At 38.9% G+C, this 57,184-nt stretch overlaps 2 protein-coding genes across 2 annotated transcripts; one reads left to right on the top strand and one right to left on the bottom strand.

Moving 5' to 3' along the window:
• Nucleotides 1-300: 300 nt before the first annotated feature.
• Nucleotides 301-37,704, bottom strand: ehd4 (EH-domain containing 4). The gene is made up of 8 exons (XM_085390725.1): nucleotides 37,256-37,704; nucleotides 31,152-31,328; nucleotides 28,163-28,260; nucleotides 12,097-12,263; nucleotides 11,870-12,003; nucleotides 11,213-11,324; nucleotides 6,850-7,014; nucleotides 301-3,545 (listed from the first exon to the last, which is right to left on the bottom strand). The coding sequence occupies exons 1-8, from the start codon at nucleotides 37,483-37,485 to the stop codon at nucleotides 2,988-2,990; spliced, it is 1,641 nt and encodes a 546-aa protein (XP_085246851.1). The 5' UTR covers nucleotides 37,486-37,704; the 3' UTR covers nucleotides 301-2,987.
• Nucleotides 37,705-39,577: 1,873 nt separating this feature from the next.
• Nucleotides 39,578-53,713, top strand: g2e3 (G2/M-phase specific E3 ubiquitin protein ligase). Its single transcript, XM_085391607.1, has 17 exons — nucleotides 39,578-39,733; nucleotides 41,251-41,325; nucleotides 41,659-41,756; nucleotides 42,184-42,285; nucleotides 42,961-43,085; nucleotides 45,084-45,252; nucleotides 46,067-46,173; nucleotides 46,296-46,412; nucleotides 47,477-47,601; nucleotides 47,785-47,878; nucleotides 47,951-48,121; nucleotides 48,210-48,364; nucleotides 48,461-48,645; nucleotides 48,742-48,914; nucleotides 50,041-50,080; nucleotides 50,326-50,497; nucleotides 50,689-53,713. Exons 2-17 carry the CDS (start codon nucleotides 41,268-41,270, stop codon nucleotides 50,985-50,987), a joined length of 2,190 nt encoding a protein of 729 aa, XP_085247733.1. The 5' UTR covers nucleotides 39,578-39,733; nucleotides 41,251-41,267; the 3' UTR covers nucleotides 50,988-53,713.
• The last annotated feature ends 3,471 nt before the right edge of the window (nucleotides 53,714-57,184 follow it).

Here is a 57,184-nt window from a genome sequence, read left to right as displayed (position 1 = left end):
ATACAGGTATAACAGAATAGCTTTAGTGTAGTTGTTGTTTTAAACTTGAGTATGAACTTATACAAAATGCAGCAAGATATTTAAAAAAAAAAACAGTTTTGTTGATTAAAAAACATTATATCGGATTCATATCGGTATCGGCAGATATCCAAATTTATGATATCGGTATCAGTATCGGACATAAAAAAAGTGGTATCGTGCCATCTCTATTATATAGACAAACAAACTCCAAACAGAAAAAATAACTGTCTGAGAAATGTGGTTATAATAAAGTCCCAAAAAACAAAACACTGGAACCTTGAGTACATGTACTGAATAAACTTTATTAATTTTATTCATTTCCAGCTCTGCTAACAGGATGAGAGGTGGAAATGCATTAGAACAACACTGGAACAACATTATTACAAAATACATCCGGCTGAAAAAGGAAAAAAAAAACTTTTACATTCAGGTAAATGGAAGTTTGACCTTTTCACTACATGTACAGCTGGACGGATAAAATCATACAGAAAACATAACATGATTCATACATGTTTCACTTTTATAGACAGGGACAGAGAGTGACTGCAGATGTGCCCTTTTGCTTGGAAGATTGAAAGCCTTTGTGTGGCTGCTGAGCAAAAACAGTACATGACACTTATTAATCTAGCAATTCCACCAGTCTTTGCCCCAATAACAGACAGAAAAGACAAAAGCTGTGCTATGCAGGAATTATTATTACCCTCATTAAGTAGGTGGAACCTGTTGCTGTTTGTTCATCTGCACAAAAGAAGGTTTGCAGAAAAAAAAAAACAAGTTGAACTTCATGAAACTTGGTGGAGAGATGGAATTAAGGTTTGACTTTTTAGAAAAATATCTACATTTTTTAAATTATTTATTCCTATTATTACTGAAATAACATGGTTCAGTTTTGGGAAAGAAATCGGATGTCTACATTTTAAAAAAACTACAGAAAATCTCCACAGTAGTTTAAGTCACATCTAAGGAAACCGTCATCTTCCTCAAACTTTAACTAAAGAACTTTTTTGCCTATTGTGACAACTCCTTCCACCCCACCTCCTCCTCCTTTTAAGGGCACTGAACCTTACACTTAACTTACATTATATGATAACCCTGAATTAGATAAGCAGATGAAAATGGATGTTAAAAACAGTATTAGTAACATATGAATATAATTTATTGTAGACGGGCTTGGAAATTAAATGCACTGACAGTTGCATGTTAAAAGCACTGATGTGCAGCAGACCTCCTGTAAAAACCTCAAGGATAACCACAGTCCTGTCATAGGAACAGAGGCCTTTAAACACAACTTAAAAACAGCAACATGGTGACAATGTCAAATTAAAAGAATGTATTCTGACAAACTAAAAGCCTTTGAAATGAAAAGGCACTGATATGGAGCGTCTTCCCTTTACATCTGCTGTGGTTTTAAAGGTATAATTCATTTATATATATCAGAAAGTACAATTTCAGACATTTATTTAACCATAAAAACCGCATGAGTTACCTTCTCCCACTTATCTTATCTGTTAAAAATCCTCTATAATTTTATCTAATTGTTTTTCAAACCAATAGTTGGAAGTCACTGCTAATTTTGTTGCTGGGTTTTTAGGTTTGGGTTATGTTGTTGAGTGTTTTATGTCTCAGGTGGGATGCAAAAATGTGTTGCGATATCTTATTTTGTTCTGATGTAATCTCATTTGAAATTTGACATTTAAAAAAAGAAAAGAAGAAAGAAATAACAAGACAACGAACCTATTTCCTGCAAACTCTGTTTCCTGTTTAAAATTTTTCTTTGAATGGTGATGTTAAGACCAGATGCTGAAGTTTTCAGTCTTGCTATTATAAGATCAGAGGTCATGGCTCTCCTCCTGTCCTTTTCATTTTACAATGTCAGGAAACAGAATCAATTGAGCACATACTGACAACTGCATTTCAGGACACTGTCTATCCCTGTGAGCAAATTAGCACTGAGCTGCAGACTATGACCTCTGACCTCACTGTGAGGCCTACATGGAGTGGGAATAAAGTTATGTTACAGCTTCTGATTGCAATACATACTATGTCAGCTTTTACTCCCCAGCTTTAGTTTGTTGTGATGCTGCTGGAGCCATTGCGATTGTGTAAAATGTTAGATTTTATTAATTTTTATTTCATTAACTTATTTTATTTATTTATTTATTTTTTGCATAATGTCATCATCAAGACACATCTTTGGTATTTTTTATCTAAAAGCGTTTAAAGACGAAGTTTCCATAGTGCTACAAATGTTTTTAACAGAATAGAGATTTGCTACAGCCTGGACTGCCAGGTGTTTCAGTCAGTTTAGCAGTGTTTTTCTGTGAAGGAGAATAACTGTCATTGTTGTGTAACTGTGAAGACCTTTTAGGATAAAGCCGGAACAGCTTAAAGGATGGGGAAAAATCCAGAAAGATATTATGAACACCAGCAAGTATGCATTTAAACTTGCATCTAAAGTTTTGTGCAAGTGATGTCCTTTGAAATATGTTGCAGTAAAATGAATAAACTGCACCCTAGCACTAACTGTTACCTTCGGATAGTCGGTTTTCAAGGTTAAACATGAATATATGAATATGAACTTGCCGTCCTTCAGAAATTAAAGTGAATGGTGAAACCAGAATTAGGCAAATGTGGCTATATTATACAAGAACTTTGTCACTTTTCTTCTTTAATGCAATTAAATCAGCTGAAATGCTCATTATGTAAAATATTATCAAAATAAAAGTGCTTTGTTTGACTGCTGCCTGAAAATGTCAAGCATTATTGGGCTCTAATGCATCGTCTTAGTGAATGTATCCAACAAAACCTTACCCTTTGACCTTGTGTAGCATTAGGTGGCCCATTTGTTCTCCTGTTTGTTCAACGAGCAGCAGCAGACACGTTCACCTGTGATGGTTCTTTACATTTTTACACCTCTTCTCTGCTCAGTCTCTCTTCAGCAGCTTGCTTGGCGTCCTGTGAGCACTCTAGTCCTCAATATGATTGTACAAGGCATCTGCAGTAGGGTTTTTGCGGTGGGATGGGGGCACCAGGTGGTTGGGGAGCTCAGTGGGCAGCTCGTAGCCCTCCAGTTTGATCTTGATGAGATGCTGAGCGAGGGCAAACTCCTCGTCGTCCAGCATGCCATCCTGGTCGCAGTCGGCCAGCTTCCAGATCTTCCCTAGCACAGTGTTGGGCAGCCGAGAGTTCATCATCTCTTTCTTGGCATTGACGCCAGTTATCTTGCCGTTGATAGGCATCAGAGTGTAGAAGATCTCATCGTAACGGTGCTTGTCCCGGCTGACAATCCAATCTTCAGCGTCAGCCCCAGCACTGATCCCCTCACCGTAGCCCTGACCAAAGGGCCCATCCTGGGAGCCCTCAAAGGCACCACCTGACACCATGGCAGGAGGCTGCTTGGCCTCCTCCTCCCGGATCATCGCCATAAGAACAGCAATCTTTGAGGCTAACATTTTATCCACCTTCTCAATCAGCTTCACCTTCAGAGATGGGAACTTACTGAAGTCATAGTGCTGCAGCATGTCCTGGAGGAGAAGAAGAGACACAGGTTAACGTCTGCTAACTACTTTTACAGCTCACACTCAGAGAAACAACTACAACGATGACAGATAATGAAGCCTTTAAAATTGTGGTATATTTTTGGATGAGGTACTTGAACACATTATCATAACATGGTGGCTTGCTCTTTCTGCTCCAGCTTGCAGCTTTCAAAAGGAATGCAAGCTGGACTCTTTTCTGCAAGGCTTTACTATGCACATTTTCTTTTTTTGCCACAAACCTCAACACAAGATTACAGCAAACTGATATTTGCATGTGGGATTAATGTTAGTCACTAAACTTTTGACCCCCTCCCCCGCCAGTCTGCCATTTATTCCAGATTTTATCGATTGCTTAAACACAAATTTCTGAAATTATATCTCATATTGCCAAAACAGTAAACACAAATCATCTCACTCAATTTCCCAAACATAGTATTGTACAATATTGAACAATCTACACTCAAAACCATTCACTCTTGCTGAAAAATCAAACTTTGCCCACAGACAGCACACACAAGGCCTCAAAAACACACACACAACAACATAGTCGTACACATTGGTGCAATAAATGTAAAACAATATTCCCAAAACTGGTAAGTTATGTTGCTTGTGGTTCTTCCCCTCAAAAACCTTTTCACATGATGAACACAAAAAAATGCAACCAATGTATATACAGTGGCACATTTTTTATTCATGTACCATACAGTACAACACACACCAAAAACATTAGTCCACCTCAGCATCCTGTCTGTGGTCTGGGTCAGGCCAGGGTCAGGTTCCCTGTAGTGCAGCTGGAACATATGTTGTCTCAGACCATCAAGAAAAGCAAGGAGCTATAGTGTTATAGGGTCCTAGAATGGCATGCTGGTGGAGTATCCCTCGTTGGCTGATGGCTGCGCACAGAGTGACATTCCCTCCATGCTGACCAGGGACATTTACAATAGCCCGATAGCCAATTATGTTCCTCCACCTCCTCCTTGCTGGTGTCCTAGACCTCCTTCTCCTCCTCCTTGACCTCTTCCTATGCATGTCTTTGGATCCATTGTTTCAAACCTGAGTGAGCTGACTTTGGCCCTTTTGACTATCCATCAAAGTTTCTGATTGGTGTGTGATGCATTTTGACTCCTAGTGTTTCCACTTTGTTAACTGTGTGCTGATTGAGCTAAAGCTGTGCTTATGTGAGTTAACATTATTGACTGCTTTCTTGGGGCGTCTATCGCGTTCGGTGTGAACACACCGGAAGTGACCACATGGTGTCAGCACTGACAAATGTAGGGATTTGTGTGTAGAGTTTTGCAGTAACAGTCCACCACATCTGACTCATATGGTAAAGCAGGGGCATAGTGTTTATAGTTCAGGGAAATGGGTGTGCTTTTTAGAAAGTGGCATTATGGTTTTGAAATTTGGGTTCAAACTGAGGTTTAGATGTTGTTTACCTTTCTTGTTTTGTGTGCTTATTCCTTGACTTAGTGAGTTTGCTGTCATCAATGTAGTTTATTTTAAATCACCACCCAAAACACTGGGATTCCTTTTGTTTTGAGCATTACACCTGTTGTTGACTATACATAAAAATGGTCAGAGATTCTCACAGTGAAGTAAAGCAGACGAACCTTAAACCTGAATTTGTTTTACTGGCCAGCAGGGGTCACCTGATCTCCTAGTTACAGGGTCGTGCTTCACTTATGGTTGGTAAGTAACTACCATATGAGTAATGGATTGATTCTTATTTAATGCTTTTCTATACTACTCTTGAGCACTCACAGCAACTTTGGCCAGGATCAAACCACCAACCTTCTGATTAGTAGAGGGCCTGCTCTACCCCCCTGAGCCACAGCCATTCAGTCCTTTTACATTTTAATGAGATCCAAGCCTCACTAATGATATATATTTTATTCAGAAGCAAAATAACCACAGCCCAATAAAAAGGCCTAAATGGGCCTTACTAACACGCTGACAGCACGATTGCACATTGGTTGGATTTTCAGAGAGGTAAGTGTGTTTTAGCAATTTTCTGTACAAAAATCTATGAATTTTACACATTTTTGAATGACATGTAAAAGTTTCACTTAACATAATAGGACATTTTTCTGGAATTCTAATTACTAGTACCATATTATGCCTTCATTTTAATTACTGGTGTCGCTGCTTAAAGAAAACTATTTGTAAAATAACTACAGGCTCTTTTTCAGGACATCTCACCAGGGAAGTGAAAAATCTCAAACATTTTCTCTGACAGTAATCCAATAAAAACAAAGTTTCGCTGAGGGAAACACACACACACACTTGCTGTGCAGCATCTCTCTATCGGCCCAGCAGAGCAGCTGCAGTTCAGTTCATTCTGTCCCCCTGACGTCAGGAAAACAGTTCTTCTTCTTCAGATCACACGTTGTTCCGCATGATGACATGATGCAATGCTATAATCATTTGTTTATCATTTAAATTCAGGTTTTCTTTTACTAAACAACGATTTTCCTGTATTTGCATAAACAGGGACAGGGATTATATTAAACCCAGTGCTCCAGGTCTATCAGCCAGTGTCCAAGAGTGCATTTGCAAACTCTGCCACTCTAAAGGAGACATACACTTCAGAATGACAATTCCACCGAGTGGGCAAGAAGTATAGCACTACTATTCCTATGTGATGCTTCCTATTTGTCAAATTAAAACACAATTTTCTAGAGTCAGGGAAGAATAATTATTTGATCCACTACTGAATTTTTAAATTTGTTCACTTACAAAGAAGTATAAGGAGTCATGTTTTGCTTCAGAATCAAATACTTATTTCACTCAGTGACATGCAAACCAATTCATGACTTTTAAGTAATGCGCTTTTCTTTTCTGTATATTTGCCATTCTGTCTCTCTCCTTTAAAATAAAACTGCTATAAAAAATTAGAAGACTGCTCATTTCTTTGGAAGTGAGCAAACTGTCAAATTCAACAGGGAATTAAATCATTTCCCGTACGGTACGAGCGGCTTCTGTTTCAAGAAACTGTTACTGTGATATGACTGTGATACAAAAAACTATTCTAAAATTGACAGTTACATTGTCTCTTTTTGTTGTGTTAAAAGTGATTAACAGACTTTATCTGGGTTGAGTAAAAATATTCTCAGGATATCCAGGTCCAAAATGTGTGTGTGTGTGTGTGTGTGTGTGTGTGTGTGTGTGTGTGTGTGTGTGTGTGTGTGTGTGTGTGTGTGTTTGTTTTAATAACCAGCAGGAGATGACTCCTGTCTAATTGCACAGAGGTCTTTGGGAACTGCTGGCTACTGTGTTGGCTTTTACGTACCTGCATCTTAGTGACATTGGGGAAGTCTCCAGGGCTGATGTGGTGCTCTCTCTGTAGGACGGTGTAGATCTCCGGGAGTCTCTGGATCAGTTCGTCCTTCTTCTTTTCCCGTCCAAACAGAGATGGCATCTCTTTCTTCAGGTAGCTGATAATGTAGGCATGCACCTGCAAGCAGGAAAGCAATGGAGATCATAAGCATTTTAAAATGCCGTGGAGGGGACACAGATCTAAATTCTGTGCCTTAAAACCTAAAGTTTCTTTTAATGGCAGCTTTGGCAGCTTTTTTCCTTTGAGACATTTGAGATTGCATTGAAAGAAGAGGAATGAAACTAAAAGTGTTGCATCAGAAAGCTGATTGAAACTGATCACAAAAGTTCATTCAGCTCATTAAATCTTAAAAAAAAGCCAAAATTCAGGACAAGTGAGGAAGCAAACAGAGAAGAAGTCTGAGTACATGGCAACGCTTAACTGAGACAAAACCGAAGTTATTTATGACTGATCCCCTTTAACTCTTCTGTGTTACCAGTGTAACACACAGCACGGCACAGAAGACACTACCCTGATAGATCCTCAAAAGGAAAAGGTCACAGCCCTCCCGCTGCCAGAGCTCCGTTCAATAACAGCACTGTTTACACAGAGTTTCCTTAATCACACCACCAACACAGGAAGTCTGCTATCTGGGCTACAGGTTACCATGGAGGTCAAGGAAGCTCATACTCTCATGTGTTTAGGTTAATAAAATGAGATTTGAAAATTCAAACAATCAGAAATTGTGAGATGACATCTCACAAATTTAACTTTAATCATTTGTATTTAAGTAAAGAAAAACAAATAATCTTTACATGGAACAACCACAACGTCGACATTTTGTCAACATAAAAACAAAGAATATTTCACAAAATATTCTTTGTTTAAATCTTTAAATATGATTTTATTATGGAATGAAATGGATAATGCAGAAATCTCAGGCTGTTTCCTCTTGCTGGAATAAAAATATAGCTTGAAGTCTGGGTGTTGAGACTTTGGATGAGAGAGAAACAGGAAACTATGAGATGCTGGGTCAGAGGGGAACTTATGGTGACTGATGGATTAGAAGAGGAGAAGAAACAGGAGGAGAAAGGAGGAATGTAGGAGTGCAGGAGGATCATCGGTTACACAGGCAAAGGCATAATGATGGTGGAAGGAAGGGAGGAGTAACACAGTGAGGGAATGAGGTCATGGGATTTCTGAGGGCAAAGTGCCAGAGTACATGAGTGCCATTTATTAAAAGTTACAGAGGAAGGAAAAACAAAACTAAAAAGACTCCTTGGCATGTTTCTGGGTGCTGAACATAACTACATGTGTGAGAAAACAGCTTAGATTCATTTCATTTTCAAATGTACAAAAAAAAACTCAAACACAAAACTGTCATTTGTAACTGTAACAAAAACATCTACAAATCCCATTATTTCCTTTGCATCAGTGGCTTAACGTTATCACACCACAAACATCACATCGCAGTGTTTCCACTAGAAAGCACTTGTCATATGTTAGTAGAGAGCAGCCAAATCCTTTGTTTAGCTGATAATTGAAATATGCACCATAACAAAGTTGCTAAACCTCACAGGATTGTGTCATTTCAAGAACTTTTGCAGCTAAACACACATCTGTGCTTGGTGTGGATCGCTCACTCAGGACAGATTCCAGCTCATTGTATAACAACACAACAGACCTGATACAGCTGCTGGATGTGCCTCACTATTAAGTTTTCACAGCAGCCTTCGCAATTTCCCACATAAATACCTTATGAAAAAAGAAGCAACCACGGAGGAAGAGGCTGTGACTTCACACTGAATCTCCTGAGATGATAGACGATCAAATCAACTTGAGCGTCATTGTACAACATTACGAAACATTACAGAGATTAATAATATTAATATGATTGATGTTATTAACCTGCTTCTCTTTGCTTGCTCAAAAATATAGTGGTACCTGAAGTACTTGATCTTTGTTATACTTCAAATTAGAGATGGACCGATCCGATATTACGTATCGGTATCGGTCCGATACTGACCTAAATTACTGGATCGGATATCGGAGAAAAATAAAAAATGTAATCCGATCCATTAAATATCACGAAAGCACCTCGCAAAACTTGCAACACGCCGTAACTCACCTCAGAACGTTAGCAGTCGAGCAGTATGCATCACGTGATAGAGCAGCTGTGGCATGCCGGACCTGTCGGTGGTCTGGATAGCATGTGGAGCTTCGCTAGCAACCTGGCATTTCATCTCCGACAAAGTTATCCCCGAGAGAAGTAAAGCAAGTGTGTAAGTCCATCTCTGAATGTTTGTAAAGCATTCCCACGTTAAGCTTAACAAGCGACTGCCTCTCGCTCTCCGGCTGCTACTTCAATCGTGAAACTGCTTAAATGATCAGCTGATCGGCTTTTCTGTCGCGAGTCCGTGTCTCTTGTTTGTTTTTGGCCCACTTTGCACCAGAAAGAGGAAACCAGCGGCTGAACAACAGCAGCACATTTAAGCTTGATCAGCTGTTGTTAGAATGTATTTAATATTTCTTTCTACTCAAGGATCTTTTTCTACGTAGCTGACGCTGGTAACTGTGCAGGGGCGGATCTAGCAAAGTTTAGCCAGGGGGGCCGATAGGGCATGAACAGGGAAAAGGGGGCACAAAGACATACTTTTCTTTCTTATTCTCATTTAAAATGTCGAGCTTTTAATAAATAATTATCTGACACCCAAAGTTTTAATTTGATGTAAAATGAATAGAAGTCAATTACTGTATATAGTGACTATTAAGTCTAATATATACCCTAGTAAGCTATAGTACTTTTTACTTTGGGAAGGTACCATCTGTGCAGTCTGCAATTTTGTTGAAGAAAGATGTTGAATCTATTTAATATTTCTTGAAAAATAATTGATTTCTGTGCATTTTTTTTCACACTGCATCAAATTAAGGTTGATTACGTCGATTAAGCATCATGAGGTGGCGCATGAGGGGTGGTTCCTTATTTTTTATTTATTTCTTTTTGTTGTTGCTGGGAGTTGGAACCCTATTAGTTAGGTTGCTTAATATTTACGCTAAGTACTCTTTAAAATACCAGAATAGGGAGGATGGTGTAGGTCTAAGTTTATTAGATTGATCAGTATTGCTGAACTATGAAATATTTTTTTTGTATACAGGTATAACAGAATAGCTTTAGTGTAGTTGTTGTTTTAAACTTGAGTATGAACTTGCAGACTTGCAAAATGCAGCAAGATATTTTAAAAAACAGTTTTGTTGATTAAAAAACACTATATCGGATTCATATCGGTATCGGCAGATATCCAAATTTATGATATCGGTATCGGACATAAAAAAAGTGGTATCGTGCCATCTCTACTTCAAATATAATAACATTTTACATGCTCTCAAACTTCGTTCTATGTGGTGTACGCTAGAAGGCTTTTTACAAAATAAAAGCCCTTTGTTTCTTATATGCTTCTACCAGGCTGGACAAGTGTTCCAAATACTGAGCTGAGCATATGCCCTGTATCCCCCACTATGGTGACCATAAGCAAAAATGCAGCTCGGTTAAAGTTAAAGTTAAACCGTTAACTGTTTGATAGCTCTACATTATTATAACCAAATAAACAATAAGGCCCTGATTTAATTTTTTTAAAGCTCATTTTATTTATTTATTAGTCATAATTTGATATGAGCAGGTCTAAGTCTGAAACATTAAAACACACCAAGTAACAAATTAACTGCAGTTACATTGTTGTTACATCAATTATTGAGCTAAATTACAGTTTTCCTTTCTTTATTTACTTAACGTAGGACTACTTTGAAAATTATAGGACCCCTCTGGCTGTATACATAAATACAACCATGTTCTTATTAGCAAGAATATAAAATTAAATTATATCTAAAAAAAGACCCACACCAGCACAGTGATGGCAAAATATAAGCCCTGCATGATATGTGTGACGCATGTTTTCTATCTCATTTAGTTCTTTAAAATATATTAAAAACTCTTCTAAATTGAATTCATGTGGTTGTTGTAAGCTTGGTTTCAGGATTAGGGTCTGATTCAGGCTTTATTTCCACATCAGTGTTAAAATTAAATACCACTTCTGTTTCCTGTTTCCCCAGAATAAAAAACATCTATGTTTCGATTCTTCATTTGAAAGGCTGAAACAACAGCTGACATCATTAGAAACCATTTTCTCACAAGGACACCTCCATTAAACATAGATTTAGCCAGTTGGAAACACTATCCCAGTGATCCTCAGTCAAATATTCCACAGTATTCCTAGAATTCCTCAAAGTCTAGAATTCCTGAAAGTTAACTCCAACCACAACGTGTGACTTCCTGTCTCACCTTGGCCAACCTCGCCCTCTTGATCAAGTCGTTGAGTTTACGGAGAGCAGCATTCCTGGGAAGACTCTGGATGTCCCGGAACAGGTCCTGAGACTCTGCCTCGAACAGACGCCTGACAAGTACCAGGAATGAATCAATGAATGAATGAAGTAAGACACGTATATGGAGAAAGAAATCCTACTCTAACAAGCAAATGAGTAAACACACGAACAAATGGATGGATGGATGAAACAATACATACATCATGGAGAAAGGTTAAATAACTAAATTAGATTATTTTATGAACATATGAATAACAGTTTTCTTCATTCTTACAACCATCTATCATATTATATTTTTATAGTATATTTATTTTTTCATTCAATTCCACTTGTGCAATCAATTCTTTTGAGAAAGCAATAATCAATTTTAATTGCAGCACCTGTTCTACATGTTTTAATGTGTAAACACATGAACTGTGTACATGCTGTGTAGCTCCAAGCTTAGTTTTTCAATTCCATCCAAAATGGGGGGTGGGAACTAAAACAAATTGCTTCAGTCAGAGGATGAAATTGATGGGTTGGTTTGGAATTATGAATCATAGATAAGTTCTCATGTCTAACTTCATTAAAAAAGCATCATTCCCTGCGAACAAACAGACAAAGTAACGTATCTCACCTGTTCTCTGTGTTTTGCAGCGGTTTGGCCCAGAAGGAGCCGAGATAAACTCTCACCACCTCTGGAGTGTTGATCACCTTCCCCAGTGACCACATGAGGGCGCCATACACCCGCATGAGCTGCTGGGTGTCCACCTAATCGAACAGGTGAGGAGGAGGAGCTTAAGGTTAGACTGACACAGGTAAGCAGAGTTTAATTTCATGTTAGATTTGTTCAGCTTCTCCTACCTGGTCTGCCTTGTTGAGGACGACTCGGATCTTGTCGTCTTGACCCTTGAAAGCTTTGATGGCCTCTGAAAACTCATCTGAGATGTCCAGCTTGTGTGCATCAAAGAGGAGAATGATCCGGTCCACTCGCTCTCCAAACCAACGCAGGACCTCAGCAAAGTCATAACCTTGCAACAGGGAGACAAACAAAAGGATCAGTCTAGTTCCCATTTCTAGATCATTTCTGGAAAATGAACACTTAGCATAACAAAGTCTAATAATTTTGACTGATGAGAAAGAAAATTACATTTGGCTTGAGGTGTAATTTGTGCACCACTATTGAGTGGAACAGGAATTTGATCCCCTACAACCCAGCAATAATTCTGGTTTACAGAGATTAGAATCAACCAGTCAATGAATGAATGAAATAATCAATCAATCAGTCAATCTGATACTCCCGACCCTGAACCATAAGACTATGCTTGGGAGAAAGCACTGTGGTCAGATGAAACCAAAACCAAGCTCTTTGCCATCAAATGAGGCAGAGTATGACACAAAGGACACCATCCCCACAGTCAAGCATGTTTCAAGTGGAAACAATATGCTTTGGGGCTGTTTTTCTACTAAGGCTACAGAGATGACTCCACCACACTGACGTACCAATGGATGGGGTCGTGCACCGTAAAATCTCAGACAGAAGATGGGTCCTAAAGATGGGTCATGAATGGGGCTTCCAGCATGACCATGACCCAAAAAAATACTGACAAGACAACAAAGCAGATGTACATTATGGTTAGGGATGGGTACCGGTATCCGGTGCCATGATGGCACCGGTTCTGACATAAACGGTAGTAACCAGACCGAAAAGCAGCGCACATTTCGGTGCTTTTTTTTCCTGAGATGTCATACACTTTGAATTCTAGCCAATCATTTTACGTTTCCGAGGATAGTAGGCGGGTCCAGGTACGTACGTTCTTTTAGAGCAGAGCTACAGATTAAAAATGCCCAAGGCGAAGCGGTCAAAAGTCTGGCTGTGCTTCACAGCAAAATATGCAAACTCAGCAGCCTGCAACAAGTGCTTTAAGCTGATACTGTGATACTGTCAAAGGAGGTAACACCTCAAATCCGAAGAAAAACCTGGCGACGCATAGCGTTTTTTTAAAAGCCGAGAAATGCGCCGTATTTGATAGCTTGCTGCGAGACCTCACACCGAGCACATCTACTGCGGGTGTGGTGCCTGTTATCGGACCCGGAGTTAGCAACATCCCCCAAAAACACGAAGAGGAGAGTCCTGGCCCCTAGCCCTGCCAGTGTAGCAGAAATGATGAGGATGATGATGCAGCAGCAGCCGTTCTTCTCTGCGTCAGTAGCTTAATGTTGTTCGTGTGTAATTTACGTTGAGTAGGCTAACCACGTTATTACATTAATGCATGTAAGGTGAACTAGCAAACACCGTCGTTGTTACATGCGGCTGTCTTCTTGTTTGATGGCAGATACTCCCTTCACCCTGGCCAAAAAGGCTAAAATGACCAAAGAAAAAAATCGAAAACAGTTAAACATGAGAGGTTTTTGGACAAAGTTTGTGTTTTTTCCATTGTTTAAGCACTGCTTCCAGCCAAGAATGATACCATATATGCCCTATAGCTGCAGAAAAGGCTAACATTGTTATCTTTTTACAAAAAACAGCTGAATATGAGAGGTTTTTGGACCAATTTTGTGTTCTCCATTCTTTAAGCACCGGTTTGAGCACCGCTTGAGCACCGGCACCGTTTCAAAAGTACCGGTTTGGCACCGGTATCGGATAAAACCTAAACGATACCCATCCCTAATTATGGTTATGGAATGGCCTAGTCAGTCCAAAAGAAAATCTGTGGACGGCGCTCTTCAAGTTGCCAAACAATAGCCAAGAAACCTGAAGGATTTAGAGAGTTTCTGTAAAGAGTGGGCAAAAATCCTGCCTGAGATTTCTTCAAGTCTAGTGACTAAGTACAAGAAACTTCTTACTGTTGCGATTACAAACAAGGGTTTCTCCACCAAGTTGCCTACTAAGTCATGTTTTGCTTGGGGATCTAATATTATTTCACTCAATGACATGCAACTTATTTTGGGTTGATATTCTGTCTCTGTCAATTTAAATGAAACCACCATAAAATTTAGAGAGTACTAATTTCTTTCTAAATTTCCTTCTAAAACTTACAAATTCAGCACGAGATCAAATAATTATTTCCCTCACTTTAGCATACAGTAGTCCCGATGTAGGTATATTCATAGTGAATTTAACAGCCACAAAACAGTTCTGTTTCTCTCTGGCTCTCTCTCTCTCTCTGTGTGTGTGTGTGTGTGTGTGTGTGTGTGTGTGTGTGTGTGTGTGTGTGTGTGTGTGTGTGTGTGTGTGTGTGTGTGTGTGTGTGTGTAAAGTGATATATAGCAATTTGGGTGTGGTTCATCTGAAACTGGGTGACACTGACCTCACTTTTGGAAACTCAAGAGCTTTTATACTCAAACAGGAAGATTGCTGCAGCAGAAGGAAATGTTTCTACTCCTGCTTACATATCTGACTAAATTCTACTTGTCTTTACTGGGTAAATGGGCTGGTATCCAGCACTTCTCTCCTTTTGCTGTGTACTCAGTGCTTCTGCACTAGAAACCATATAAACCCTTCACAAAGATATTTATACAGCATTTTAACTTGAGTTACTTTGTATCTACGGATAGATGCATTGGGGTTAAAATAGTTACCCTCAGTTGAAGGGACAAAAAGTAATTTTGATCTTCTCTTTGTCCTGCCTTGCTTGTCAATCATTTCTGCGCAGTGATGCCTCAAATCACCAAGTATAAAAAAGTAAAATGCCCTAATGGAAACAATAATAATTATAATAATAATAATCATCATCATTGAGGAGCAGCTGAAGCTGAGCAGAAGGTATATGAAGGAGTGTAAGGGTGAAGGAGGTCTGAAACATAAGGAGGACTCTTGCTGCAGAGTTCTGCACCATCTACACCCGACAGAAGAGAGAATGGCATTACAGTAGTCCAGATGAGAGGTGACCAGAGTATGAACCCGGAGTTGAGTGCTGAATTAAAAAAAGAAAAGGGTGAAGCCTAGAAATGTAATGAAGGTGGAACGTGAGACATGACTGATGTGGGCGGTAAAGGAGAGGGGTTTGTCCAAGATGATTCCAAAACCTTTGACACTATGGAAAGCGTGGACCTGACAATAGATACAACAAAGGGTTAGGCCTGTAGGCAGGATATGAGGACAGGAGGGGGAAGAGAATTTCTGGGTTCTGTAGAATAATACTATTGTGTGTCATCTGCATGAAAAATGAATTGCATACCAAAATTGTGAACGATATTTCCAAGAGGATGAAGATAAATTATAAAGGCCGCAGCACTGTTCCCTGAGGGACAACATGTTTGACTGACGTGAGAAGTCGGATAATCTTGCCTTGAATAAATTGTTTCCAGTCAGACAGGTAGGCTGTAAACCACTTGAGTGCTGTGTCCTCAATTCCGATGTTAGCCAGATGTTCTAACAGTAACTTGCCATCTTGTGTCTCACTAAATATTAGTTTAGGACCTTTCCTTTCCACCTTACCTACCTTATTTTAGCTGATGTTGGTAAGCTTCAGACAGTACAGCCACTTATTAAGGATGTGTCATTTTAGGATTTTAGAAGACGAGTAAAGGAGGTAAAAACGTATTTATACTATTTATCATAGGACTGTATAAGAAGGCCTGTGAATTGTATGAAGAAGGGAAAGGGAGATTCCAGTTAGTTTGTTATATTTTTCCATGCAGTGCTTTTAAGATTTGCACAATAAATCAGGCATAAAAAGGTTCTCAGAAGCTCTCCGTAATTCACTGTCCTCCTGCTCACTTTGAGGTTGCTGGGAAACATATTTATTTGTCCAGGTCTTAACAGGTAGAGCTAAAGTGCACAGTTTACACTGAACACATGGCTTCCAGAGCTGGCTGAGTGTGCATAGAGCACCATCGACCACAGCCAGTGTACCCGAACACATGGGTAGTACAAACACCTTCAGCAAACATTCATACTTTTCTTCTAAATGTGTTTGCCACTTCATCAACCTTAGGTCTAATGGATAACAGACATTTGGAAAGTTTTTGAAATACAATAAGAAGCAAATAAGCAAAAATGTACTGCCTAGTAAAAATGTACATAATAATAAAATGTAGAGTAATAAATTAAATGTAATAAAATAAAAAGAAGTACTTGAGAGTGCAAACCACCACGGCAGCTCCATCTCTGGGCAGTATTTAATTTTAAGGGAACAGTATTGTATTTTGAATATATTTATTTTGTTTTCCTTGTTTCCTTTAAACATGCTTTTAGTGTATTAAAAGCAAGGGCAAACCTTCGTTATTTGCCCTGTTGAAACATTTTAATGCACCTGACATAATTTTAAAAGACATCTACAGGAAGCGGTGTCTGAAAAGGGCTGGGAAAATCATCAAAGACCCCAGTCACCCATCACATGGACTCTTCACCCTCCTGCCCTCTGGGAGGCGCCACAGGAGCCTCCGGACTAAGACCACCAGGTACCGGAACAGCTTCTTCCCCACAGCTGTCAGACTCCTGAACTCTGCCTCCTGACATCTGACCCACGTTAAACTCATGGACTGAACATACACACACCCACAATGGACAACTGTACCCTCAAACACACAATAATAACATGGACTGAACCACCACTCACAACCACTAGCACTTTATATAGCCTCTGTAGAAACTATCTACACCCTCACTTATCTTAACTGCACTACTGTATAGCTCTGTGTAAATAATCATTCTGTACATTCGATAATCTTTAATCCTACAACTGTTTACAACTTGCATAGTTCCCATTTCTGTATAGCTGTATATCTCAGATTCTGTAAAGTTATTTATTTCATATTCTGTATAGTTTTTCATATTTATATCCTGTTCATAGCCTGTACATAGCTTGTACTCACTACAGCCTGTACATACTTATAGTTATAGAATATTCACAACATACTTCATACCGTGTACATTATAACATACCATAACAGACCCATTTCTGTAATATACTCACATATCTATATTATTGCTAATATATATTGTAATATATCTATATCACTAAAGCACTTCTGGATGGATGCAAACTGCATTTCGTTGCCCTGTACCTGTGCATGTGCAATGACAATAAAGTTGAATTCTATTCTATTCTATTCTATTATTTTTTTATTTATGGATTAATTCTCTTTCTCTTGACTTCCTTAAATATGTAACCCATCTTGGGGTCAACTTGAAAGAAAGGCAGAAGACTAAAAATGAGATCAGAGGTCAAGTGTGACATGACATTTAGATAAAATTATATTGTGATATTTAGAAGTTTACCAGTATCATTTCCTAAATGCCAATACAAACAATAACAGTAGCATTTTAAAAATAGTTTGAAAAATAAACAATAGACATACCATTTCCTATAGACCTAAATGTTGCCAATACAAACAATGGCATTAAGAAACATAGTTTTAAATAGCTCTATATAGCACTTGTATCACTTTGACCTTCAGATCAAACTATCGACCCTAAAGATGATATCAGAGGTTAAACATTTATATGGTACTCTCTACATGTTGACAATACACCGGGGTATTTTTCAACAAACAAAATTTCAGCATATAAATCATCAAGTTTGCCTTGAAGACCTCGGTCGACCAAGGCCAATGGGTTGTTAACATGACCCCAGTGTACGCCCCTACAAAGTTTAATCACATTTCATTCAACACTTTTCAAGCTATCGTGTTTAAAAACACAACCTCCTTGGCGGAGGTAAAAACGATCTAGAGGTTGGATACCAGCCTATCAGCTGAATTTCACAAATTAAACACAACAGTGGAGCATCCCACTTTGCCTACATTCACAACATCACTTCGGGGCAACAAACATCTGACTGTTTGTGGACACAACACATGTACAATTGCTGATGATGCATATTATGAAGGTTAATGAGGACTACCATCAGCATTTCTAATGTGTAAATTCCAAAACCTAGAACACTGCAATGGCTTTAGTTAACATTAAAAGCTATTACACACCAGTCTTTCTGTTCAACCTGACCAAATTATTAAAGTCAATTAAAAGCCCAACAGGTTGGTCTGGTGTCCAAATTTCCAAGACCCCAATGTGATCAAGCATCTACCAGATGTGCTGGCACTAGCCCAACTTATGGAGGCCCCACTAGCTGCCAAGAGAACCAAAAAGGGCCACTGCTTTGTCACTCTCCCCATGGCTTCTGTGCAGGTCTCCTGAGCCCTGCAAGTCTGTTTCCACCTCCTGTCATCACCATTCACATTCACCATTCTGGTTCTATTACAGGACAACTGATTATTTCACATGCTCCAATTCATTTAAAAACGGAAATGCCTTCTCCTTAAATGTCTACTTCCCCTGCACTGCTGGAACATAGTGAATTATTACTTATTCCACAGTGCAGAGGTGCAAGCGTGGATGTTGCCTTTGTGTACATGTTGGCAATGTCACAAGTGTGCATTACATGAGGGAATGGCACCAAAAACAATGAGGAAATAGTAATTATTAGGATTTAAAGGAAAACAAGCTAAATACAACCTTGAATGTCAAGCTATTAAAATTCACTCTGACTACTGTCAACCCTGAGGAGCATTGTCCAATGAAAAAAATCCAACATTGGATTAATTATGAGTGTTTTGGTGACTCTTAGATAAAAGAAGACATCTGCTGAAGAACTGCAGGTAAGTTTTTTCAATTAAGCTGTTGTTTAGATAGAAAGACTTAAAGTCTACAGCTGGAAGAGACCAATCTGATGATCTCATATTATGAAGAATCTTAATTTTCAGAATGACTGTAATGATCACATAATTAAACACATACACCCAAGAGCTGTCCAGGTTTACTTACCCTACATTAGCAAATCAAAAGGGTGATTGACTGTGACACAGTTAGAATTACACCCATTCAAAGGACAACACATCATGAAGGTTTAACATTTTTTGTAATGAGAATTTCATGATGTTACAAAAGTTGCAAGACTAAACATTCTGAGAGTTGTGGCCACAAAATTCAGCATTTATAGTTTAAAGTTTAGCTTTGGGAGGAAGTAACAGATTTAATATCTAACTAACCGCAAGTAATTATCACAAGTTCACAAGTTCAACTAGGAGTGATGATACGTCCCTGGTCGAGGGTTACCCTAGGCATAACCTAACGACAATTATCTAACCTGATCTCCTAATTAAAAAGAACAGCTCGATTATGGCAAAAATGATAATCACGATTATTTTCACTGAAATTGAGATCTCGATTATTTGACGATATTTATTTAACCCTTTAAGACCTACCATAGAACCAAGTCCGCCAGAGCTTATATTATTTTTTTACATGTTGTAGTGCCATTTGTGGGAGCATTTCAAGTTGCTATACAACTGTTATATTTTAATAATATGTATGCATTAAGTCCATAGTAACTACATTAATTGCAAAAAAGTGCAATAAACTACAAAAAAATTGAAAATAGTTTTTTTTTTTTTACATATATTTCTACTTGGAGAAATTTAAGAGGCTTATCCCTCAAAACTTTAAATACAAAAAAGTTGCAAAAAATAGTTTACAACAACAGGAAATTTATTTTGAGTGTCTTCATAGTTTTATTTTGGAGATACACAAATTTTTATATATACTGCAGGAAAAACGAAAAAACAATCATATGATGCAAATTTGCAAAGAAAACAGCATGTGCATCAAAATAAACTATTTCCAGCAGTGCAATATGAGTTCTAAGCATCCCAGAAACTATTCAGAAAAGTCAAACATGACCAGTATAGGTTTTTAAGGCCTACAAGTAAAAAACTACATTTCCGCGAAAATGACGTCACTTCCGGTTTCGGCCAGGAAATGGCGGACATGTGATAGTTCGCGCTGACATCTGTTTCACTGTGGGAAGTGTTACGAACAGCTGATCGGATCGGCAAAGCATGTTTCTGGAATATTATGTTTTTGTTCCTGCAAGCGCTTTTTATGCAATTTTTGCAAAGCTATATGTGGAAGGAAACCGTGACCGAGGACAAGCTGATGGCATAAGATGTAAGTACAGCTCCTCCGGTTTCATATACAAAACAAATTATTGCGCTAGCTTACACGGTTCAGGTTCTACAGGGATTTAAAAATAGTTACACAAAACGGAGCGTGCTGCTCTGACCGGATTTAAAGGGTTAACAATGACTTTAAAAAATAATATAAAATAGTGTGCAACACCACTGAAGTTTTTTTTAACCTCTCTTTTCAACCAACAGCAGTCACTCTCCTCTCCAAATAACTTCTGCTTAGCTTTCCGAGCTTCCCTCGGGTCCTCTTAATCAGCGGTCTCCAACCTTTTTTGCGCCACGGACCGGTTTATGCCCGACAATATTTTCACGGACCGGCCTTTAAGGTGTCGCGGATAAATGAGGGAGGGGCTAATAATCGGCTCAGTCATTTTTAATGATCGTTGAAAGCCCAGATCGTAATCGTGATTAAAATTCGATTAATTGAGCAGCCCTAATTTGTGGTAATAGAGATATGAGAAATACAATTCAGCTCACACAATAAACTAATGCAGTTCAGTTTATGGTTCTCACACAAACAACTTTACAAGCAGCTGATTGGCTATTTTTAGGCTGCAGAAGAGGCATGCAAAGGGACGAGGTGGCTGTCAGCAGGAGGTCAAGATGCTGCTGTCCATGCAGTTATCCAGTCTGCACTCAGAAACTTATTTACAACAGCCAAGCCGCAGCCTCCACCTGGCTCAACAGCAATTTTTAATGGGCTGGCTTTAGCTGTGTGGCTGAGGAGGTAGAGCAGGTCATCTACTTACAGAAGGTTGGGGTGGTTCAATCCCTCCATGCCAAGTATCCTTGGGCACGATAATGAACCCCAAATTGCTCCTTGCTGAGAAAAAAGGGTGGGTGGATGATGTTATATAAAGTGCTATGAGTGCTCAAGTAGAGTAAAAAAGGTGCTATATATGAATCAATCTACTAACCATTTATCCCCACACACACACAACCCATACACACATCTTTGAGAGAGGACAGAAAGATACAAGCACCCTGATACTGGGAGGAGTCCAACATACAAAGAAGCATAGACCATGGATCATAGGAGGGAAATCAAGATTTCAGTCATTAATCATGATTCAGTCATATGATCTTGGCCAGAGTGCCAACCGCTACCTGCACACATGCTAGCAGCTCAGCAAGAGACAGTCAGGCTCCAAGTCAATTCTCACTCTTGGGGCATGTCGATGTCACACTATAGCATTCACCTCAATGATGATTGAGCAACGTCCATCCACTGATTAAAGGCAGTGTGTGTGTGTGAATGCTACAAAGAGGTTCTAATGCTCCTATTAGAACTCTGTTACTCCAATCAGACTCCACCCACTGATGACAGACTGGCAGGAGATCAACACATGGGACCAGAGCCCTGTGGGCAAACATCAACTCCACCCTGTAGACAATCCACAAGCCAGCGTCTCTGCCAAACATGCAGCTGTAATGTGTCCATAAAACATGCTCTGTGCTCAGGGAAACACTAGACAGGCAGAGCAGACTTTTGTTATAAAATGGAAAGGATGGCAGATATAACTATTGTTTTTCCTTCCAATAACTATCCACTCTATGACATCACAGACAGATAACTCCCACAAACATTTGCATGGAAGTATATTTGAGATCGGAAAATTTTACCACTGCAAAAACTCAAAAGCAAAAGCCATACCACTGACTGCCAACCCCTTCACAGTCGACGTATTCCTGTTTTAAGTGTCCCCCAGCTCTCCTCCTTTAACTAAATCACTCCCTCAATCATTTGAAAGTTTATATTTGCAAATCATACGTCAAATCCATTATTTTGGACATGAGGAAGCACAGAGAATAGAATCAGGGTGAATGGGGCACATGGTGGTAGGTAGTAGACACCCATTAGTTAGCAGATTTCCAATATAAAGCTTTCAGCTGAGCTTTTAACCCATTGCCATCTTGCTGTTTCGAAACTTGAGATGACAACGATGGGTGAATCTCACTGATAAAATGAGGAATTCTGCACACTGTCCTCCGCTCTAGTCATTTCTAATTTTGTCCATCCTGGTCACACAAAATAAAAAATCTTAACATCGTGAGCTCTGCCACCTGCAGCTCTGACTCCGGTCTTTTTTCAATACCACCCTTTCCAAACAATACATTATAGCAGGCCTCACAAGTATCTAGTAAACCTTCCCTTACACTCTTGCTGGCATTCTACTGTCACAAATCACCCCTGACACTCTCCACCCACTCCACCCTGCCTGCACTCTCTTCTTCACCTCTCTTGTGCATTCTCCATTGCTTTGGACGTATCTCCATGTATTTAAACTTATCTATCCTCACTTTCAATCACAGATGCTTCTACCTACTTTCATTCTTCTTCTCTTCACAGAATATCTCCACCTTTCCAAGCTCTACTCCACCTGCTCCCTACTCTCACTGCAGATCAGAATGTCATCTGAAAACTTTATAGTCCTTGGAGACTCCTGCCTGACCTCATCTGGTAGCTTTTCAATCACCATTCCAATAAAGAAGCCCTGATTTAATCCCACCCCCTACCTTGAATCCATCTGTCACTCCTACCACACATTTTCCTTATAGATGCCCTACACTACTGTCACATACTTCTCTGCCACTTCTGACTTCCTCTTGCAGTACCACACTTCCTCTCTTGGCACCAGCATCACATGCACCACAGCAGAGCTGTTTCTAACCTTCTCTGTATTTCTCCATAAACACTGCCAAAGAAAACATCACATATGTAGTGCTCTTTCTCAGCATGAAGCCATACTAGTCCTCACTAATCATAACTTCTCTCCTCAACCAAGCTTCTACAACTCTTTCCCATAGTTTTCCCAATCTGCTCTCTCTTCAAGACAACTCTATACCTCCACAGGTGGAGTGATTCCCTTCCACTCTTCGCTCTCTTCATACCTGCCCTTTCTTCCTCCTTACTAATCCTATTACCCATTGTTATTTTATAAAAATGCACTCAGTCAAACTGCAGAACTTCATTAATGTTAATTAGGCCTCACAATATGAAAGTCACCTTTCATTAGCAGTGATGATGCTTGACAAATTAAAGGCTGCTACCTGCACAAGTTTGATATCCATGCATATGCACACATTCAAGTTGTCAAATGAGATTGACACAGAGTAATCCTCTGAAGCCCTGCTAGTGACACAGAGATGCACAGGGGACTTTCTTGAATCAATTACAGTTTTTTGGTTTTTAGGTGCAGCAAAGGAACTTTCTATTTTATACCCAGAGCAAAAATTGCATTATTGATACAAAGTGTTGAACTCAGAAAAGATAAAATATGTATACAAATACGAAATATCTATATGATACATGTCTAATATACAGGTGCTTTAGTTGCCGAAACAAATCTTAAATGAAGCCCGACTAAAAAAACATAAAGGCCACATGTCTACACAGCAGGAGGTCTGAAGTGGGTCAAAACATGTTCAATGTGCTGGAAGGCAGCTGCAGCGCACACACACACACACACACACACACACACACACACACACACACACACACACACACACACACACACACACACAGAGCTGTTCAGTCATTTTAAACTGCTCAAAGTAACTTAATCAGATGAAACATTCCTGAGCAGTAGCAGCGGCATGACAGTTTGCCATCAGCATGTGCGCAGTGAAGTTTAATCTATTGCTGATGCTGTCTCTATGTGCGTTCATGTTGAGTCACAGTTGGCCCGTCAAAAGTCTTCAAGAGGAATTCAGGCTCAGCTGAGCAGCCCTAAATGCTTCCAGATGGAGGGAAAGCCCCACCACTGCTTCCTGTGGCCCTCATTCCCTCCCTTTAATCCACCATCCCTCCATTGCTGAATCCATCCTTCCATTTGCCCAGCTGAGCTGTTCAAGTAATGGTGTCATTCATAAGGTTGACTCAATGTAAAATGGTAAATGGCCTGTATTTGTATAGCGCTTTTCTAGTCCCTAAGGACCCCAAAGCGCTTTACACAACCTGTCATCCACCCATTCACACACTGGTGATGGCAAGCTACAATGTAGCCACAGCCACCCTGGGGCGCACTGACAGAGGCGAGGCTGCCGGACACTGGCGCCACCGGGCCCTCTGACCACCACCAGTGGTCAATGTAAGGGAATCGGGAATTCTGCAATAAAAGGAGAAACTTGTTTCTACAAAAATATTCTAATATAGATAATAAAAAATTAACACATAGTCTAGTTAATGCACCGAAGTTAGATTGGTAGATTTTTGCTATATGCTGCAATCCCTATTACTAGATCCACTACATGTTAAGTGGTGGATCTACGCCATCATCTAATAAAACTGTTTTCATAAAGCTGATTTTATGATAAACCATTCCTGACTATATACAGCTGAGCAGGAGAATGTAGTTGCCCTAATGTGTGTCTTTGTTTTAACAATGTTGCACTTCAGTGGTTAAAATATTCAAGCAATCTAACTAAAGACTACCTACCCACAACATTAAATGTCAACTTTTGTTGCCTCCAAAGTCGAGTTGGTGCCTTATTTGCAAGTTTGGTAATTCAGGCTTGCACACCTCCTTAACATTTTTGATATCTGGACGCACTGTTGTTGACTCTCACTGTCTCTCTAACCACTCGATTCTGACAGATGATCTTCCACAACAAAACTTAAGTGCAGCTGTAATCAGAATCACATATCCTTCCTGTTCTCTGCTGACTTTCATTTGCCAGATTTGTAAAAATGTCTCATTTATACCAGATGGATCTTCCTCTAGGTTTCCCTCTGGGAGCTCCAAGTACTTTGGACAACTTTAGCATCGGCATTTCTGACAATGTAGCATGCCACAATACATACAACTGTGAAGTAAAGGGCTACTTTGAGGACATACAATTTAAAAGGACTCCCTGCTGGTTCCCTGGGGAACTCCTTTGTGACCGTTTATGAACATTAGCAGGTGTGTTTCCCACTGAATCATACAGTCCTGTGCTATAAGCACGACAGCATTAGAAAGCTCAGTATATGGTCTGAGTCTATGTGACTTTCTGGCTCTCCACCCAACATACCACTGCTATTATATAAAACTTTCAGCAAAGATACCCGTGGGATGTAAAATGTAGAGCTTAGTACAGCACAAGCATCTACTCAGAAAAGAGACACCCTTTCATTTCCTTAAAGCAGAATGATATACTTAATAGCATAAAAGCAATTTTGTACTTTTTACCAATGACAGACTAATTTTAAAGTTTTTCATTATTACAAATCATTGCATGTTGTCATTATTTTGCTCACAGAAATTTAGATGATTGTTATAGATATTAGTACTCAGTTCAGATATTTTCTCAATATAATGAAATATTCTATTCAATTCAGTTTTATTTATATAGCGCCATATCACAACAACAGTTGACTCAAGGCGTTTTATATTGTAAGGTAGACCCTACAATAATACATACAGAGAAAAACTCAACAATCATATGAGACCCTATGAGCAAGCACTTTGGCAACAGTGGGAAGGAAAAACTCCCTTTTATCAGGAAGAAACCGGCGGCAGAACCAGACTCAGGGAGGGGCGGAGCCATCTGCTGCAACAGGTTGAGGAGAGAGAAGGAAGACGGGATCAAGGACATGCATAATGAAATATTATATTCATTATTTATATTAAAGAACCTCCATGTATTCTGTGGAAGGCTGCATCTTTAGTTCTTCGTTTGGACAAATTTCTAGCAAACTTTATACATATCTATACAATAACACCCTCCTGTTTTTGTTATATCATTGTTCCCATAGACTGTACATGTTAGCCATTATTTGGCAGTGTACCAGTGACCAGTGTTGGGTTTGGGTACTTATTTCTTTTTCCCTGTAGTGAATAATGCAGCACATTTGATTTGCTTTTTATTTTTTAAATGAATGAATACATTATCATATATCGAGCTCCCCAGTGAACATGTTTAGATCAGCTGGTGGAATGTCTTCACATCACGAGGTGTTTGATATTACAAGCCGTTGTATGCCACACTGAATCTTTTTAATCTGTTCATTGAGGGTTGATTTGGTAATGATTCCAGCAAGGAGTGTCATTTTTGATGCCAACTTCACCAACATTTATCTAAAGGCTGGCTGTCAAAGGAGATTTTGTTAGATGTTGTTGGCAAGTGTAGATAGCATCCCTTTAATCCACAGAGCATGAGAAAAGAGATGAAAACAGGTGAAGACAGGATTAGGCATATGGTCTGTGAGAAGACTAAATAAAGCCAGAGTGTTGAAGAACAAAGTATCAGATAGACGATAAGACATGGGGTTAACACAGTTTCTTACAGTTTAAAAAGATGAAGACCAATGTTGGTCCATTTTGAAATATGACTGCTTACGCTGCTGAAACTAAAAATAAGAAAGTTAAATGGAAATTCACATTGTTCCATTTTCTTTCATTTTGATTTTGTGTTGTGAAAGCCGACAGAATTAACCATAACAAAGTGTAATGGGTTAGTGAGGTATGCTGAGCACAAAACCAGAGTCTTCAGTTTCACAAAGGTGGCTCTTTTTATCTGGTTAGACCACTACAGTACCAACTTCAGATAATGTTATGTGCTGGTTTAAAAACAACTGTGGGAGCCACATTTTCCCACATTTTTGACCCAACAGCATGCACTAAAATCAATACAGATTGTTACCTTATGGAATACATTTTTATATTATACATGGTAAGCAGTACCTTAGTAATTCTGGCATATAAAGTCGCCCAGTTACACAAGTGCAAACCTTGCATTCAGTTTACTGTTACCGTCCATAAATACAGAATGTTGTTGTAATTTATCAAGCGTTTAATAAAGGGTGTGTAGTTACTCACAAAAGAATAAATAGCAAAAAAAGAAATGGGAGCCCCGGCTAAAACAACCAAAAGAGGAAGAAGACCATAACCAGCGGCAGGCCCCTGGATTCAGGTTTCTCCCCTAACCTAGTCCTGGGAAACTAAACTAGAAGTAACCAAAACAGAAAACAGTACTACCGGTAACTCCTACTCAGTCAGTACTTAATAAACAGAGCTTTAAGAGATATATAGAAAATGTATGAATATGCTTTATGCTTGGTCCTGCGAAGCACTTTTGACATGGTTATAAAACAAATTGAACTAATTATAACCATTACAACTAATACTAAATTCCCACTGTTAGGGTCATTGGTACGTGGTTCTTGTCACACATTTTCTCCAATAGATAATATGATTTTTGTCATTCAGGACAGAAAACAGACATTTTTAATGAGGAAAAAAAATAGAAATTTCTTAAAATATTTTTTGACAATCACTTGAGCCCTGGCACCAAATATATCGAGTCAGGTCAAGATTTTTCAGATGTGTAACTGCTCCCGTGGGTTCATTTCCTACGAATCAGTGTCTTTGGTTTCAGATCTGCATTTATAAACACACATCAGCAGCACTGATTCACTAGAGGAAACAGACTGTGAGACAAAAAAGGAAGTGAGACAGAAAAGAGAGATACAGTATTTCACAAGAACCTTTTAGGTTAAATGTTAGCGCAGTTACTCTGTCTAGAGGATTGATCAGCAGGTAAGATCCATAAGTTCTAAAGGAATTTTACTCTAAAACACTGGACCTCAACGTTTGATGGAGATTTAGACTTGTTTGTCTTGAGGTTGTGCAAAACTCTGGCCAGTATTTATCAAAATCTTTTTAAGAAAAACTGACTAATCGTTCAGTCTAGAAAAGAAAAGAAAATTCATGTTGCATGAAGCTAATACATTTTTACTCGACTTAGTCAAAACAAAGAAAAAAAACGGGGAAAAAAGACTTTTCCTTTAACAGAAGACTAATTGACAAACTGCCTTAAGATTAAACTGTGGAGGTCAGCTGCTCACTGACTTAATACAATATGAGGAAGTGAAGGAATGTCAAGGGCTATTATGCAACAACACAACAAACTGAGAGTAGGGTGCCTCCTTTAGGCAGCCAACACACACACACAGACACACACACAGATATCCTACCCCTGCTGATTCGTTGTTTCTCTCCAGACAGGATACCAGGAGTATCAATGATGCTGATGCTCTGAAGAACCTGATTGGGCATCTGGGAGCAGATAAACCTGAACAGTGAGAATTGAGTGAGAATTCATGTTTTCAAGGCAGCAACACTTTTATCTCAGGCTAACGAACTGTCAGCTGGTCAGATAGTTCAAGAAAGTAACATTTCCACAGCCCCATCCACCCAACCACGTACTTTACCCTTGAGGTTATCGTACTACAGCAAATCTCTAAGAAGAACTCTAGTAAGATGAACTTTACAAAAAGTAGTTTAAGCTAGTGTGTAAAAACAGTCACATTGTCAGTGTACAAGAAATATTTCCTCAGGGTGAAAATTCAGGGGGGGTGTGGGTTATCTGTGACATGCAGCAGGATGCAAAGGTTACGGTGTTGCTGCTGTCACCGTGATTGGGGTTAAAACAAAAGGTGGGGTCAAAGGTCAAAGAATGTTCAAAAAGAGTCAAAAATGATAAAGAAAAAAAACTTCTTCTGTGGATAATGTGGCATATCGGTTTGCTCTTTGATGCAGCTGCATATATTTAAGTCAATAATCTGGACCTCGTCTATAGTTGTGACATTTGGATACACCCACTTTCTAACTACGATTGTTTGCATTAGCTGATAATTTTGGACTGCACACTATCGTGCAAATACAGTTTCTTGGCTCCAAAAGAACCATTACGTTCGCAACTACAACATAATGCTGAGCCTGCAAAATACAGAAACCAGTGGGGGATGCTACGTTGGTTGCATCCGTCTTTTATAGGCTATACATTACCATGTAGATTTGCTTGACTTGCTAGACTTGCTTTACTAGTTTATTATTACACCTTGGTTGTTATCATTGTTCTCTCTTATGTTCCAGGTTCTGGTCACTGTACTTCTAATCTCCCTGTCACCTAAATTTAGTCGAGAGGCTACAGGAGCTATAAATTGCCTTGACTTGTCAGGGATGCAGCAGGCTGGCAGCGGGAAAAAACAAAGCCACCATATTGACACATGGTGACGCACACACACACTTCCCCTTGGAAACAATAACTTATTTTGGAGGGTCTCAACGGGACAAGACGGGATTTCAAGCTTAAGGAATGTTTCAGGTGTATATTTACAAACAGACATTCGGAGGGTGGACTGTGTCCACTTCCTCTCTCCTGCTCTTAGACATATTTCTGGACAGAGGAAATACTTTTGAACAGGAGTGGCTTTAGCTAAATTTAAATGCCTGATACAAACTCTGGAATCTGACAGCTAATAGTGTTTATATGTCAGTGTGGGGGGACAGAGGTCACTTCCCACGTTGTAAATGTTTTGAGGAAAGCAGTGACAGAAGTGGGAGGAAGTGCCAGCATTTCTTTGTGTTCATGGAGTGGTGTTTGCCAAAGTGGGAGCAAGGTCATAAGAGCGTCGAAAAAAAGAAAAGAAAGAAAAAAAAAAAGCCCATATTCAAAATGTGTATTACACGTGAATGAGAGCTATCTGCTGTAAACATATGTACAGACTTACACATTGACGTCATTGGAATAGTATATGTAAAGTAATCCCATGAGTATGATAAATAGCCTATTCAAAAGTTTCTTCTGGATTTAGCTACTTTGGTTCTTGGGTGTGTCTGTCTGTGTGAAAAGTAATGAAACAAAGTGACAACAATCTACAAAGGCAGAAAATAAGACCAAACCCTCAATTACATGGAATTATTCTCTAAGATCTTGTTGATCTCTTTGAGGACCGGGTCTCTAATGTCACATCAGTCTGCACCCATCTTATTTATCCAACCTCTCTGCATTCTGTCTGCATGAATATAATCTATACAGAAAAAGCAACAAATAAATCACAGCACATCTAAGAAGTCTATAGATCTGTTGTTCCATACTCCTCAGTCTCTCTCCATCAGGAGAAATCACCAGTTTTCTCAGTTGTACTGTATTTCATCGATGACCTCAGCTGCATGATGAAAAAAGGAATTAAGTCTAATGACCAGCAATTAAAATGATTAATGGTTCTGGAGATCAGCAGGCAAACATCCTGAGAGCTCTTCAGTATATGGACTGATCCACTGGTCGATTTGTGTGTTGCTATTATAGATCAGTCAGTCTGAGTTACATTTTATTTGATTGGCTTTGCTTGATTCTTTGTTTTGGTCTCCATCAGACCAAGAAGAGGAGTGGTCCAAAATCCCTCCTGAAATATGAACAAACCTGGTGACCAACTAAACTAAAGGGCTTACCGCACCGCTCGCCAACAAGGGTTTCTCCATCATATTCTCTTTAATAAATAAATCATAATTTTCTCATGATTAAATTTTGCTTTTAATTATTGTAACAAATTTCACTCAAACAGAGAACCAAAACAGAATTTCAAAATTGAAAAGAAACAAAAAAATGGCCTTGGCTAACGATCCAACTAGCTAGTCTTTACCAGCAAGGGTGCATCGACGTTTTATTTTGTTTTCTTAAAAACTTACATTTTTATCATTTTATAGTAAGGTAGGATGTCGAAAGTCTGTTTTTTGTACACTGTGTTTTGGTTTTATGGGGTAATATTGCGCAGTCTGTGGTCTGACACCAAAAATGGAGATTTTTAATCCTCTGAGGTCTACTCTATCATGACCCCAAACCTAAATCTAACCCTAGGCAATCAGAATATATAGTTGGTGTTTTGCTTAAACAGTTTGAAAACAACAAAACACACATAAAAAACTATTCACATCTTGACATAATAGTTCTGTTCTGGCCTAGTCTTAGGGTAGGGTTAAGGTTTGGGTTGCCGCCCTTAATGACTTGGATCTCTGAGGGGTAAATAAAAATTATATCTGAGGGAACCCGATTTTCTCATAAAATACTGTACATCAAATATTAAAACCCTCTTTGAATTCCAGGTTTATAAACATATCTAGATGGACACTGAGGGTTGTTTAAGCTGTGTTTTTCCTTCTTTAATGTGCGCATGCCTTTACCTGTTGAGGAAGGAGTTTCCAAACGCGTTGAGTTTCCTGAAGGGTTTCTTGGGGTCGACGACTAGAGCATTGCCTGGGACAACCCCCTCATTTTCACCATGCATCACTGCTATAAAGCCATCAGTGGTTGGCTCAGGACCGATCCGCATCCCAGGGAAATCTTGTTCCAGTAGATACCTGAGCCAAAGACAGAATATATGTAGTTCAACTTTAACGACTTTCAGGATCTTACTATACTTACAACAATAAGAGTGTTCGAAAAAAACTTTGTTTTAGTGTAGTCCAGAAATTTGCAATCAAGTTCTACATCTGTTAGAATGTCTCGGTCAAATCATTGTTGAAAATCCAGGTCCAAAAACAGGTCCAATAAGATGGAAAAATAAATGAAATACACAAGTCACACAAATGGTTTACTTTTCTTGGACGTGCTCTGTTTGACACCTTCATTCAGTAGAGTCTGGGTACCCCCACCGTTTTAGGCTTCATAAAAAAGGGTGAATAGAAAGCAGTGTTACAATAAGAATATTCTACTAGGGTCAGCAGTGCCTTGCCAAAACCATGCCTAATGTCCAAACTGAAATACTTTCTGAAGTTTTATTGAGTACACTGAGGTGTTTCTGTTAAGTTTTCAAACATTAAAATAAAGGTATTTATCTATAAACATCAAGGCTCTAAAAGTTTTTGGAGGCTTAAAAAACAAGGAAGAATTAAAAAGTTGAAAACTTCGACCCAGAAAAAAGGTTGTTCCATCGTTAATTAACAATTGGATAGTACATTAGGATACAAGGGACCTGGACTTTTATGGATGTTATGTCACAACAGTTACATTAACACAGCACATTATCCTGCTCTTAATGAGTAATAATGTAAAAAGTGCTTAATTTGCTTTTAAATACAACAGGTAACTATACTGAAAATAAAAAACAGGATTGAGCAAGATTAGGGTGGTGCAGGCCGAAACTAAAGCATGGGCAAGAGAATGGAATGCACATGTTAGATCCTGCATATGTTGGCTAACATAAACTTTATGTGGTTGAACACACAACTCATGTGGTTCACACAATAATATCACCTTCCAAAAGATTGCATAACACAAGACTTTTTTAAATAAAACAAAGGTTAAAAATGAGTCTACAATTAGCTCAGACAGCTGACAGCTCAAATAAGGGTGTTTTAAGTAATGGTTTATTACCACAACCTTAAATAAAAACATTAATAATTAATGAGACTTCTTTTAGCAGTCTTGTAGGAATGGAGACCCCATTCCTACAAGACTTTAGACCAAAAGACACAATGATGTTTTAGAGAAAGACTTTTTTGCCATGAACTCAATGATTGCTAGAAAGAAGAGTCTAAGTAAATATCAGCAGCTACTGACGTCGCTGTATATAATGATACATCTGTGTTTACCCTATGACAAAAAATTGTTTTAATGGTTAACATTTTATTTGTGAAAGTTAAAGTTAAAGTACGGTTGGCCCAACAGAGCTCTGACTGTGTGTCAGTCGGGCTACAGTCCTGAGAAGAACGCTGGATTGTTACTGTTTTCCTTGAACGATGACAAATATATTGTTAATCTATTTTTTCAAAAACTGTAAAGCTTGGAAATCTTACTATTTTTTCAGGCCTAACAAAGATCTTCTTAATGAGTGCAAAGCCATTTCCTCTCCAGCTTATGGATTATCTGCTTTAAGCTGCACATTTGTGAGTTATAGCAGGGAGTCAAGCATGTCTTACTTGTTGCCTTCCTTTTTAAGAAACCACAGAATCCAGGGTCATATATAGTGATGACGTAACACAATAATCAAATAATTTACCTCTGTGGGAGTAAAGTTTAGGTAGCTGCTCTGCATTGCGTTTGCACATGGTAGAAAATAATAGTGATACTTCTAAACCTCATCAGCCACTTGAATCTAATGAGACTGTCATTTTCAACATCTGCATGTTAAAATCACCTACAATAATTACTTTGTAAGCACAAAATCATATGAAAAGTCTATGAAATCAGATAGAAACTAAGTGCTAAAACAAACAACGTAACAACTAAAACTGTTTTTTGACTTTTCCAAGGCTAATAGTCAGGCTTTCAAACTGTTAGGTCTTGGGTTAATTAATAAGCCAGAGTTTACTGGCTAACAGGGAGAAACCCAATGTTTGATACATTTAATTATGAACTATTGAAAATCAGCTTCACATCGGTCAGACATCAATACCACTATGTAAATTTGTCCCAAAACTGTTCACCCATTATCACTGACTGGGTGTTTAAGAAGAAAAATATTCAGTTTATGATCAGGTTTGTTACAGACAAGAAATAGATAATCACACATTTATGATTCTGAAACAGCACATTTTAACCTTTTTAGTCTTTAAAAAAAAGAGACTAAAAGGGCTAAGTTGATCGTTAAAGCTATTCTTAATTACTTAAACAGCAGTTTGACTTTTAATTTGATGCCAAGGGAAATCCCAGATCTATTGTCACAAAAGCAGGCCATTGGCCAGTTTCTGAGGTTCAGTCACACAGGGCTCTGATCTCTGTAATGGAACAGCTGTGTTTGCACAGACTTTGAAAATAAATCTTTTTCCTTTCCTTTCATCTCAACACTGACCTTGTCTACTTTTCCACTTGCTTTTCCTTATAAAAGAAAAGTGAGAAAGGAAGGAAGAGAGGGAAGATGGCTCTTTCTCGTCATCTCCTGTCTTTGTGGACAGTGCACACTTCAAAGAGTGTGCAAGACCCAAGGATGGAAAACTACCGTGCATGCCCCTATACTGAAATGTCAGAAACGACAGCCCCTTTAATGTTACATGTCACGTGGCCTTACAGTTTAGTCATAATCTTCCCTCATGTTTTCATTCAGCTGCTGATCCACAAGAATTTCCACCTCTAGCTGCAGTTTGAAAAATTGTGGAAGATCCACTCTGATTGTAGTTGTTTATGTGCATTTTTATCTTTGTGCAACTTATGAAAAATGTGAGAAATATCTTTTCTTCTCCTTTCTTGACAACCGCTCATACAGTGTTCTTCAAACTTGGCAGGTAAAATGCCGAGGACCAACGTTAGCACACCGCTGACATATTTTGGCTAAAAGTAATTGTTGCCTGCTGCTTCACTAATTTGTAAGGACAGGTGGACAAATATATTACAGCAGTGGTTGAACATTCATGGATATTAATGCATTCCCAACTCTTCACACAAAGACACCTGGAGATGTTTATAATCTTATTTTGTTAGGCTTTAGTTTCCTATGAAATAATTACTTCTGTCATTCATGCAGAGATTTTGGAGCTTCCACCCATAATCTTCCCATTTCTCCAAGCATTTCCTTATAGCTGTGTAACAGTTACACTGTTTGGTCATTTGTGTTCAGTTAGGAAATTGTGAGTTTTAGTGGGATTATACATTATAGAAAATATGCTAATAGTTATCATCAATTAACATAGATGCAGGTTTGGTCAGATTACTACTACTGTCCAAACAGAATGCACTAAGACCTGTTCGTGTCTATCGAGCCGCCCACTGGGCCACAGCTTACGCCAGGGTTTCAGTTCACCCTTGTGAGACAAGAAGAAGAAGAAAATATGTTGACTCGGCAATTTACTGGCAACATGTTCCCATGATTCAGAGCATTCCGGCGCAAGGTGGAGCTTCGGTTGTGCCCTCACCACCCCCTACCCCACAGACACACACACACACACATTACTAACTGCCAAAGTTTCTCTGCAGCTTGTGTAAGACTTGAAGGGATTGCAGGTCAAATCTGCTGGTCTGCCTTGTTGCCAAAACAACTGTTTTCACTCATCATTCACTCCTTACTTATTCAGAGTTATGAATGTGCCTTATTTGTTTACATTACATCAATGACGTTCTGAAAAAGGCTCAGACACATTCACACATGAGACCTTCAGTGACAAAATCTGCAGGTGCATGTTGGACTTTCAATTCTTCTGCAGGAAGCCCGGCTGCAAATTCATGGAAACTAATCTAACAGCTTATCCGAGAGGTGGTTAGACTGTTACAACCTTAGTGATTAACTCATTAAGATTAAATATGTCAAAACCCTAAAGAGAAGAAGTAATGCAAAATTCCTTTGGAAAATTGGCCAATCTATTTGGTAATTGCAACATTCATTTCTATTATGGGAAAATGAGACTCTGCTACTTTTGGAAACTGTTTCTGATTCTCAGCAAAGCTTGGGTCATACAGAGAGAACAGGTTCCTGAGCTTTTTTAAGGAATATTGTCCCCACACAGCTCAATACTAAACTACTCTTATTAATGGCATGGTAAGATTAAAAGCAAGCTCACACATAAGGCCCTCTATGGCTAGTTTAAGCTAGTGCTATCAGGGGTGCAGCAGGTAAGACACACAGAAGGAAGTTTGGTTTAATTCCAAAAGCCATTAAAACTTTGTATGAAGTGAAAACTCCACTGATAATGTTGACCTGCATCTTTAACTGAAAATAAATATTAATTGCGCTCACTGTAGTCTTCTTTTAGTAAAGACATTTTTTAAATGTTTTTTAAACCTGTAACTATAGACCTGCTAGTTGGATTGGATTTTATGTGACCAGAATTTACTCTGAGACTGCATTCACTTGTTTGACATGTTACAATTTGCTATGATACATGTTCATGCCTTTTTCATGAACATGGAAGGGCTTTAAATTGACATAATTTCACATGAAGTCCTTCCAGTGTAATAAAAATCACTCCATCAGCACGTGGTCTCCAAGCTGCCTTTTTATTCACACCTAATCATCTGGAAGTTTAACCAGAAAACTGAAAATGTATTATTAAGGTTTATGCAACAGGACAATTCTACTGTCAGTTTGCCCATAAAGAAAAGAACTACAGACTTTTAATCTGGCCCTTACATATTATTTCTTTTGCAGCTAAATTATTTATTGAGCAATTGTCCAATATTGAAGGAGGAACCTAAACTGACAGGGATCCTGAACTGTTCCAGTTAACTTTTACCTTATTCCATGATTGCAGGTTATAGAATTCACACACAGTGTCAAAACATAAACATGATGGCAGTGTAATTACCTGTATTTACCTACTCAGCTGCATGAACCTTTAAATCAAATTTCAGATCGTTTCAGGGTTTAAAAAAAAAATCAAAATCTAATTTTGAAATTGAATTCTAAGGGTGACTTAGTTTCTCCCCTTCCCTAAAATCTTTTAGAGGCACACTTTTTTTTCTCTTGCTGTTTGTTTCATTTTACCAGTGAGAGGTAAGGGATAATCCAAAAATGCCATCATCTCCTAGCAGCAGTGCAGTGCAGGTCATGGCACCACTGACAGAAATATTGACTTTTCACTTTGAACACAGTGACATAGCACATGAAAAGGTGACTTGTCATGTTTCCTGCAGGTTTTGCCCATGACACATGCTTATATGTGGTTTTTGGTTTGTTTGGTGATTATTTTTGTACCCTGATGACCTTTAAAAGCAGACTGTATTTTTGGTTCTGTTCCTGATATGATGTCACCCCACTTACATAGCAATTATGTTTACTTTGGCCTATCGCACTTAACTGAGGTGGTCATGTCATTTTTTTTTCTCTGTTTCTGAAATAGTGGAACAGAATAATTTAAACTTCGATTCATTATCTAATAGATTGAAAGGGTTGGCTGTGTTTTCCTTGTGTGTTTGTCCACTCTGACTCTGATGAAGGCACGGTAGTGTTGAAATCTCACTCTGTTTGCATAAGTCACGGCTGTGAATTTAACTTGTGTGCTTCCTGTCATTCATAATGCCACAGCTCACTCCCAATGCCCATGAGCCTTAAGATGTGTTGTTTTCAATAGCATGCCACATATTTTTCACAGTATAGAAAGAAAGGATAGTAAAAGTCACTTCGGCACAAATTTGGGATCCCCACGGAGTTTGTCTTTCAATTATATTTCGAGTTGAGATGAAATCAAACGCGTCTTCAACTGTGATATTTTAACGAGATATGACACGAGGTCCCAACAAATAACATTCAAGTGATGCAACAAAAATAGAGGTGGGCTTTTCCCCCTACATCTAGTACAATTTCCGGCCCTTCCAGCCTCTTCACAGACAAGAACACTAGTCAGTTGTAGGTCAGTACCTGATGAAGGTGGTTTTCCCAGTGGAGTACTGGCCGACCAGCAGTACCATGGGTTTACTCTGGAAGTCAGCAGGCTCTAAGGCCGGGGAGTGGAAGTCATGGAAGAGATAGGTCTCTTCCAGCGGCAGCAGCTTCTTGGTGTAAAGAGTCTGCAGTCCCTCCGTAACGGTCTGGTACATCTCTCCTTCTTTGTTGCTGCCACCCTGCTCCTGTTTGACCCAGCTGAACATGCTTCCCGCTGTGTTCTGTATCCAACTTCCTTGTTTCGATGTTTCCAAATATTGCGGCTGTTTTTGCCTCCTTCTCTGTGAGCTCCGTCCTTAGCCTGAGCGGAGGGAAGTGTGTGTCTGGCTCCAGGGAGTCTCGGCTACTCTCAGTACTGTGCCTCCTCTGTGTGCTGCTCTGGGCGTGTGTTTGTGATGTGGAGGGTGCTGATGTGCTTACCTGGGGGCACCGCCCTTCGCCCCGTGACGACACAGACTCTCTCTCTCTCACACACACACACACACACACACACACCCACACACACACACACACACACACACACACAACGCACATACGGGGACGTTTCAAGAATGTTCTGACAGGGTACCACGGGAGGCTCAGCAACAGCACGGGAGTGCTTTCGCCACATCTAGCGGCAAAACTGAATATTTGCTCACAAACAAATCCGGTGCAGACATTAAACACATGGATAGTTTTTTAGGCCCTCATACAGATGTATGACATGAAAGTAAGTAAAAACTAACTGTAGCCTAATTAAGCCACGGATGGAATAGTACGGAAGGTTTAACTTGAACTAAAAGTGCTCATTATGCAGACTTATATAAATGAGAGTAGCGATTAGATCATAATACTGATTCATTAATGTTTCTATTCCTTTAGTAAAGCAACAGGAGATGGTTCTAATGAATTTAAGCTTAATCTGTAATAATGCAGTAACATATATTAGTAGAAGTATAATGATAAGTAGCAAAAGCCAACATACGGTTACTTCAATCAAACTATTGTGAAGTAAAAAAACTCAAAGGACAGTAATCAAGTAAATATACTAAGTTACTTTCCACCACTAAACTGTCCTTTAGTGGTGGAAAGTAACTTAGGACAGCGAAGAAAGTGAGACAAGTGCAACAATATATGTTAAATAGTGCCATGAAAAAATATTTGCCTACTTCTTGATTTGTTAGTTTTTTAAAAATATTTGTCGCATTTAAATGTTTCAGATCATAAATTACTTCTACTATTACTACTATTAATAATAATGGTAATAAACAAAGATAAACTGTGTAAATACAGTTTTTGAATGATAATGTGAAAATAGAGCTGTTGTTATAGGGAGATGTTGTCCCACTATTATTGAAAAACCACCGCAGCATATGTGTTCTATAAGGATTAAATTGCTGGAAGTTAAAATAGCCAAGGGCCAAAACAGAAATTGTCATTTTAGAGATATTTATTTTTTGGATGCTCCTGGTATTGTATAGTTTAAAAGGGTGTACACCTTTCCTTTCAGTGGATCATGCAGTAGCAAAGTTAGACCAAGCACAGTAGCAAATCTAAAAAGAAAAAAATATCACGGTGTTGCAGCCAGTGAAAGTCCAGACATCAACCAGACTGAAATACTGTAGTGAGTTATTAAGAGAGCTATTCATAAAGGAATATCTGTAAACATCAATGAATTGAAGCAACATTTTTTTAAAGAAAAGTTGACTAAAATTCCCCCACAAGTGATGTGGGAGAAAATTGGACAAAAAATCTTCAACCTTCAAGTGACTTATTACTGGCAGAGGTGGTTCCTTAAGTTACTGAATCTTATTAACTTACTTGCTTTTTCACAAACTGTTTCTGCATATTTGCTTAGTGTTTATTAATAAATAATAACACTGTGTATTATGTCATGTTTTGTAGTTCATCTGAGGCTGCATTTACCTAATTTTAAGGCCTGCTAAGAACCATATTATTATTATTATTGTTGTTGTTGTTGTTGTTATTGTTATTCAAAAGTCCAAATAATGAGATCCTGTTTCAAAGTCATAACCTTTAACTCATGTTAATTTTGAAATACCAAGTGTGTATCATGATTACCAAAGTTTCATTTTAATAAAATTCTGAAAACTTTACCTACCTTAAAAATGTAGTTTGTGTATATATTATGGAGACACTGTTTTTAATCAGGATTTATTTCCTCCACATATCTTAGTTTTTCACCATCTGTTGAGATATTTAATATTATTGAGAGCATTATCAACACCAACCATCAGGGGGCGCGCATGTAGGCAAATGAGAACCTAGTGCGAAAAATCCTCTAAAGCAAACGAAGAAGAGGCGGAAGCGGAAATAAGGTTCTTTTGTTTTGAAAGAGGGAAATTTAAAAACTCGACGATGTTAGTCGGAAATAAACAAAAGCATTGGGAGTAAGCCTTCAAAAAACGACAGGAAAATGGACGCAAACTAACACTCTTCGCCCCTGAATGTAAAGTAGGTCACCGGAGAAACATTTTGTAGTGTTTAGGTTGCGTTTGAAACCGAGCCTTTCTTTGATGTCAGCGTCTCAGCTGAACGTGTTCAAACTCCTATTTTCCTTCTTGCACTTAATGTATTTTTCCGACTAAATGTTTACAGATAGGAGTATAATGGAGTAGCTATAACGCAATGTTAGGCATCATGTTAGGAACATTTGGTCGACTGTAGGTCTAACAGAGAGAGCTGTCGATCTTAGCACAACGGAAGCTTTTAGAGCTGCCACAGAAAATAATTTGAATGCTTTTATAGTTAAATACTAATATTAGTTGTAGTTAAGGAAATATCAAAAGAAGAATCTTTCCAGGCATAAAGATTACTTTTTTATTGTTGTTGTTTTTTATTTTTATTTAGCTGATATTATTATGTGTTTTTGTTTTTTTTTCGGTGTGTGTGTGTAACAAAACAAAACGAGACATCACTGTAAGACTTTCAGGCTCGATTAACCTTATGAGAGGCCGTCAGTGACTTCCGGTATACAACTTTGTTTCTAATAAAGTGAGACCTCTTTGTAAAATGTAAATAAAATCAAAAGAAAATATTATTTTTGCTAAAAAATATACGCTTGTTCAATTCAATTAGTATTTTAACCATATGTATTTAAAAAAAAAAAAGAAGCTTCAAACAGGCTGAATAAAAAATGGAAAATGCAGATTAATCTGAAAGGCTGCCTAAATAATTTAAGAGCATTGTTTCTGCCTAAATAATTGCCTGGAGTTGACACCAGGATGGTTGCTGAAGTGAAATGGATAAAACAGTCCTTTTGCCTGACTAATAAAAACGTGACATATTTTTTGGAAATGTAGGAGCAACTGTAGGCATGTCCTCCCAGGTAACAAAGAAAGAGCACGAAAGCACCTGAAAGGAGGCTTGTTTGTTTTTTAAGCTATTACATCCGTAAAGGCACCATGAATGCTAAAGGATACATTACGTTAAAATAAATAGTGTTGTCTCTTCAATCCTCAGACATTCTAAATGTATTTTATTGTTAAAGTTTACGCTGAGGGGGAGTTTTCTTTTAACTTTCTACTCTTATTTGTTTAATTAAAAAATATATTTTGTGATGAGTCAAATTGTTCTTGTTATATAATGTAATTTTTGTAATATCATAATGACTTTGCTTGAAATATCTGCATATGTGCAAGTGGTGCAGGCCTTACTCTTAGAGCTTAAACAAATTTGAGCTCTAAATTTTATGTTGAACTTTAGCTTCACTTTCAGTTTAATGACCGTACAGTGACAGGTATTTGGGGCTAGAATATGTCTCTAGATTCATTCCAAATCATTTTTATGAAAAAACTAGTAAAAATGGGAAAGCTTAGGAGTTTATCGTCAACCTGGAATTCTTTTCAGGGAAGTCAAATATGGTCAGGTTGGAAGCATTTGTTCAATAACCCACTGCGTTGTGTAGTGAGCATGTTGTGATGACAGTGTTTGTAAAAGCTCAGTAAATGTGGTCTTTCATTTTCCTGCAGGGTTGATTCACACAAACATGAAGAAAAAGGCAAGGAGGTTGCAGGAGACACACACAAACAGTGTCCAGGAGGAGTGTGAGTGACTTTCACACACAGTTGGAAGTCAATATCTCCTGCTGCTGTTTTTTTTGTTGACAAATGTGTATTTAAACCACCTTTTGACTGCTAATTCCAGCCATTGTGTGTTGTGTGTTAGGCTTGACTTTTCAGCTCTGTTGTGTTGTCGCTGTGGTTTTAGATATAGTGCTCTTACTGTTAAAAAAAGAAAATCAGCAACTAAAGCTATATCTTCACATTTCTCCTTACATACGTTAAAACCTTAATGAGTGTTTATGATGATGTCTTTTGGGGCCTTGAGAAAGCTTTTTTAGTTGAATGAAGGTTTGCATATTTTGTGTGTATCTGCAGGCTGTGCTTTGTGTAGGTGCAGTGATGATGACCCAGCCATGTTTGGGGAGAAAGTCACACTCAAAGAACATAAACTCTCTGTCCACTACTTCTGCTTGGTAAGACAACGCCTGCAAGTATTTCTGTTTTCACAGGAATATGTATTTTTCAGCCTTCAAGCATATTTTATTGAGACTTGCTTTACAAGTGCCTGACCAACAGTTATAGCATTAAAAATATTCTTTCTGAAAGACTTGTACAAACCAAGTCACAATCAATCGAATATAAAAATAAATAAATAAAACAAGCAAACAAAGAAGGAAATGATTTATTCTATGACCTCATTATGATTTAAGTGAATTTATTTGGTGGTAAATATTAGAGGAGGGAGCACAGTCACCACAGAACAAGAGGGCTCATGGTTTGTATTTTTCTGTCCCACAAATAAAGTGACAATGATGTATTTTCTTAGATTAAAAATGCTTTAAAAGGGTCTGTTTGTTAAGAGTGTGTCTTAATAATATTGTAAGCATGTGTTTGTCTCAGCTAACATCTTGTGGAGTTTATCAGCGAGGAGAGGAAGACGAAGGCATCTTCGGTTTCCTGGTGGAGGACATCAAACAGGAGGCCCGCCGGTCAGCTCGACTGGTGAGCAGTTCAATATTATTACCTTGCATATATTAAGAGCTCTACAGTATCTCACAAAAGTGAGTACACCCCTCACACTGCATACAATGGGTCTGCATGGCACAAGAAAGCCCACAAACAGTTTGCTAAAGACAAGCAGACTAAAGACATGGACTACTGGAATTACGTCCTGTGGTGTGATGAGACCAAGATGAACTTATTTGGTTCAGATGATATTAAGCATGTGTGGTGGCAACCAGGTGAGGAGCACAAAGACAGATGTGTCTTGCCTACAGTCAAGCATGGTGGTGGGAATGTCACGGTTTGGGGCTGCCGGCACAGGGGAAAAAATGGTGGCCACAAAAAATATTGACACGTTGGACACAATTTGGACATTTTCATTTAAGGGCGTACTCGTCTTTGTTGCCAGCAGTTTAGACATCAAATTTATACTGTTATATTATATCAAAGTGTCATATCTTCAGTGTTGTCCCTTGAAAAATTATAATAAAATATTTCTTAAAAAGTGAGGGGTGTGCTCACTTTTGTGAGATACTGTAGAGCAAATACAACAAATAAGATCCCAACACCCTTCTACATTTGGTCAACAGCAAATCCTCTAGGTGTGATTTGTGATTGAAGTGTGCGGGCCTGTTTGTATTTACTGTTTCCTTGTGTGCTGTATATGTGTCTCAGACATGTTTTGGCTGTAAGAAGAAGGGAGCATGTGTCGGCTGTAATGTCAGGAGCTGTAGGAAGATGGTTCACTTCCCCTGTGGGAGGAAGCAAATGTTTGTCTCCCAGTTCACTGGACTCTTCCCGTGAGTGCTGACAACACATTAAATTCTTTAATTGTATTTGTAGGTTGGTTAAAGGCATAAAGCACTGTTTGCTAACATGAAATACTCCTGCTGTGGCCAAACGGTAGTCATAAAAGATATACACAAGCTGATTTTTCAGTGTTTGCCACACATAGGCTTTACATGCATGGGTGTTAGTTTCTTTCTATGTCGCCCTAGTATGACAAACGTACTAGGGCAACATACTAAGATTTGTCATGGATGCAACCCACATTCTCATCTCTACTGCTTAATCCACAAATGCATTTTGCTTACAAATGTGGCAACATTTAAGAGAAAATAAACAGACTTTCCAGTGGTATAAAATTTATTGCCAACAAACATTGTTACAGCAAAGAAACAACTGACCAAAAGCAAGTTACTTTGTGTGCTAAGGTACATATAGGGTTCTGGGCAGTAACTTAGCTTTTTGTAGGACTGCTCTCTTCTGGACAGAATCATCTGATGTTGTGCTGGGAATCTGCAGGAGCCACTCTTCCAGTTTTGGGGTTATAGCTGCTAATGGTGGTGGTCAGAGGGCCCGGTGGCGCCAGTGTCCGGCAGCCTCGCCTCTGTCAGTGCGCCCCAGGGTGGCTGTGGCTACAATGTAGCTTGCCATCACCAGTGTGTGAATGTGTGTGTGAATGGGTGGATGACTGGAAATGTAAAGCGCTTTGGGGTCCATAGGGACTAGTAAAGCGCTATATAAATACAGGTCATTTAGGCCATTTAATGCTCCTGATTACTGATCTCAGCTCATCTTCGGGGGTCATCTTCTTAGATTGTGGGTCTGACACTCACTAATCTCTGCCCTTCCTCTTTCCATTGCTCACAGAGCCTCAATGATGGAGCACCTGTCTTACCTTCTGAAGGTATTTGACTTGTTGACATTCAGGCATCTTTATCATTTTTCCTTTACCCTGTGGGACACCTAGGTACTTTGGTTGTCCAGTATATCTTTTAGTCTGACTTCTGGTGGCTCCATCCCTTTAGTTCGAATCACCTCGCCTCTATGAAACCATTTGACCACACTGGGAATGTCTTCTGGTGTTATTTCCAGTGCCTACTCATCTTGTCATGATGTGGAGAGGCTGGATGAATGAGTATTTGCTGTTAGCAGCCCATTTATTTTTGTTGCAAGGTGGTCATGGAGTGCATTTAGCTTCTTCAGCCAGTAGGCATGGCTCGTGTCAGGTCTTCATGGTGTACAGCTCTTCATTCCAGAGACTCATTGTTGGATGTCTGTCTTTGACTGGCTGTTGACTGGCTCTTGTTCTAGAAAGCTATGGTCTGCTCTGAGTTCCACCAGGCACTTGGCTCTTTCTCCAAAATGTTCTTCCAGTATTGCTTAGTTTCAGCTCTCGGTGGGTCTCCTCCTGTGCTATTATTTCTTTGAAGCTGATAGTACATCGTGGATCTTTCTTTGGAGAACACACCATTTATTTTCTTGGCCTATTACTTTGTTGCCTCATCAGTTCTATGGTTAGACCTACTCCAGCTACACCATCTCAGTCTGCATTTAGAAGTGGTAATCCTTACTCTGTTGCTGCAGCAGATCCACAGATGTGATTTAAGAGTGGAGTCTGTCAGAGAGGCAGGTGAAACTGTTATTCATTTATCACCAAGTACTTTGGGAGTGATGTATCTGTAAAGAAAAAATTAAGAAGTAGATGTACCTCTTCTTTGTGAACCCATAAAAAACTGTTTCTGCCACAAAAAGAATCTAATTCTACTGAAAACTGAATTACAAAAATGTCCAAACTATCATAGAATTTAAAACTTAAATTCTTAAAACTTAAATAAACTGCTGTAAAATGCTGTCAAAGTTCAGCTTCAATAGTGTTGGTTCCTTTTAAAAAGTATATGCACCAAATTGCAGAGAAATTGCAAAACTCTTCCAAGCTGCAGCTGCATAAAACTGCTAAACTATAATACTGTAAATATAAAAGATAGTAACTGCCCCTCTGTCTGTGTGTCCAGATCTTACTGTCCAGATCATAGTCCCTCCCAGTCTCTGTGTACTGGGTTAGACATCAGTCTGCCTCGATCCTGCTCCATCTGTCTGGACTCTATTGATCCCGTTTTGTCTTACTCCATCCTCAAGTGTCCATCCTGCCATACCAGCTGGTTCCACAGAGACTGTGTGCAGGTACCATGAGTGTGCAGAGAGCCCTGATTTTATATGTTGGGTTGGCTATTTAGTACTATTTAGAAAGGTTTACAGGAAATGCAGCTCGACTTTGCTTTCATGGGAGCTGAATGTTTTGAAATATTCCCTGAATATGTGGTCCTGCATTTTTTTTAATGGTTTATATGGCTGTCCTGCATACTGGACTCTGCTGAATTGATTATCTGCAGTTCTACCACCAAACTGTGTCCATTCAGTTTGAGAAGATTAAATTCATTTTTTACACTCCATATTACAGTGGTCCCTTGTTTATTGTGGGAGTTACATTCCAAAAATGTGAAATCCACGAAGTAGCAAACTTAATTTTTTACAATTATTATAGATGTTTTAAGGCTGTAAAATCCCTCACTACACGCTTTATACATTTTTCTCAGACAGGCATGAACATTTTCATACTTGTATCTTTTGTTTAAACACTCTCAAAGTTCAAACCTTCGTAGAAAAATAAGTCCAGTATTATAGAATGAAACCAAAGGCACCCGCGGCTGCCTTGGACAGTGTAAAATGTTTCGTCGACGTGTAAATTTGACAAGCTGAATGCATTCTGTACTGTACAGGAGACACTGCACAAGATTGATTGACAATGTTCTACAGCCAATCAGGATGCAGAACACAATGCGCTGTATGGAAAATTGCTCAAAAAAAATCTGCGAAACAGCAAGGCCCCGAAAGGTGAACCGCGTTATAGCAAGGGACCACTGTATATAAAAAGTACAATGCATGTGTAACTTTTTGTATTTCTGTGTATTTTTATTGGCGTGTGTCTGTGTGTTAGCGTCAGGCCCACAGTGCAGGCCTGTTCTTCTTTAGATGTACCCTGTGTAACAACAAGGAAAACTTCCAGGAGGAAATGCTCAGAATGGGAATATACATCCCAGAGAGGTAACCTTAAATTATATCTGCAGCGTTTCAGCACTTGTTTGTCCAGGAAAAACTGTTATTTGCTTTGGTTTGTTTTTGTTTTTTGCCCCCCCACCTGAACCCTTTGTCTGGGCTTCCTGCAGAGATGCCTCGTGGGAGTTGGAGGCAAATGCATATGCAGAACTGTTGGAGGTTTACAAACGCTGTGACGCTCTCACCTGCCTCTGCAACAATGGTTGTACACACTCTGCCAAGAGCGGGTATGGCATTTATATTTTTCTTTCATTAGTTTACAGATTTGTATCTTTCGTATCTAAGGATGCTTGTAAAAACAACATTTTCTGTATATTAGTAATGTATGCACATTACTAATATGTATTCCAAATATATATGCATATATATGTGTGAGTGTGTGTGTGTGTGTGTGTGTGTGTGTGTGTGTGTGTGTGTGTGTGTGTGTGTGTGTGTGTGTGTGCGCGTGTTTATACATATATGTCAAATATACAGCGGTCAGCAGTTTGAATAATGTGCAAAAGGAATAGCAATATGAATGGACTGTATGTAATGGACTGTATAGTGTTGAAGTTCCGGTAGATGAGGGTGAGGTGTCTATGAATGTCACTGTTCAGCAAGCGTTATTACATTAATAAAGTTTGGCCTATTTGAATTAAAGAAATACAGACTCTTAAGTTAGCAGAGTTTCTTAAGGTTAATATCAGTACATAAGTGGAGAAACTATTGAAATCCATCAGATTTCAATAGTTTTTCCATTCAATTAATGTTCAGACTTATTGGAGACAGTTTCAGATTTGCTCCTTTAAGTGGTGTCTAACAGTCTGAGATTAAGAAACAAGAAAAGAATAAAAACTAAGTACAAAAAAGTATTTGTTTTAAGGTCATACGTTATTTCTTATAGAACATTAAAAATGTTGTAAAATTGTTTAGAGCCAACAGGAAAAATAGTCAAGAAGTGAAGTTGCGTCTAAGGATCTATATTTATAACTGCTGTTTATCAAATAAAGACATTAGTTACTGTTAAAAAAAAAACTTAAAATCCTTTAAACAACAGAACCACATTAGCACAGGGGCAGCTGTTTGTGTGCTAATGCTGTGCTTTACATTATGTAAGGCATCAAGACTGGCAAAGTGTAGCAATAAAATGAGTGGAATAAAAAAATTCAGTGCTGTTGTCTCAGCGGAGCAGATCTTAGTTTCCTCAGCTGTGTGAAGCATAATCATTAGTGATATTTCTCTGGCTTTCGTCATCTAGAGATTAGGAAATATTATGGGAATCACTTTATAATTCTGTTTTTGTGTTTCTCAGATGGTTTGAGGTGATCCGCTGCCGACTGTGTGGCTCTAGAGGGACTCACAGGAAATGTTCGGGACTAAAGTTGGACACTAAAGACTGGGCCTGCACTGACTGCACACAAGCGACAGATGGGAAAGGTATGGGTGGTTAATGATGGCTGGTTCCATGTTTGTAAAACACTGGCTAATCCTACCTTTTCCATTTTTTTTCATATTTGACAACGTCTGAGACAACATGTCACTCAGCTCTGCCTCCTCTTTGCTTTATAAATTGATGGAGAGATGACTAAACACTCTGAACCGTGTTACCTTGTTCTCCAGCCTCCCTTGTTAGGTCTCCTCAGGGAGGTCCGAGGAGAAGTCTGCTGTCCAAACGCCACAGGCCTTCAGTTCACTCCTCCATCAGCTGTAAAAGGTACAAGTTAACCTGCCAGTACCTCATCGAGGATGCAGGATTTGTTCTTAATTGTCACTCTCTGTCTCTTAGACCATCTTTACCCGAAAGATCTGGATCGCCTGAAGAGCTCCTGCAGTCTTTGGTCCCTCAGCTTCATCCCCCAAGTGTCCAGGTGGAGGTGATCGGGGACCAGGCTCTGTCAGCTGGTCTCGACTTAGTCAGGAGGGCTGATTTTGACCCCACACAAACCCTGTCTGTCAGGTCAGTGGCGAAAAGCTTTCCTGAGTTGTGCTTGTTGTTTAGACTTTTTGCTATTTGTCTTCTTTACTGTGGGATGTTATTTGTCCAGGTTCAAAGACATAGATCAGACTCCCCTTCCCAACAACCTCTGGGACAGTGACACAGCCAAGGAGTACTTCCTGAAGCTGCTGATGCAGCAGATACAGGAGTGTGTAGTGTTCGAGGGCCCAGATGGATCCAAAAACTTGGCGCTGGACTCAGAGGGTACTTCCAAAGCTTATTTTTGTGTTATAAAGCCATTATGCAGTTGTATGTAAATGAAAAATTTGAACAAAGACACTGACTGTGTATGTTATTCAGCTCTGCGTGAGGACCTTTATTTTGATGTCGGCTGCCTGCTGGCCCTCTCTCTGGTCCATGGTGGTCCACCTGTTGGCTTCTTCTCGCGTGCTCTCTATCAGTGTCTATTCAACTACCCAGCCAACCGTCCCCTCAATGTCACACATATGACCCCTGACACACACTTCACCCACCAGGTCACCAGGGTAAGAACAAGACAAACTTTCATGGAAGGCACAGTGGCTAAAAACGTATAAAATAAAATTATAGGTAGTTTTAAAATAGAGATCGAATCATTTCAGATCACAGAGGCAGAGTCTTTAGAAGAGCTAAAAGAAGTCATGGCAGTCAGCTGGGAGTACCTGGAACTAGCTGGCTGTAATCGACCAATCAGCAGCCTGAAGGAGAGAGAGGCTCTGGTGGAGGATTTGGTGAGCTTCACCATAATCACCAGGATGCAGCTGCCACTGCAGAGGTAAGATAAATAAACATGGAAGTACAGTAGATGGCTGTTTTCCTGCATGCACTGCAGTCCTGATCTTTTCTGAATGTCACCTAATAGAGGTGCCCATAAATGTGTATGAAATCAGTCTTAAATAGTTATAGCAGCACCCTAGTGCATGGCCCGTGTGATGTTTAATCGCTCCCGTGTAAGAAAAGTGAAGGTAATTCTCCAGCAAAGTCAGCGTAAGCATGCCAGGACCCCGTGTGCTTTATCCTAGAGGAGAAAGGGCTGCTGTGGCTTGAACTGGTGCTTATGTTATTTAGACCGTTGTTCTGAATATAAGACGCAGAGTATAAAATGACCCCGGTTTTCTTTATGGACAGCTAAAACTCCATCACTGAATATAAATAAAGAAAACAAAGAAAACAACAAAAGCTTGTCAAAATATAATTCTCCTTTTCTAATTTACAAAAATATTACCACTATGGTTATCAGAGGTGTACTGCTTTAAGTCATTAAATGTAATTAAACCTATTCTTTGAATGTGACCTCAATCAGACCTACTCTCATTAAGGAGAATCCTAATCCATCCATCTCTACAGTAACACACAAATATTATTTTCCATTTATATATTAAACTTTGTTACATACAACTCTGGGCAGATGGTGGTGCAATAGTTCGCACTTTTACTCACAGGCAAGAAGGTCCTGAGTGTTATTGATCTTAGTCATTTGTTATTTTATGAATAAATACTAAATGAGTTGGGGAAGCAATGCTTAAGTGGAAACTGATGTTGCCGTACACACAAAGATTACTAGTCTCATCCTCACAGTGGAAAATCCAGTTATTAATTTAACACAGTTATGAGATCAGTACTTGGTATCAGCAGATGCATAAAACCAAGACATCGTAGCATATTAGAACGGGAAAAGCCTGGATTGGTGCATCCTAGTTACTAATTGTAGTCCTAATAGTAAAAGAAACCAAATTAAACAACACTTCCTTATAACAGCACCTGCTGATCTTCTTTAGGTGTCTTATTTTGTATTTTTTAAGATATGCTTTTTCCATTGTAATGATTGTGGTGATAACTCTCCTGTTTTCCTTGGTCTTTCTTGTATTTTCAGTGTTTACTTTGCTTATTTTCATCCTCAGGTTTCGGGAAGGTCTACAGACTTTGGGTGTCTTTGATCAGGTGACTGAAGTTTGAAAAGAAATTTACCCTTTTCTAAATCAGTTCAAAAATGTCTCAGAGCTGTTTGTAACCCTGTTAACACAAATGGGAATATTTGATGGGAAAACAAAGACTAAGTGACTTAAACTGGACTGATTAATATAAAAAGCAGCAATTAATGTTATTAAACATCAAGATAAAGTATTCAGAAGTTGAAATGAAGAAAAGTGAAGCTAAAAACTCTAATTACATTGTACTATGATCAGGTTCAGCTCTTCCCATCTGTCTTCTGTGGAGTTTTCTGCGAAGCTGGTGATCATCTCACAGCTCAGAAGATTGGTCAGCTCTTCACCATCAACTTCTCTGAGCAGGAGGAAAAATTGAAACGAGAGACGCCCGTTGTCACCTTCTGGAGGCACTTCCTGCTTGAGTGTGAAGGTGAAATGTTAATCCTATTTTTTATTATTATAAATAAAAAATATTGCATTAGGATGGATAAAAGTGGTAGTGGGTCCTTTTCTAACTCTCTGTTTTATGTGTTGATACGTTTTCCCAAAGTGTCCCACAGAAATGATGATGATAATATTTATGCTCTAAAATGTTTATACTCCCTTTCTGTTTTTCCTCAGTTGGAAGGAGCTCCATCTCCCTTCAGGACCTCCTTCGCTTTGCCACAGGAAGTGCCAAGCAACAAGCTGTCAGTGCCGTCTCTTCTCCCTCCATCTCCTTCCTCCATCCTCTCACACCCTCCCCATTAGGATTCAAAGAAGGGAGAGGTGTGGACTGGAGGGATGAGGGACTCTTCCCTCAGAGTGAGCCTGAGTCCAAACACCTCCTCCTACCCATCACTTCCTCCTACCAGGCTTTTAAAAGCTCCATGGAGCAGGCCATCAGCCACCATGTGCACCTTCTCCCCTCAGATGGTTAAAGAAGTAGGTGGGGTTGGCTCTGGTCTGGTTTGGGATCTGTGTTTGAAGATAAACTCTGATTGTTTTTTTGTTTTTTTCCAAGGGGTTTCTTTGTGATTGACAGAGAGAAATTTGGGCAATGTACGCATTTAAAACATAATGAACAAGGTTTTTTGATGTTTTGTTAAAGAAATCACTATTTGCTTCAGCAAGAAAAACTTTCAGTATCGTAGCTGGTTGAGTGGTATTGTTTACAGATACCATGACACGGTATTAATGTGTAGACCTTAGTGTTTTCTATATCATTTATACTGAGTTAGCTGGTGTTGTATACCTAGAGGACCGACAGTGTTACGTAATACTCTTCTTTTTTCTGACATATGTATAATATTCTTTAGTAGAATGCTAGCGCAGCATGCCTTCACAAGCTCGGAAGAGTGCAAACTCACAAGCACTAGGCGATTCCTGTCAATAGGCTTCTTGGAGTTGGCTGATAAGAAGAAAGAATGTTCTGTATGTTCTTTTGAAGATGTAAATCTAGATGCAAATATCCATCCTTTTATCTATTTACTTAACTGCTTAAACAAGCACGGAATATGAATTGAACCACAAACCCTTTCCTTCTTGTGGCGCTCTGCTCCAAGCTCAAAGGTTCCTGCTGAGGATCCAAGCTGTTAAACGCCTCACAAATAGTTTGATCTTGACGGCAGCATCCGTGGATCAGTCCTGACTTGAAGCTGTCAGCGACGGGTGTTTGGGTACATTGAAATTTTGTCCTTTCGAAAAAGCTAGACTTCAATATTAAAACACTTCTTGAAGGCTGTAGTTACCTGAAGTGAAGCTACTATCGTATCTCTGTTATTACAACCTTGCAAACACATTCTGAGTCATGAGAGTGGTGCATTATTGTTGTTGTTTGTTTGTTTGTTTTTATCTATGTTTCTTTTACAATAACACATTTGACCAAATAGGCTTCAGTTCATTTTTAATGCTTGTCTCTCCATAGAGCTTGTCTCTCTTTTGATTGTATCCCAGTATATCTTAAATACATTTATGCTTATGGTGATTGAGGATTTTGTACATATTGTTTGTAGTTGCCTAATGATTAATCCTGCCTCATGTGTTGTTTTTCTGGGTTTGGAAGTGTGGGGAGATTTTTTTGGGGGGGGAGGGGGGCATTTTAGAGACAGAAAACATTGATGGCCAAAACGTAGCCCCTCATCCTGGAATTGTCCTTGGAATCCATTTAGCATTAAAAGGTCTTCAACCGTCGTCACTTTCTGTTATGTAATCTCAACATCTTTTGTGATACAGTGCTGATTTTGTAACCTTGACTTTTAGTTCAGTCATACTTTACTGTACATATTTTTCAAAAACCTCTTTTAACAAGCTGTCCTTGCTTTCCTTGTACTTTGTTCATATTTGCAGATATAAAGATAAAAAAAAAAAACTCTGTAATCATTATATTTTATCCAAATGTAAACAAACAAGGGGTCTATGTGTTGACATTAAATGATGTTTCGGAAGTGAAATTAACTTTACTGATTTAATATTCTCAGTGATAAACAGATTTTTTTTTCTGTGTTGTGTCAGCTATTAAGCTAGCAATGTAAACAGAGTTGGCAGCAGATTAGGATCAAGCATAACACTTAACATTTCATTTCTGTATGAGAATCTGAATACATTTGTCAGTGGCATATTTTGCACTGCTGTAACTTTACAACAGGACTTGTAGAAGAAAGTAGAAATGTACAAACTTTTACGCTCATTAAATTGAAACTACATTGTCATTTCAATTTCATTCATAATTTTGGCCTATAGCTTCAAAAAAAGCTAATTTTCATTTAAATAAGATGCCCAGAAAGCTGCAGAAGAAGAAATGTTAGCTGGAGCTTTGCCAAATAAGGAGAACTGTGGCTTTCCTGCAACTTTTTACCTTAGTGTCCTGTTTATCACACATAATAAAAAGCATTTACTGTCTGGTTGTGGTGCTCTTTGTGATAGGGCAGCATTTATTTATTTATTTTTTTTACTTCAACTTCTTAACACATTGGGTTTTTCTCAAAACGAACCCAACAACAGCAGTGCATTTTGTGATGAAATAAATTGTGCCGTCCTTATAGCAAATTTGGTTTTCCACTTGCGGTGGAGGGTGAAGCAGCGCACAGTTAGATTAAGACTTGCTCGTTTATCAAGGCAGTTCATAAATATGTAAGCTATAGTTTAGATGTGTAAAATGTGTTAATTTCATTTGGTTTAAGTGTTTGTGTATAGGCAAATGTTTGTCATGCTGAGGGCAAACTGCAGTTTCTGTTTGTAGAGTTCAAAAAACTGTTGTTGATTCATTCTGATGATATCGTATTTTTGTGTCTGTAAATTCAAACTGGGTCCTTATGCTGCTAATGTCATTTGAAGTTTAAACTGGTGTTAGGCAGCCATTCTTCCATAGCATGAACAACAGTAATATTCTAAGGCAGTTTTGGACTAGTAATATTAGTTTTTGAATTATTGTTAGTTTTAGAAATTTCAGGTATTTTTTAACTGCTTTCATATGCAATCATTCAGGGTGTTTATTTTGATTGAAGTGCTGATTGCTGCCCACAGCATCGTGTTTTGGAATACGGTTTTAAGGGTTTAAAAGCATTACAAGGTGAAAAGAAATGGCACTTGTGTATCATTCTTACATCTACTTGTATGACCAGGGCCTTCTTAAATAAACCGGACACGAGTGAACAAAGGTGACTAAATCTGCAGTCTCCATGAAACTTTTCAACTCATATACTCTTTCACCAGTCTGCAAATAAATACTGTGATGGCGGTCAGACCCACACCAGGTCCTGAGTTTGATATGTAATGAATCTCCACCAGGAGGTAATGTGGCAGATACCCACAAAGAAAAATTGGTATGGCCCGGATCTGGCCCACACAATATGCTTACACATGGCCCACCTACCGCGAAGAATGACGGCCCTTTGGTGGCCCAGATCTGGTTTGCCAGAGGTGGCCCACACATGGGCCAGCACAAGGCCAGTTGCAGACACACTGCTGGCCCTGTGCTGGCCCAGAACAGTTTCAGCTCTGGCCCCAGATGTCCTTAATCAAGCCATGTAATAACAACATGTGCTGGAACATACATAATAGTGCAAAAATACCATGACAAAACTCTGTTCAGACAGTGAATGGACTGATTCTCATATAGCACTTCTCTACCCTCACATATTACTCAAAGTGCTCTATACAACATGCCACATTCACACACTTTTTCTAAACTGAGTGCTTCCTAACTACATTTGAAGTCTCCACACGCTGACTAGAGGAGAGAGGGGTCAAACCACTAACCTTCCGATCAGTAGATGCCCTGCTCTACCTCCTGAGCTACAGCCACCCAGTGTTGAACATGAGTAAACCCTCACTAGGTTTCGGATAAAGTGTACACTCACAAACCTGTCAAACCTGCATTTGAAACGCTGGCTACCATAGGAGTATAGTATTGAAACATGGCATTTGGGTCTTCTAAAGAAAATAGGAACATAAATAGTGCCATCATTGCCAGACCTGGCCCACATCTGGTTGACATACACCCTGCCATGACACCAGTCAGTCAGAAGTGCCAGCTTGGTGCCAGATCCGGGTCATACCCGTTTTCTATGAGCCTGGGCCAGATGGACCAAACCACAATCAGTCCAGATATGGCATGCCATCACATAAAGAGTGCTATCTGTGCCAGGCCTGGCCTATATCTGGATGACATACGTCTTATCATGCCAAGAGTCAGCCAGCAGTGCCGGCTTAATACCAGATCTGGGCCAGACCTGCTTACTATGTGGGTAACCCTGGGAATCTTCACCATTAATAAGGAAGGGGCAGAACCTACAGATGACCTTAAAGATGTTGGAAGAATCATGAAGGTGTTAAAGTGCTTCATGACCACATAACATTGCAAATGCATTCGCCATTTTATTTAGCCTCATTTACTCATTGGTCTTGAGCTACCCCACAAAGCCTAAGTACACATTTGAGGTTTTACAAAAAATTGTGATGGAACTGGATGGAAACTGTCTCTCAACAAAAGATCTAGTTTGAACTGTTTGAATGAAGAGTTCAGACAAGAGATTTCAAGAAAACAGGGGAGCACTGAAAGACTGTTTAGTGTATCCTTGAAACCCTTGGACAAGGGTTTTTGTCCCAGACTATCAACACAACTGGAATATTTTGGATCCACACATTGAACTACTAATGGTCTTCGGAAATGATGTCTGAATATATTTTAGCAGACTTTTAAATTGTTCATATGAGGTTTTCATTTTATGTTGGTCAGGGAAGGGGGGGAAATATAAATGGAGACTGTAACAAAGATTGGCATGAAAAAGTGGGCAATAAGAGATGGACTGTGGTCCAGTCCGGTTATGTGGACCCTCAGCAAAGATGAATAATGTCAGAAACACCAGTTTTATTGTTTCACTGTGTTTTTTAATTTATGTATTTAATATAACTGAAAATGAATAAGAAACCTGTAACAGATGATAAAACACATTAACACACAGATTACATAATAACACAAACAATCATACTGGCAGTGATTGCTTGTACTAAATTAAAATCCATTAAGAATGCGGTATTTATTTAAGGTTATTTTTCTTTACACTTTCAGTTGGCATGCGCTTTTCAAACATTACTTTTAAACTATTTAATATAGCAGTTATTCCATTCACTCACTCACATCTTTAATAGTTTTTGAGCTGTTGGTGAAAAATGTGTTCATGACAGTGCAGATTTCACTCATTTTGTGTAAGTTTAAGCATGTAACGATTTGGTTATTTTTAATACAAAAAAGAGTTTGAAATCATGCTTTCATGCTATTTATGCCTTTTTTGTTGCTTTTTTAAAAAACTTATTCTTTTTAAACTGTATTTATTTTTTTAAAACTGTATTTATTCTTGTAGAGGCTGTAGAGGCAGGTGAGAAACAGTATTTCATTTCAGGCTGAGTAACACCATACGAAATGACAATAAACTTCTTGAGTCTTGAGTCTTGAAATTAAGTTAGACTTGTGTTTTTAAATGAACCACCCTATGTTGTGTAGCTTTCTGGATTTTATACTTATTGGACTACATACTTATTTACTATATAGGCTATACAGTACATAAAATCCAAATTTGCATGTTTTATATAACTGAAATGTTTAATTATATGGGCTAAAGAAAATAAGAAAGTTATAGAGTATATTTATATGAACCATGTGTATACTTACTGCATTTGATGTATTTTGACGATATATAATGCATATTACAGAATGTAACACCTGCATGTGTGTAAAAGCCTTTGATTTTGCTACCACATTCGATTTCCATGCCACCCTCATACCAGCCTAAGAAAATTTCTCTAGATCTGCCCCTGGAGAAGAATGTTCACTATTAGTGCTATATGGATTGATATTGCTACTATAGATGCTTAAGGGACTAGAAAGAGAGAGCATATTTCTCCTGTTTTGGCTTCCCTTCATTGGCTTCCTGTTAAATCCAGAATTGAATTCAAAATCCTGCTCCTCACATACAAGGTCTTAAATAATCAGGCCCCATCATATCTTAATGACCTTGTAGTACCATATCACCCTATTAGAGCACTTCGCTCTCGCTCTGCAGGCCTACTTGTTGTTCCTAGAGTATTTAAAAGTAGAATGGGAGGGAGAGCCTTCAGTTTTCAGGCCCCTCTTCTGTGGAACCAGCTTCCAGTTTGGATTCGGGAGACAGACACTATCTCTACTTTCAAGATTAGGCTTCAAACTTTCCTTTTTGCTAAAGCATATAGTTAGGGCTGGACCAGGTGACCCTGAATCCTCCCTTAGTTATGCTGGAATAGACGTAGGCTGCCGGGGGATTCCCATGATGCATTGAGTTTTTCCTTTCCGGTCACCTTTCTCACTCACTATGTATTAACAGACCTCTCTGCATTGAATCATATCTGTTATTAACCTCTGTCTCTCTTCCACAGCATGTCTTTATCCTGTCTTCCTTCTCTCACCCCAACCGGTCGCAGCAGATGGCCCCGCCCCTCCCTGAGCCTGGTTCTGCCGGAGGTTTCTTCCTGTTAAAAGGGAGTTTTTCCTTCCCACAGTCACCAAAGTGCTTGCTCATAGGGGGTCATATGATTGTTGGGTTTTTCTCTGTATCTATGAAGCGCCTTGAGGCGACTTTTGTTGTGATTTGGCGCTATATAA

The sequence above is a fragment of the Rhamphochromis longiceps genome, linkage group LG19 (assembly GCF_057381845.1).
Source record: "Rhamphochromis longiceps isolate RC_006_pf linkage group LG19, R_longiceps_female_GT1.1, whole genome shotgun sequence".
Taxonomy (NCBI): domain Eukaryota; kingdom Metazoa; phylum Chordata; class Actinopteri; order Cichliformes; family Cichlidae; genus Rhamphochromis; species Rhamphochromis longiceps.
Note: the sequence above shows the minus strand (reverse complement) of the source record. Positions and strands in the feature narration are given on the sequence as shown.

What these genes read in the sequence shown, in the direction of transcription:
- ehd4 (XM_085390725.1), bottom strand. Translation starts at nt 37,485, where the DNA reads ATGTTCAGCTGGGTCAAACAGGAGCAGGGTGGCAGCAACAAAGAAGGA. An exon ending in GAAACAACGAATCAGCAGGG is followed by an intron (nt 12,264 to 28,162) that starts GTAGGATATCTG and finishes CCCTGTTGCAAG; the next exon opens with GTTATGACTTTGCTGAGGTC. An exon ending in TCCTCAACAAGGCAGACCAG is followed by an intron (nt 12,004 to 12,096) that starts GTAGGAGAAGCT and finishes CTGTTCGATTAG; the next exon opens with GTGGACACCCAGCAGCTCAT.
- g2e3 (XM_085391607.1), top strand. Translation starts at nt 41,268, where the DNA reads ATGAAGAAAAAGGCAAGGAGGTTGCAGGAGACACACACAAACAGTGTC. An exon ending in CTTTGGGTGTCTTTGATCAG is followed by an intron (nt 50,081 to 50,325) that starts GTGACTGAAGTT and finishes TACTATGATCAG; the next exon opens with GTTCAGCTCTTCCCATCTGT. An exon ending in CTTCCTGCTTGAGTGTGAAG is followed by an intron (nt 50,498 to 50,688) that starts GTGAAATGTTAA and finishes GTTTTTCCTCAG; the next exon opens with TTGGAAGGAGCTCCATCTCC.